At 41.7% G+C, this 72089-nt stretch overlaps 1 long non-coding RNA gene across 1 annotated transcript; it reads right to left on the bottom strand.

The window, feature by feature from the left end:
• Window positions 1-24286: 24286 nt before the first annotated feature.
• LOC140735184 (uncharacterized) lies at window positions 24287-68245 on the bottom strand. The gene is made up of 3 exons (XR_012100715.1): window positions 68149-68245; window positions 26152-26258; window positions 24287-24451 (listed from the first exon to the last, which is right to left on the bottom strand). It is a non-coding gene; the product is annotated as an uncharacterized lncRNA (long non-coding RNA).
• Window positions 68246-72089: the final 3844 nt, after the last annotated feature.

Here is a 72089-nt window from a genome sequence, read left to right as displayed (position 1 = left end):
TGAAAATCTCAATTCCTGTCTGAGGAGTGAATTGGATCCACTATAATTTGCCTACTGGAGCAATAGGTCCACAGCAGATGCTATCTCATTGGCTCTTCACTCAACTCTGGAACATCTGGACAGCAAAGAAACAAACATCAGAGTGTTCTTTGTCAACTACAGCATGGTATTCAATACCAAAATCCCCTCAAGACTGGTCAATAAGTTTCCAGTCCTCTTTGTGCATTTGGATCCTCGATTTCCTCATTTGCAGACACATCAGTCCGAAATGGCAACAACATCTCTATAACCTCCATCAGCACAGGTGCATCACAAGGCTGTGCGCTTAGCCTCCTCCTCTACTCATTTTACACCTATCAATGTGTGGCCCAGCACAGCTCCAATGCCATATTCAAATTTGCTGATAATACTACTGTCGTAGGTGGTGGTGACAAGTCAGCATTGTTAGGATGTATTTTGCAGTTAGGGTATACAGCAAATATTAACTTCAGCAACAAATCTTCAGATTTGTAGATTACATTTAAAATGCAGCCCTGAACCATAGCTTCATGGAGTTTATTGAAAACCAGACAAGCTGATTAACATTCATTTTGAGTGTCTGGAGTGTAGGTGTGAAGAAAGTGTAAAAATTATATGTAATTCAAAGGAAGCATTGTAGTCACATTGTAACTATAGAATTGTCCTGCAGCTACCTTTGATCTTTAGGAAATAAAATGTCATGTAATATTGGATCAAACAGGCCTCTTCCTCCAATAGTGTTTCATTTTGTTGAATAAAACACTTCCGTATCCAGTAACTTCAATGTCTCTCTAGTGTCTTTATTCATGTTACAACAAGCATATAAGAGGACAATTGAAACACCATCTTACTCAATGTGAGCAAGACTGAGGAGCTCAATATTGACTTCAGGAGGAGGGAACCATAGGTCCATGAGCCAGTCCTCATTGGACGATCAGAGGTGGAGATGGTCAACAACTTTAAATTCCTTGGTGTTAATACTTCAGACTTTCCGAGTGAGCTGATTAATAAGCAACTATGTTTCTATTTTCTTTTTTTAAGTTCATTTAGAGAGCTACACTTTCTCACTAGTTTCTAACAGTACTAGCACATGTTAAAAATAGTACAGCGCAGAAACAGGCCTTTCTGCCCAATTTGAACATGCTGACCGAGTTGAGCTATTTTACATTTCCCTACATTTGCCTATATCCCTCTAAACTTTTACTATCCATGTACCCGGTCTAAATGCCTTTTAAATGCTATAATTTTACCTGCCTCTTCCACTTCCTCCAGCTACCCATTCTATATACTTTGTGAGAAAGCTGCCCCTCATATCCCTTTCCCCTCTCACTGCCCATAAATATCAGGAAGACTGCACTGCTAAATGCATCCCCATAGGTGTCAGAGATACCACAGAGAAACAGGTCACATCTGACGAAGAGGGTCTCAGCCTGAATCATGGACTGTTTATTTCTCTCCACAGATGCTGCCTGAAGAGCTGAGTTCTTTCAGTATTTTCTGTTTGTTACTCTGGATTTCCAGCAGCTGCAGAATATCATCTGATGGAAGTTCTCACACTGAAACATTGTCTATTTATTCCTCTCTATAAAAGCTGCCTAACCAAGACATCTTCCAGGAGTAATCTTTCAGAAAGGCATCATTAAGGACCCTCATCACCCAGGACACGTCCTCTTCTCATTGTAACCATCAGGATGGACGTACAGAAGCCAAAGGCACACACTCAGTGATTCAGGAACAGCTTCTTCCTCTCAGACATCAGATTCCTAAATGGACAGTGAACCTATGAACACTACCTCACTTTTATTATTTCTGTTTTTGCGTTATTTGTAAATCAAATATTATATATATATTTGCTGTAATTGATTTAGTTTTTCCCTCCATTATCATGTATTCCACTGTACTGCTGCCACTAAGTTAACAAGCTTCATGACATATGCCAGTGATATTAAAACTATTTCTGATTCTGAACTGCTGTGTTCCTCCAGCATTTTGTGTTTGTTGTTCTGGATTTCCAGCATCAACAGAATCTCTCGTGTTTACCATATTCTTTCTATACGTACTTGTTTCACTGAAGTCACAAAATAATATTACAGTATTTTTTACTGGATAGTGAAATCTGCAACAAAGTAAGCTGTTTAATTTCTCATTGGTGCGCTACAGCTTGCAAATGTTGTAGGGTCATAGTTCAATTAGCTTTGCAGTATTCCACTGGGTGTTCTATTGAACACTCTACTGGATTATTTCCTTACCTGCTATTTTATTTTTATCTCTTATTATTGTTAAATATTTTAATCTGTGAAATGAGTGAATATTGTCAGGCCCTGTACAATTTGCACAGACTTTTCTCTTGTTACAAAACAGAGTAACAAAATTAAATGGGAGTGTAGCTGATATAGAACTGTCAGCTTCAATGTTTTGTAGAAGATGGGTGGAGAATACAGGTGATAGGGAGGTGATAAGTGAAGCCGAGTGAGGGGGAAGGTGGGAGGGAGGAATAAAATAAGAAGATGGGAAGTGATAGGTGGAAAAGTTAAAGGACCGAGGAATAAGGAATCTGATAGGAGAGGAAAGTGGACCATGGGAAGGAAGGGAAGGAGGATGGTCAGCAGAGAAAGGGCAAGAAAAGGCATAAGAAGTGTGCTTATATTGGCGAAAGGAAAAAGAGAGAATAGGGTGGGGGAGAAATATCGGATGTTAAAGAATTGAATTTTCCATGTTTTCAGGTAGGAGGCTACCCAGACAGAATATCAGGTGTGGCACCTCCAACTTGAGTATAGCCTCCTTGTAGTGGTAGAGGAGACCATGAACCAACATATCAGACTATATTAGACTAGATCACAGTATATGGTACAAGGTAGATGATCTTCTAGTGCAGTTAGAGGCTGGCAGGTAAGATGTTCTGGGCAAGTAAGCAAAGGAGTTGGGTTGGCTCTGTTGGTTAAAAAAATCAAATCAAATCCATATAAAGAAGTGACAAAGGATCCGAACATGTACAATCCTTGTGGGTAGAGTTAGGAAACTGCAAAGGTAAAAAGATGCTGATGGGAGTTATATACAGGCCTCCCAACAGTAGACATAATGTGGGTAAAGGGAAATGGAAAAGGGCATGTAAAAAGGGTAAAGTCATTGGGTAATTTCAATATGCAGGTAGACTAGGAAAATCAGGGTTCTGCCAGATTCCAAGAGAAGGAATTTGTAGGGTGTCTAACAGATTGCTTTATAGAGCAGCTTGTGGGTGAGCCCATTAGGGGATCAGCTATTCTGGGTTGGATGTTGTGTAATGACCCAGTTTTGGTTCGGGAGCTTTAGGTAAAAGAGCCCTTAGGAGGCAGTGTTTGTAATCTGTTAGAATGGACCCTGCAGTTTAAGAGGCAGGAGCTAAAATCAGATGTTTCAGTATCACAGTGGATTAAAGGAAAGTCAGGAGAGAGTCAGTGGAAAGGCAGGAGAGAAAAGCTGGACAAAGTTGATTGAAAGGGGATACTAGCAAGGATGAGGGAAGAACAGCAATGGCAGGAGTTTCTAGGAGGAATCTTGAAGCACAGTATAGATAAATCCCAATGACAAAGTATTCCTAAAATGTGGCTACTACAGCTGACAAGGGAAGCCAAAGATAGCATAAAAGCAAAAGAGAGGGCAGATAATAGAGCAAAACTTAGGGGGAAGTTAGACAACTGGGAAGCTTTTAAAAACTAAAAGAAGGCAACTTAAAAGGCAGTAGGAGAGAAAAGACAAAAAGGAAGGTAAGCTAGCTAATAATGTAAAAGAAAATGACAAAAGTTTTTCAGATATACGGTATTTACAGTAAAAGGGAACGGGTGAATATCAGTGCTCCACGGGGTCGGTTTGGGGCCTACTTCTTTCCACATTATGTGTCAATTATTTGGATGATGGATCAATAGATTTTTGGTCAAGTTTGCAGAAGATACAAAGATAGATGGATGGGCAGGTAGTGTTGAGGAATCAGGGAGTCTGCAGAAGGACATGGACAGATTGGAAGAACAGGCAATGAAGTGGCAGATAGAATATAGTATAGGGAAGTGAATGGTCATGCATTTTGGTAGAAGGAATAAAGGTGTAGACTATTTTCTAAACTGGGCGGAGAGGGATGGAATTCAGAAATCAGGCTTGCGAAGAGACGTGAGGGTCCTGGTGCAGAGTTTCCTGAAGCTTAACTTGCAGGTTGAGTCAGTGGTAAAGAAGACAAATTTATGTTGAGAGGACTGGTATATAAAAGTAGAGTTGTAATGCTCAGACTTTATAAGGCATTGATCAGACTAGACAGAGTATTTTGAGCTGTTTTGGGCCTCTTATAAAAAAAAAAAGGTGGTACTGACAAGCGAGAGGGTCCAGAAGAATCCTGGTGAATGCACTCAGAATCTTTCCCAGGGTGGGCAAGGTAGTAAATGAAGAACTAGAGGGCAAGTGTTTAAGATGAGAAAGGAAAGAGGGACAGATTTTTCCATATTTAAAGTAAACATGTTATCAAAATATGTACAGGTCACCATATCCTACTCTGAGATTCACTTTCTTGCAAGTATTCAAAGTAAAACAAAGAAGTGCAATAGAATCAATGAAAAACTACACACAAAGACTGAGAAGCAACCAATATGCAGAAGAAGACCAACTGTCGAAACAGTAACTAAAGAAATAAAGAGATAGACAGGCAGATGGATAGATAGATAACTCACACCAAAAAAAAAGTTGTGGAGTCCTTGAAGGTGAAGGTAGTGTGTACAACCTACCACAGGAGGTGCTTGAGGTAGGTTCAATAACAACTTTTAAAAGTCACTTTGATCGAAAAACTTCAAAAAGTTAAGAGCCAAAAGCTGACAAATTGGTCTAACTTGGATGGGTCTCTTGGTCAGCACGGACTGGTTGGGCTGAAGGGCTGGTTTTCACGTTGTATGTGACTATGACTCTAATAGCTTTCTGTGATCAACATCATAATACTCACCGCCTTACGCTAAAGCTCGCACATGTGCTCTAAAGTTACTGAAGACCAAACTCTTAATGTTTGATTCCAACTATTAGATTCCAACATATTTTCCTCATGCTCAGTACCTGGGGTCACTGATGTGTCATCTAATCATTTAGGATTATGCTGATCTTAACATGGTATTATGTGAAAACGTGCATATTGGCTGAGAGCATTATCATCAGCAAATTCTGGTAAAGCATAGTTGTTTCCAGCTAGGGAAACAAAAGTTATTTTTTAAAATAACTAATATATTTTAGCAATTCAGCTTCCTTTTTGCACAGACTTATTAGCCAATCCAAATCCAGTTATCTCACTTTCCACTGATGCACTGACAAGCTCTCTCCCCAGCCCTTAACAGTCTAAACTGAGGATAATGGATGTAAACTGATGATATGCAACTTAGTTCAGGTCACAAATTCCAAAAGGAAACATAAAACACTTTGATGCATTTTAATAACACAATTGATGAATATCTGTTAAATTAGATCTTTCCATGAATATTAACACTGTCACAAGTAACAGTACTGCATGATTTAAATTGCACCCAGACATGGTAGACAACATGAAATAATGCAACATGTTTTTCAGTCAAAATAACTTTAAGGAAAATGGTGATCACTTTTTCCACAAATGATAAGGAACTTTAAAGATAGACTCAGTTAGCCAAGGAAATCTAAAATTTGGTGTTTAAAGTACGCCAGATATTGTTAGTTCTCTTGACTTGGACTCAGCACAGAAGATAATTGTATCGCATGGAATTGTTTATGTCTGCAATAGGTAAAAAGTAAAGACACCACAGAAAATAAGTCCCATAGTCAATTCAGTCCAATTGTGGTTCACAGTTTCAACTTGCGGTTGGGAATACACTTACAATCTTAAATTTGCCAGACATAATATAGTTTTATTATCTCCTAACATATTCTGATCACATTGGCATTTTAGCACATTCTACTTTTATATCAGGAATAGTGACCAGGGCATTAAATTTAGGAGTGGCAGCACTAAGTTGCTGTTACATAAGTCACTGCTGAGGCCACACTTGGAGTATTGTGTACAATTCTGGTCACTCTTGAAAAGATTTCAAGCTGGAGATTGTGCAGAGGATATTTACAAGGATGCTGCCTGGACTAGAGGGCCTGAGTTATGGGGAGAGTTTGACCAGGCTGTGTTTTTATTCCCTGGAGCACAAGACACCGATGTGTGGTCTCATAAAAGTTTATAAGGTTCTGAGTAGTATGAATAAGGTGGATGGTCATAGTCTTTCCGTCAGGGTTGAGAAGTTCAACGCATGAGGAGACAGATACAAGGTAAGAAGGGAGAGAGTTAACTTTTTATACAGAGGGAGTGAATACCTGGTAGGAGCTGCCAGAGGAAGTGGCTGTGATAGGTATAATTGCAACATTTGAAATGCATTAGGGCAGGCACATGGAGAGGTGGGACTTGGAACATACTGGACTGAACACGGGTAAATGGAAGGATGCTATGGTCAGCATTGACTAACTGGGCTGAAAAGCCTGTTTCTATGCTGCATTACTCACTGACTCTATGACTCATATAGATCCCATTGCAAAATATGCTACATATGATTTCAAAAGCAGGTCAATTTTCTCTCTTATTTTCTAATTATGACTTCAAATGTAATTCTGGCTTCCAGTACTTCAGGCACCAAGGGATTTATATTAATGAGACTCCTCAACCTTAAGCTCACTTTTATACCATTTTAATAGCTTCAACCAAAATTTTGAGATGTAACAGAATAGCTGCTTGACAGTACTTGCCCCTGTGATGTTCATACATTAGATCACCATCTCTTCATCAGTCATCAGCATTGTTATTTGAACTGGTATTGGTTTATTATTGTCAAATATGGCAAGATACGGTGAAAAGCTTGGCTTGCATATTGTTTAGACAGATCATATTATTACACAGTGCATTGAAGCTAGAATAAGATGAAATAACAATTAAGCAGAATAAAGAGTAAAAGCTACTAAAAATGCAGTGCGAGCAAATAATAAAGTACAAGTTCATAGCAAGAGAGATTGTAAGGGCAAGAGCTCATCTCATTGTACAAGAGGTCCATTCAAAAGTCTGATAGCAGTGGGATAGAAACTGTCCTTGAGTCTGGTGGTACATGCTTTTGGGCTGATGTGAGAGGGGAGGAAAGAGAATGTCTGGGATGGGTGGTGTCATTGATTATACTGGCTGCTTCACTGAGGCAGCGAGGTGTATAGATAGAGTCCACAGAGGGGAGGCTGGATTCTTTGATAAAGTAAATCTCCAATCTAAACGAAAGTAGCTAACTCTAACTTCAGTAAACATTAAAGACTTTTGGATAAAATTCCTGGAGACCTTTAGTAAATGTGTACTCTGTTCACATTATCTTATCCCAGCTCGGACAAGAATCTCATCACAGATGACTGCCAAACATTCTGCGATTTTGTCTCCAAAGTGTCAAGGTGCAGAAGTCATTGAGATAGATTGTAAGGATATTACAGGGTGTTATGTGTGGCTTACAAGCAAGAAGTATTTAGTGCATATTTATAAGCACAGTAACAGAGCACATCTACCTTAGCTTTATGTTTGAGGAGATATTGGGTGATATGTTTACAAAGGAAGTCAGTTTCTCTACAGTCTGTTGAAGCAATTATCCTCAAAGAAACATTAAAGGATTACAGTGAGCTGTCAATGTTCATTGAAGGATGACACTAGCTTTACCTTGTCTTATCATTGTCTCCTATGTACTTTGGACATTTTTTGTTCTCTTCATTCTCCTATTTTGTATTTTACAAAGGGAATATCTAAGAATAACCATGTGAATTCTAGGGAAAGTGTTCTAAAAAACTGAACTGTAGCTGATGGAATTGCTTCTCAGTGACAAAGCTGAAAAAGAGGTTTCTAATGTCTTTAGTAGAAGTTGAAGAGTAGAAATAAATGAAACCAATATCTTCAACTGGAATGTTCTGAAAAAATTACCAATTTGGAGCTGGAACCATTGTTATTCAGCAACCAGTGCTACCACGATGTTAATACATTTTAAAGCTAGCATTTATTTATAAAACATGAAGTCACGTGTGCTAGAAAAGACCATTGATGTGTTCGACTAAAGTTCTCAGCTGAAGACAAGCCTTTATCAGGTAAATTTTGGGGCTGAATAAAAGGAGAAGTGGTGGTGGGGTGGCAGGCAGGGGTTGGAATCCATTTCTCCACAGACAAATAGATCATTCTCATTGCTTCCCTGAAACAACAGTTAGGCTTTAGCTGATTATTCGGGGGAACAGGAGGAAGGGAGAACATAGACGAGAAAGACAAATCCCATTCTTTCATCAACAGTTACATAGGCCTGACCGAAACAAAGACAGCACTGTGATTCTTAAGTAGGAAGTTAAGGAGAGAAACAGAGGTCATTGTTGTGTCCAGTCAGCCTTACCATACAAATTTGCTCCCTTTTCCAATGTAATCTCATTAAAATCCAGTGTTAGATATAAAAATAAAAGTGTTCAAACTCAATATTGTGTTTTAAAAACGTAACAAGTAAAAAGTAGTAAAGATATTTGCTCAAGCTTCAATGATTTAATTAAGAATGCAATTTTCTCTTTGCCTATTTATACTGTAGATTTGCAGTCAAGTTACACAGATTAATTTAAAATAAATATAAGCAAAAGAAGCAAAATTAAATAAGTCACACTCTAGATAATGCCTGCACTTCAAGAGAATAATTGAAGGATCTGCTTCATCAATTCGAATTATAGAATCACAAAGTGGATAGAGCACAGGAAAAGACTATTCCACTCATCACATTCAAGCAAAAAAATTATCCATCTAGTCCTATTCTCCTACCTTGTCCACAAACTCCTTCCAGTTCTCTCCTTTTACATACTTATTCAGCCTGTATTGAAAGCTATAAATGAATCTGTGTCAACTACTATCACAGGCAGAGTATTTATTCTAGATATTAACTACTTAAGTAAAAAAGAACTCTCATGTTGCTTTTGGTTCTATTCCCAATCATCTCTATTCTATACCTTCAGCTCTTCATCCTATGCTGACGGGAACATTTTCTATTCTATCTCTGCATTTCTTGATTTCCGATGCCTCTGCAGTCAATTCCAAGTAACTAAAATCCTCATCCCTGGAATCATTTTGGTAAATATCTTTTGTACACTCTCCAAAATGTTCACATCTTCCCAGAAGTGTGAAGCCAAGAATTGGACACAATACTCCAATTGTGGCTGAACCAATATTTCTTGAAGGTTATTATGACTGCCTTGTTTTTGTATTTGTCACTGCTATGTATAAACACTGGGATACTCAGTCCGTTTCTAATCACTTTCTGCAGATGCCTTTTTCAGTAAACTACTCAAATCCAAACCTAGATATCTATATTTTCCCTCTTTTTTAAAATAGTAACCTATTGTTTATATTGCCTCTTAATTTCTTTATTGAAATATCATATTCATATTTCTTTGCATATAGGTTTCATTTACTCTGAGAATGTTCTACATTGCAATATAGCAATATACTTCCATGAAGTATGAATCACCTAGTTTCTTTCATGCAAGTGTATTTTTAGAATTCTTTTGACAACTCAGAGGTGGCTAGCTGGGGAAAAAAATAACAAATAACTGATACACGATGTAAAATGTTGCACCAGAGATTCTGCAGATAATTCTGCTTCCCATCCCCACAGAGATATGCCTGTCTATGTTATTAAGGAAGAAATAGCGAAATATTTAGAAAGAAGTGGCTCCATTAGACAAATGCAGCATGGGTTCAGAAAGGGCAGGTCCTGCTTAACAAACTTACTGGAGTCCTTTGAGGACATAATGAGTGCAGTGGATAGAGGGGAACAGGTGGATGTCATATACTTGGATTTCCAGAAGGCATTCAACAAGGTGCCGTACAAGAGACTTATAAATAAGATATGGATGCATGGAGTCAGAGGAAGTGTACTGGCATGGATAGTGGATTGGTTAACCAATAGAAGGCAGAGGGTTGGTATAAATGGGTGTTTCTCCGATTGGCAGTCAGTGGTGAGTGGGGTGCTGCAGGGGTCGGTGCTGGGCCCACAGCTGTTTTACCATTTACATTGATCATTTGGAAGTGTGACGTAGCAAAATTTGCTGATGACACTAAATGAGTAGAAAAGCAAATTGTACAGAGGATGTGGAGAGTCTGCAGAGGGATATAGATAGGTTAAGTGAGTGGACCAAGGTCTGGCAGATGGAATACAATGTTGGTAAATGCAAGATCATCCACTTTAGAAAGAATAATAGAAGAGCATATTATTATTTAAATGGTGAAAGACTGCAGCATGCTGTTGTGCAGAGGGACTTGGGAGTACTTGTTCATGATTCACAAAAAGTTGGCTTGCAGGTACAACAGGTTATTAAGAAGGCAAATGGAATGTTGGCCTTCATTGCCAGAGGGATTGAATTCAAGAGCAGGGAGGTCATGCTGCAACTATACAGGGTACTGGTGAGGCTACACCTGGAGGACTGTGGGCAGTTCTGGTCTCCATGCTTGAGGAAGGATATACTGGCTTTGGAGACAGTGTAGAGGAAGTTCACCAGGTTGATTCCATAGATGAAGGGGTTAACCTGTGAGAAGAGATTGAGTCGCCTGGGACTATACTCTCTGGAATTCAGAAGAATGAGACGGGATCTTATAGAAACATTCAAAATTTTGAAAGAGATAGATAAAATAGAAGTACAAAAGTTGCTTCCATTGGTAGGTGAGACTAGAACTAAGGGAGATCACCTCAAGATTCAAGGGAGATTTAGGACGGAGATGAGGAGAGACTGTTTTTCCCAGAGAGTGCTGAATCTGTGGAATTCTCTGCCCAGGGAAGCAGTTGAGGCTTCTTCAATAAATATATTTAAGATACAGTTATATAGATTTTTACATTGTAGGAGAATTAAGGGGTATGGGGAAAAGGCAGTGGATGAAGCTGAGTTTACGGACAGATCAGCCATGATCTTATTGAATGGCGGGGCAGGCTCGATGGGCCGGATGGTCTACTCCTGCTCCTATTTCTTATGTTCTTTACTGCAACAATGAAGTCAGATGGAAGTTAGAGGAGCAAAATCTAGTACTCTGTCTTGGTAGTCTTAACTTGACAGTATCAACATTGATTTCCCGAACTTCAGGTTGCCACACCTCTCTGTTTTCCTTCCCCTTTTTCTTTAATTTCCCCATAGCTTCCTCGCCCTTTCTCTTCTTCCTACCCCCCCCCCCCCGCCCTCATGTCCTGCCCATTACCTCCCTCAGGCATCTCACCTCCTTCCATGCAGTCTGTTGTCTACTGTTCTCTCCTCTCAGATTCCATCTCGTCTAGCATTTCCCCTCTTCCAACTATCACCTCATAAACTTTCACATCATTCTCCTTCACCCCACCCTTTGCCAGCCCTCCTAACGTCCCCCTCATCAGGACCCACCTATTACCTGCCAGCTAATCCCACCTCTCCCTCACCCCTCTTCCTCACCAGCCCTGATGAAGCATCTCAACCCAAAATGTTGGCTGTTTATTTCCCACCATATATGTTGCCTGATCTGCTGAGTTCCTCTAGCATTTTGTGTGTGTTAATCTTAAAATGCTATCTATGAGGGCTTTGTGATATTTTTTCTGTGGCTTGTTCAGTTTCATGCTTTACCAGTTTTCGTTAATTAAACATTAATAGTGGCAGTATTGTGAATGTATTCTCACACACAGAATCCATTTTTTTATTTTGGCAAGGCAGCTATCAATGAAAACAAGGGATGCTTGCACCTGCTGGAGAGGATCTTTGGGGGAATGATGTGTTCAAGGGAGACGGGAAATGTTTTTCACATTGAGCTAGTAGTTTCAGTTGATTCAATATGGACAATAGTTATGAAAAACTAGATTGAATAGTAAAAAGGCCTTAAAATATTCAATCAGTAATTAATTTTAAATAGCATAAATTCAGTAATTCTCGGTATAGTATCACCCAATATAATATAAAGGGAAAGGAGACAGCAATCTATTCCACTTCAGTCAACATCTTCGAACATAGCTGGTCATGAGAGATGGCTCAAAAAATAGGCAAAGACTTATTGAATGCTGAATAGACAGTGGATGACAGGTGATTTATAGGCTGCTATCAATTCAAGGTAATTTTCATTGGAAATGTGTAATTATCTAACAGAATAGAGCAATTTTAATAATGTGACATGATCAGTCCTTTGTTGCAGAGTCTTCTGTCAAAATTACAGGCTTTTGAATTATTTACTCTTGAACTGAGGAACAGCTGTGGGACAATTTCCTTTTGTACTGTGCTGCATTGCCCCTCAGGATATCTCGAGCCGCAATTTATTCAACTTATAAAATGTTAGCTGTGCTCACGGTGATGGTGAGAATTACCACCATGCTGAGATAACCTTTACAACTGAAGGAAGCCAGTCACTAATTACTCTGCATTTCAGGCCACTGGAAAGCAGGTACTTCAACACTATGGTGGGCCACCTATTGAAGTGAAAGTCCTGAAGCTACAATTCTTCTAATATAACCCTTGCTCATGGAGTCTGCGTCCAGAACTCCTGGCAGGAAGTTGCTTCAGAAAGTCCTCTCTGTGATTTCACTTACTAAGGTTTCAATGAATATGTTGAGTATATTAGATTAAGCTGAGAATACACAAAATAAGTGATAAGTAACAAACACAAAATGCTGGAGGAATTCAACAGGCCAGGCAGCAAATGAAAAAGAGTAAACAGTTGATGTTTCGTGCCAAGATCCTTCATCAGGACTAGAAAAAATAGAATAGAAGTCAGAGTAATAAGGTGTGGGTGGGAGGAGAGGAAGAGGTACAAGGTCGTAGGTGATAGGTGAAACTGGGAGGGGGTAACGGGTGAAATAAAGAGCTGGGGAGTTGATTGGTGAATGAGATAAAGGGCTGGAGAAGGAGGAATCTGACAGGAGAGGACAGAAGACCATGGAAGAAAGGGAGGAAGGAGTAGCAGGGGTGATGGGCATGTAAGGAGATAAGGTGAGAGAGGTAAATGGGAATGGGAGTGGGAGTGGCAATTACCAGAAGTTCGAGAAATTGATGTTCATGCCATCAGATTGGAGGCTAGCCAGTCAAAACATAGCTTGACTTGGAAAATAGATTGTTCCAGAAAGCCAAAGAAAAGGCAGGCATAGCTAGGAACCATGTGAATATCCATGGCTACATGTTTTGTTTGAGGTAAGTGAGAGGAGCCAAGGGAGGAATTTAAGAGTGAGGATCACCTGTTTATTTGTCCCTCCCCACTGGTCTCTCTCCTGGTACTTATCCATGCAAGCGGAACAAATGCTACACCTGTCCCTTTATCTCCTCCCTCACTACCATTCAGGACTCCAAATAGTCCTTCCAGGTGAGGCGACACCTCAGCTATGAGTCTGATGAAGTCATCTACTGTATACGGTGCTCCTGGAGTGGCCTCCTGTATACCTGTGAGACCCAACGTAGATTGGGACACTGCTTCGCCAAATCCGCCAGAAAAAGTAGGATCTCCTGGTGATAACCTATTTCAATTCTACTTCCCATTTCCATTCCAACATGTCAGTCCATGGCCTCCTCTACTGCCGCGATGAGGCCACATTCTGGTTGGAGGAATTACAATCTTGTACCTCTTCCTCTCTCCCCCACCTTCTAACTCCGAATTCTAATCTCTTTTTTTCCTGTACTGATGTAGGGTCTCAGCCCAAAAATGTTGACTGTTTACTCTTTTCCATTGATGCTGCCTGACCTGTGCAGCTCTTTCAGCATTTTATGTGCATTACTTTGATTTCCAGCATCTACAGATTTTCTCATGTTTGTGAACATAAAGTGTAATTTCCATTCTACAGGAAGGATGTGGAAGCCATAGAAAGGGTGCAGAGGAGATTTACAAGGATGTTGCCTGGATTGGGGAGCATGCCTTATGAGAATAGGTTGAGTGAACTCAGCCTTTTCTCCTTAGAGCGATGTAGGATGAGAGGTGACCTGATAGGGGTGTAGAAGATAATGAGAGGCATTGATTGTGTGGATAGTCAGAGGCTTTTTCCCAGGACTGATATGGCTAGCAGGAGAGGGCACAGTTTTAAGGTGCTTGGAAGTAAGTACAGAGGAGTTGTCGGGGGTAAGTTGTTTACGCAGAGAGTGGTGAGTGCGTGGAATGGGCTGCCACCAACAGTGCTGGAGGCGGATATGATAGGATCTTTTAAGAGACTCCTGGACAGGTACATGGAGCTTAGAAAAATAGAGGGCTATGGGTAACCCCAGGTAATTTCTTAAGTAAGGACAAGTTCGGCACAGCTTTGTGGGCTGAAGGGCCTGTATTGTGCTGTAGGTTTTCTATGTTTCTAATACAGAATAAATTGTAAAAATGACCAGAAAATTGCAGTGCATATAAACAATAAAGCGCAAGATCATAATGAAGTAGATTGTATGCCCAAGAGCCCATCTTATTGTACCAGAGGTCCATTCAAGAGTCTGATGTCAGTGGGATTGAAGCTGCCATTGTACCTGGCAGTGTATGCTATCAGGTTTTTGTATCTTTTTCCTGTTGGGAGAGGGGAGAAGAGCGAGTGAGAAGTATAGACAATGTCCATAGAGGTGAGGCTGTTTCCATGATGTCCTGTGCAGCGTCCACAATGTTCTGCAGTTTCTTGTGGTGATGTGCCAAGCCGTTATTGCATCCAGACAGGATGCTTTCCCTGGTGCATTGATAAAAATTGGTGAGCGTCAATGGAAACATGCCAAATTTCTTTAGTCTCCTGAAGAGGTAGAGGCACTGGTGAGCTTTCTTGGCTGTGACATCAATGTGGTTGGACCAGGACAGGCTATTGATGATGTTACTCCCAAGAACTTGAAGCTCTCTATGCTCTCAACCTTGACACCAGTGATGTTGACAGGAGGATGTAGTATGTAGACAGGACATCCCCTTTCTGAAGTTAAGATCCAGCTGTTTTGTTTTGTTGACGTTGACAGAAAGGGTGTTGTCATGACACCATCTCACTAAGCTCTCTCTGCTTTCTGTACTCCAAATCATCAGTATTTGAGATGTGGTCCACCATGGTGATATGAACCACAAATTTGTAGATGGAGTTAGATTTATTGATCTAATTATAATTTATAAAAACTGTTCTATTAAACAAAAACAGGAATATTTTATGTAACAAAGCAAATAGAAAATTCCATTACATTGACGAGATATAAAAGGAATTATAAGGACTTAGAAAGCATCAGATGTTCATCATCATGGCTTTAAGATCATTTCTTCATTATCACAATGTTTTCTATTCTGCACTATTTTTCTTACCTTTTGTTGGAACACTTTTACAACAATCTGTGATGTTTTCAGATGACAGTAAATGATGTTTTGACATAGTTTGAGTTGGATAATGCAAAACTTTGTATTTATATTCTGAGAACCAGTAAGATTAAAAAATGAGTTTTCTACCAGTAGTCATGTAACATAGAAACATAGTAAACAGCACAATACAGGCCCTTACGACTCTAAAGGTGTAATCTAAGTGAAGGTTGTAGGCTAGTTTTACTCTGCAATCCTTGCACCCAAATTTCTTGTGCTGAATATCACGTTGCTCTCATTAGACAGTTACCTGAAGTTAGGGCTCTCTAATGCATTCAAACCTTCGTGATTGTCTTGGGATCTAGCTTTCTTTAATGTACTTCAGATTTCAAATTTTGAACATGGAATTAGATATAGATTGGAAGGATTAGCTTAGTCATCAAAAATAAAACCCAACATCTCAATCCCTCGGTTCCTATTGCACCTGTTTTAGCTTCTTTTCCCCGTGGAAACCCGGTAGATTTGATCCATTCTTCCAAACTATAGAATTATTAAAGCATGTCATAACATGCTTTTTGAAAGATTATGTAAGTTTGAAGTGTGCCAAAGAATACAAACTCAAACTTTATAAGAATAAGAATACAATGGATGTTATTATATTTTTTCCGTTTACAGTGGAATTGCAAGTCTACAAATCTGGTTGAGGCTGGGCTGGGTGATGGGAACAGTGGTGAGAGACCTGGGGGAAGTGACAGTGGCCATGCCTCTGGCACAGAGTCTGGCCCTGTGGCTCAGGAGGGTAGGGAAAGGAAGAGGAAGGCAGTAGTGATAGGGGACTCTATAGTCAGGGGTTCAGACACGCGATTCTGTTGACGCAGGAAAGAAATTCAGATGGTAGTTTGCCTCCCAGGTTCCAGGGTCCGGGATGTTTCTGATCACGTCCAAGATATCCTGCGGTGGGAGGGAGAACAGCCAGAGGTCGTGGTACATATTGGTACCAATGACATAGGTAGAAAAAGGGAAGAGGTCCTGAAAGAAGACTACAGGGAGTTAGGAAGGAAGTTGAAAAGCAGGACCTCAAAGGTAGTAATCTCAGGATTACTGTCTGTGCCACATGACAGTGAGAATAGGAATAGAATGAGGAGGAGGATAAATGCATGGCTGAGGGATTGGAGCAGGGGGCAGGGATTCAGATTTCTGGATCATTAGGACCTCTTCTGGAACTACAGGGTAGTAGTTATGGGTGATTTCAACTTCCCTCATATTCACTGGCACTTCCTTCGTGCAAGGGGGATAGATGGGGCTGAATTTGTCATGTGTGTTCAAGAAGGATTCCTGAGAAGTATGTGGACCGGCCGATGAGAGGAGAGGCTATATTGGATCTAGTTCTGGGTAATGAACCTGGTCAGGTGACAGACCTCTTGGTGGGGGAGCATTTTGGTGGAAGTGACCACAGCTCCCTTAGCTTCAGCATAGCTATGGAAAGGGATAAAATCAGATGAACTGGTAAAGTGCTTAACTGGGGAAGGGCTAATTTTGAAGGGATGAGGCAGGAACTAGCGAGAGTAAATTGGAAACAGATGTTCAAAGGGGAAAGCACAGAAGTAACGTGGGAGAAGTTTAGGGACCACGTGAGCTGGGTTCAGGATAGGTTTGTCCCACTGAGGCAAGGAAAAAATGGTAGGAAAAGGGAACCGTGGCTGACGAAACATGTGAGGCAACTCGTCAAGAGGAAAAAGGAAGCATATGTTAGATATAAGAAGCAGGAAGTAGGAGGGGCTTATGAGAATTATAGGGTAGCCAGGAAGGAGCTAAAGAAAGGACTCAGGAGAGCTCGAAGGGGGCATGAGAAGGCCTCGGCATGTAGGATTAATGAGAACCCCAAAGCATTCTACGCGTATGTGAAGAATAGGAGGATGACGAGAACGAAGGTGGGACCGCTAAAGGATAAAGAGGGCAACATGTGCCTGGAAGTGGAGGAAGTTGGGGAGGTCCTAAATGAATACTTTGCTTCAGTATTCACAAGTGAAAAGGATCTTGATCAGGATGAGGTCGAAGTAGAGTGGGCCTGTGTGCTGAACAATGTGGAGATTAAGGAAGAAGAAGTGCTGGATCTTCTTAAAAACATTAAGATTGATAAATCCCCAGGGCCGGATATGATACACCCCAGGTTGTTGTGGGAATTGAGAGAAGAGATCACAGGAGCATTAGCTATGATCTTTGAATCCTCTTTGGTTGCAGGGGAAGTGCCGGAGGACTGGAGAATGGCAAATGTAGTTCCCTTGTTTAAAAAGGTAATAGGGAGAAACCTGGGAACTATAGACCGGTGAGTCTTACGTTGGTAGTCTGCAAACTACTGGAAAGGATTCTTAAGGATAGGATCTACGAGCATTTGGAGAAGTACAGTCCACTCATGGATAGTCAACATGGCTTTGTGAAGGGAAGATTGTGCCTCATGAGCTTGATTGAGTTTTTTGAAGAGGTAACAAAAGAAATTGATGAGGATAGGGCAGTGGATGTGGTCTACATGGATTTTAGCAAAGCATTTGACAAGGTCCCTCATGAGAGACTCATCCAGAAAGTCATGAGGCATGGAATAAGTGGAACCTTGGCTGTTTGGATAAAAAATTGGCTTAAAGGAAGAAAGCAGAGGGTAGTTGTGGAAGGAAAGTATTCTGCCTGGAGGTCGGTGACTAGTGGAGTGCCGCAGGGATCTGTCCTGGGACCCCTGCTATTTGTGATTTTTATAAATGACCTGGATGTAGAGGTGGAAGGATGGGTGAGTAAGTTTGCGGATGACACGAAGATTGGAGGAATTGTGGATGGAGCTGCAGTTTGTCGAAGGTTACAAGAGGATATAGACAGGCTGCAGAGTTGGGCAGAAAAATGGCAGATTGAGTTCAATCTGGACAAGTGTGAGGTGATGCATTTTGGAAGGACAAACCAGAAGGCTGAGTACAGGATTAATGGTCAATTACTTAAGAGTGTGGATGAACAAAGGGACCTTGGGGTTCAAATCAATACATCCCTCAAGGTCGCTGCACAGGTTGATAGGGTAGTTAAGAAGGCCTATGGTTTCACTAACAGGGGGATTGAGTTCAAGAGTAGAGAGGTCACGTTGCAACTCTACAAATCTCTGGTGAGACCGCACTTAGAGTATTGTGTTCAATTCTGGTCACCTCATTATAGGAAGGATGTGGAAGCTATGGAGAGGATGCAGAGGAGATTTACCAGGATGTTGCCTGGTTTGGAGAACAAGTCATATGAAGCAAGGTTAGCAGAGCTGGGACTTTTCTCTTTGGAGCGTAGAAGAATGAGGGGACTTGATAGAAGTCTACAAGATTATGAGAGGCATAGATAGGGTGAATAGTCAGTACCTGTTTCCCAGGGCACCAATAGCAATCACCAGAGGGCATATGTACAAAATTTAGGGAGGGAAGTTTAGGGGAGACAGGGGTAAGTTTTTTTTATACAGAGGGTTGTGAGTGCCTGGAATGACTTGCCAGGGATGGTGTGGAGGCTAAAACATTAGGGGTATTTAAGAGCCTCTTGGACAGGCACATGGATGAAAGAAAAATGGAGGGTTATGGGGTAGTGTAGGTTTAGTACATTTTTTAAGGATTATGTGGGTCGGCACAACATGGAGGGCTGAAGGGCCTGTACTGTGCTGTAGTGTTAAAAAAAAACATGTATTGCAGTGGGGTCATTCTTCCCGGTTATCCTGTCACCCTGGAACCAAGCACACTCAGGCCTTCATCTGGCGGTTTTGGTGGCCCTAAATGGGAGATGACATCCGCAACTTTGTCTCAGCCTGCTCGGTCTGTGCTCAAGGCAAGAACTCTAACCGGTCACCTGCTGGTCTGTTACAACCCCTGTCTATCCCCAAGAGACCCTGGTCCCACATTGCCCTTGATTTTGATTCTGATTCTGAATCTGAATTTTGTCACTGGTCGTCCCCCATCAGATGGTAACACCATTCTGACAGTAGTTGATCATTTCTCCAAGTCTGTACACTTCATTCCTTTCCCTAAACTCCCCTCTGCCAAAGAAACAACCAAATTACTTGTACTCAAAGGCAACACGAGTGAATCTGCGGATGCTGGAAATGAATAAAAACAAAAAATGCTGGCAGAAAATGCACAAAATGCTGGCAGTCTGACTACTGATGAAGGGTTTTGGCCCGAAACGTCGTCACTACCTCCTCCCATAGATTCTGTCTCGCCTGCTGAGTTCTGCCAGCATTTTGTGTTTTTAAATTACTTGTACTGCCTGTTTTAAAATTACATGGTTTACCTGTAGATGTTGTGTCAGACAGGGGCTCTCAATTCACATCCAACTTCTGGAGGGCATTCTGTAATCTTCTGGGTGCCTCTGAGTCTGTCTTCAGGATTCCACCCACAGACCAATGGCCAGACCGAGCCGGCCAAACAACAGCTCGAGACGGTATTGCGGTGTCTGGTCTCCCAGAACCCCTCTGCGTGGAGTCAGCAGCTACCCTGGGCCGAGTACGCCATAAACTCTCATCCATCCTCATCCACTAGTCTGTCTCCCTTCGAGTGCTGCCTTGGCTACCAACCTGCACTGTTTCCCGCCCAGGAGGAAGAGGCTGGCGTTCCATCTGCCGAGGCATTCATCCACCGTTGTCAGCGGACGTGGAGGCACACTCGCCCTGCCCTTCTCCGTGCCTCTGATAGGATCAAGCGTCAAGCTGACCGCCATCACTCCAAGACCCCACGTTACCACCAGGGACAGCGTGTGTGGCTTTCAACCTGAGACCTGCCCCTCAAAGTGGATTCCCGGAAGCCCACAGGCTCCCCTCCACTCTCCGCTGCATTCATCCCACCTTCCATGTGTCCCACATCAAGCCTTTCATGAGCCACCCCCTGTGTCCTGTCCCCAAACCCCCACCTCCACCACGGCTCATTGATGGGTCAGAGGCCTTCATGGTGTGTCAACTGCTATACGTTTGTCGCCGGGGCCGTGGCCTCCAGTACCCAGTCTGGGAGACTGGGAGGACTACGGTCCTGAGGAGAGGTGCTGGGTCCCCGCCCATAATATCCTAGACCCCTCTCTCATCAGGGTCTTACATCGCCAGCACCCAGCTCTACCTGCCATGATGCCAGAAGGCATTCATTGAGGGGTGGGTACTGTCAGTACCTCCAGTTGAACTATCTTTTTGTGTGTTTCCCCCTAGCTGTCAGTCTGTGGTTTTGTATTGCCATGTGCTCGTGTCCCCCGCTCCTGCTCTGCTCCAGCCCCTGTATCACTGAGTACTCCACCTCTCATCTGTTTCTCATTACTACCTGTATTGCTGCCACCTGTGTCTCATTGTGCTCCACCTATCATCTGCCTCTCTGCTTATTGCTCAGTGTATTTCAGTCCTGTGCTTTCACCTGCTTGTTGCCAGATTGTGTCAGTGAATTTTCCCAGTATTTGTATCTGTACTCTGCCTGTTTCCTGATTTTGGATTTCTTTGGATGTTTTGATCTCTGCCTGAACTTTGATGCTGACTTTGCACCTTGGGGTTTGTTACTCAATTAACATCACTGTGTGCACAGTACTGGGTCTGCTGTTGGATCCCTGCTCCAGTGTCCTGACAAGTACAAGGTTAAGGTGAGAGAAATGAGTTTTAAAGGGAGTTTCAGGGGAGTAATTTTTCAGCTAAAATGTACCATCAGAGGAGGTGCTGGTGTTAGCTACAGTCACTACATTTAAGAAGCATTTAGACTGGCAATTAAACATATAAGGCATAGAAGCAATATAGTTCTATTGCAGGCAAATAGAATCAAGCTAAATGAGTAGAAATTTTGACATGGAATCAATGAGCTGAAAGAACCATTCTGTTATACACTCTCCTGACTCTGAGGCCTCTGTCAGAGTTGACCACGGATAGTAATTCATAGGTTGAGTCTGTGGTAAAGAAAGCAAATATGATGTTGGCATTTATTTCAAGGGGAATAGAATATAAAAGCAAGGAGATAATGCTGAGCCTTTAAGACATTAGTCAGCCTGCACTTGGAGGTCTGTCAATAGTTTTGGGCCCCATATCTCAGAAAGGATGTGCTCTCATTGGAGAAAGTCTAGAGGAGGTTCATGAGGATGATTTGGGAATGAGAGAGTTAACATGAGGAGTGTGTAGCAGCTTTGGGCCTGTACTCACTGGGACTTGGAAGACTGTGTGGGGATCTCATTGAAACCTATTGAATGCTGAAAGACCTAAATAGAGTGTATGTGGTGAGGATGTTTCCTATAGTGGGGGTGTCCAGAACTAGAGGCACAGCCTCATAATTGAGGGGTGACCTTTTAGAGTAGAGGTAAGAAGACATCTTTTTGGCTAAAGAGTACTGAACCTGTGAAATGCTCTGCCACAGACTGCAATGGGCTGAATCACAAACAAGAGAAAATCTGCAGATGCTGGAAGTCCTGGCAACATGCACAAAATGCTGGAGGAACTCTGCAGTTCAGGCAACATCTATAGAAAAGAGTACAGTTGACATTTCAGGCTGAAACCCCTCAGCAAGGGTCTTGGCCCAACAAGTCAACTGTGCTCTTTCCCATGCTGCCTGGCCTGCTGTGTTCCTCCAGCATTTTGTTTGATGGGCTGAATGGCCTAAATCTGCTCCTATGTCTTGTATTGTGACCTAGCTGTATAGATATGCAAATCTGGGCAGTACAATATGGAGAGCAAGCTGTTGCCCATGTTGCAAGCTCCCCCTCTCCACACTTCTGATGAACCCAGAGGAATGGTAGAGACCAATACAGATTGACACCAGCAGTGTCACAGGAGTTACCAGTCAGCATTGAACTCAACAGAGGAGTGGCTTTGGGACTCCAGCTCTGGATTTTATACTTGGGGTTTACTCCAGAAGCATTCACCATGAGTGGGCAGCAGAGGTTTGAGATCAGAATTTTCCTTCTAGATGAGCTGCCAGCCACATCTGACAATTGACAAGCCCCATCTGCCTAAAGCAACTGCTTTTAAGGAGCTGGTAACCTGCCTTGGCCTCTTCTCCTGTCAGTAAAAATAGTTCGGTCAGGCTTACAACTTCATAACTCCATAAACGTATACTGCAATAATGGACAGGGGGATGGAAGAGTGCTTGCAGGGCTTAGAAAGGCATGGATAAGGGTGATTTTTTTATTAAAAAAACACTCTCACAGGAACCATGCCCATTGTGCTTGGGGTCACAGGCAATCTCTTGGGATTCATCCAACTGCTTCAGTCAGAATGCTGACAGGGAGACTGCAAAAATATCAATATCTGCATAATTTGAGGAAGCTTGTAATGCAGATGTATCCTTGCAATACTTATTGAATTTAACTATTTATCATGTATGTATGTACATGAATTCATAGTTTTTGATTATGTATTGAATTGTACTGTTGCCACTGAGGCATCAAATTTCATGACAACATGACATGATAGTAAACCTGATTTGGATTGTCAATTCTGCTACTTCTGTGACTGAAGCAAAATAGTTGGTGTGCTGTTCCTGTGATTGGTGAACTCCCTCATGCAGCAGTAAGCATCAAGCTGTGAGATGCAACATAGATCTGTGGCAGGAGCCTGGAATGAGCCTCTGCACTTCAGAAGCTGAGAGTGATCATGGACCCTGACATGTATGTGCCTCAGGTACTCTGCCCATTTAAGGCAGTGGGAGGTTGGGGAATGTCAGCGAGACAAATAGGCAGCTTATGTTGACACTTTCAGTTCTTGGTTTCAGGAGAAATGGGATTAGTAAAGTTTGCTACTATGCAAGTAAATATTTTTCATCAGTTTTTAGATGAATAAAGTTGGAACTTCAAGTGCAACTACATTTTCTTTTGCATTACATATAATTTGGAGGAAAAATGATCCTGCTGCAAAATGAGATGACAAGTTTCCAAATAGTCACCATTATCTGGAATTGTGCCTATTCCCTGTTGAATGTTTAACAGCATATTGCTACTTAGGAGATTTGTGAATTAATTTCCAGTTTATTATCCAGAAATATCAAATAAGTGATGTCTGATTGGTGAAACATTAAAATAATGTCATTGGTCATCCTATGGCTTCAATAGGAAGGCATCCTCACTGTGGAGGGGAATGTAATACTCAAAATTGCTTGTGCTGCTCTTTAGCAAGAGAATGTAATGTATTTTCTTCTTTGAATGGAAAGAAAGTAGTACACTCTCTTACCCAGCAGTGAATGCAAAGCTACAAGATAATGTAAACATTTCCATCTGCAGCCTATAAATATCCAAAGCTCCAGGATGCTGGCTGTGTAAGTGGGGCTTTGTGTTCATTTTTTTTCCTAAATCTCTCAGCAGAAAAAATCTGATGGGTCCAGTGACCTCCATACACCCTGACAATGTGGTCTTTGTCCAGATCTAACAGTAAATAAAATCACATGGCACAGAAAAGGGTCATTCAGAAAGGGGTTTGTATTGGCTCTCCATTGAGCAATTTAGTCGGTCCTCCTCTCCAACTCTTTCCCTATGGACCTGCAAGTTTTTGTATCTCGTGCTTTGAGAATTCACTTTGAAACGTACTAATGGTTTCTAGTTCCATTACCCTACAGGCAGTGGGTTCCTGTCATAAGAGGTAAAATCCTGAATTTTTTAACTTCAATAGATAGGTGTAACTTGACTCTTCACCCAAACCAAAGCAGATGTAATCTTGTACATCTATATCTCCTTTCAGTTCTCCATGCAACAAAGAATAAAAGGCCCTGTTCTGCAGTCGATCAGTATTGCTCAAGTAAGAGTGGCAATTTATGCTTCATAATTATCTATGAGCTATTAAGGATCTCCCTAGGCTCTTCCACTCCAAGGAAAACAAACTGAACCTTTCTGTACCTTTCTTCATAATTGAAACATTCCATTCCAGACAATATCCTGATGAACTTCCTCTAAACTCTCTTGCACAATCACATCCCTCATGATGTGGTAACCAGAACTGCATAGCTGGTTAAACTAATCTGTTATAAAAGTTCAGGAAGGAAAAATATTACCTGAACACCTTTGATAGATGTAGATTCTGACAGTCCTCTTTCCTCTTGTCCTGCTCGCTCCCTCCAGAAAGCAGGAAGATTTTGAACCTTGTATTTATTATCTGGACTTCCCACAGATGCAGCCTGGCCTGCTGGTAATTTTCAGTGTTTTCTGGTTTGTTTAAAATAATACCTGGAGAGAAATCTCAGTTATGTAGAAAGGCTGGAAATGTTTTCTACCCAGCTGTACCAGTAGAAGGGAGAATTATTGTTAGCATTGTTCAAAACATTACATGTCTATCTTTGATAAGTGCATTAGGGGAAGCTACCTGTATTGGGAGAAATGGTTATAAACAGAGGGAATAGACTTAAACAAAATGAAGCAATGATCCAGTGGGGATCTGTTTCCTTCTATATTGTCTTTTGATATAGATTGCTATGACTGAATAGATGGTGGAAATTTCTACAGTAACTTCACACTATTTCTAAGACACTGGGAAATTAATAATGCTAACTAATTAATTAAACTAACCATAAGGGTAATGTATTACACAAAATAAAATATTGCAGTAAAAGGCCAGTACTTTTTCTACTAGGGTTTTCTTCCAAAGGCAGATAGATTTGAACAAGTTCCATATTAAAAAGAAGTGCACAAAATGCTGGAGGAACTCAGCAAGTCAGGCAGCATCTACAAAGAGGAGGAAGGAGTCGATGTATCAGGCCAAAACCCCTCATCAGGACTTGGAAGGGGTGGGGGTAGAGGGAATGGAAGGAGTAGCAGCTGGCAGGTGATAGATGAGACCAGGTGAGGGGGAAGGTGAAGGGGGGGGGGTGATTCAGTAAGAAGCTGGGAGGTGATAGGTGGAAGAGCTAAGGGGCTAAAGCAGAAGTGATCTAATAGGAGAGCATCATTGACTGTGACAGAAAGGGAAGGAGGGGGGCACCAGAGGGAGAAGGGCAGAGAGGGGAAACAGAATGGGGAATGGAAAGAGAGGGAGGAGAGAGAATGGAGGAATAATTTTTCATATCAGGTAGGTGGCCCAGAAGGAATGAGGTGTTACTACTACAACCTGAGTATGGCCTCATCTTGGCAGTAGAGGGGGCTATGGACAGGCACTTTCGGAAAAGGAGGTCAAATTGAGATGGGTGGCCACTGAGAGATCCTACCTTTTGTGGTGGATGGAGTAAAGATCTGATGTACAATGGGGACTGTTTCTTTGAGCACCTTTTCTCCACTCACTGCAAAAGTAGGTGAAATGTGCAATTTTTTTCCAAGAAACAGCACACTCAGTAGTCCAAATGATGTCTAAACTATTATCTTGTCATATCCCCATTCAATAATTGATTATCTATTTTATAACTGTTGCATATGACCACTATTTTGTATGACAGATGCCAACAGGAACTAGAGGGAGAACTTCAGTAGCAGCAAAAGTAATGTCCCAGCAACTGAAGAATTGATTTCAGATGTCCTTTTCCTGGAATGGACATTCACTTTCCAGGGCCCAAGAGGCTTATTTCTAAATTCAGCTTTCTAACAAAACAGCATGACTTTTCCAAAGGGTCAGAGTTGTTTTTTAAACCAAGTTAAACTTTCAACCAATGTTCTGACATAAAACATTGGGGTTATGTTAATTGGCCTGTATCAAACCAGACAATGATAGCTAAGTTGGTCTTTGATTTTTGTCACTTAGCACATCAAACATGGTCACAGGTATGATGGGTGGGATATTTCAGCCCTCACAGCATTAATTTTGGGTGATTATGTTCTGTCTCCAAAGTTTTTAGATCATCTGTGTGAATTACTTTGTTCCAGCAAAGGTATCTGAAAACAATCACATTCAAATATTAACTAGTAGAAAAACAGTATATATACAGGTTTAGTACCCTTACCTGAAATTCAGAAATCTGAATTATTGCATGCTGACATGATGTCACAAATTCCACAGGTGCTGCAAAGGTTCCCAGGTGATGCACAGGTCACTGCAATACAGCCAATTCTGAGAAGTAATATGTAATGAACAGAAGTTAATGCAAAATAGATAAACACTGGATAAAGCAAAAAACCAAAGATTTTTTCAGCACAATGGAATGAACAAACACTGCTTGACAGTAGGCTGATCATAAAACAAGCAAAGATCTAACAGAACTAACTGAAAATTGAAGGTAATTGTGAATATTCAGCAGGCTGGTTGCAGAAATATAAGAAAAGGCATGGCATTAAATTTTTAAAGCATCTGCTGATCACAAAAATCTAACACCAGAACAACTCTACAATGCTGATTGGTTTTTTTTCCGGGGTTTTATGTAAGGGATAAAAGCAAAGTGTACTGTAACCTTTTAACAAAAACATGACATTGTAGGTGGAGACTGAAAGCCTGTCGTTGTTTGCCATTGTTCAACAGCTAATTCAGGTATGTATTCTCTCCCAATGCTGCTGTGCTGCTTTTGCTACCCTGCACACATTGTATTTGCATTATATTGTAATATAATTATCATGTATTTAATATTTTAGGAGTATTTGAGTAATATTGTAAGTATATTGTTTAAATGTTCTTGATCATTTAATTATAGGTCAAAAATGAATTTCATACATGATGGTACCATGTGATACATATGTGCCTTGATCAAAGTAAAAACGAACTACCCGACTTATCTCCCAACTCTCTAGTTTTCTTTTCAATTAGTTTGTGTTTTGGTGTGACAAAACATAACTAATATTTTTTACTGTTAAGTACATGTGTGATGACCAAATCTAAGACAAAGACTTCTATACTTTCAAAGTCAGAAATGATGGTGATGCCATGCTATCTTATATATTCCAAAAAATTCTGAAATCCAAAACACTTTGGATAGGGGGGTACTCAAGCTGTATTAAGGGACTAGGATTGTTAGGAATGACAACGAGATGGGGTTACAGAAAGAACTAGAATTCATTACTCAACTTGTGGTTTCTGTGATAGATGACTTGTTCATATACAACTTGATGGATTGCTTTTTGTTGTTGAGAATTATAGCTATGATTGGAAATACTTTGTAGTATATAAATCTTTTATAATTCAGAAATTGTTTCTAAATCAGATATCCTCTGAATTTTAAATGTGTATGAAGAACTATTGGTCTAAATTTAAATGTATAATATTAAAAAAACATACTGTTTAAACAACTTTGTTAGCTGGAAGTATCTCCTTGGTAGGAACTAGGAGCCCACCTCTCAATTACTGGGCCAGACCTGCCCAAAGACTAAACAGGAGTAAGCTAGTCTCTGAAGAGCTGGTTGATACAGTATAACCTCCGTATGGTGAGGGTACTCATAGATAAAGTATCTGTTAGATAGAATTTAGAATCTCCTTTTCTGTTTAGTACTTTGTTCACAGTGAACCCAATAACATCACCTTCCAAGAAGTCTACCTTTTTGAACTGAAATAAAGTGTAGTTTGTGTGGGTGTTCGCTGTTGCAAAGCATTAATCATCATACTTTCACACTGTCCTAGGGGATAGGCATTTTGTCCTCACTCATTTTGAGCTACACGAAGCATTGCAAGCTTCTATCATAAACTATTCTTTGAAGCTGAAATAAATGCCCAACATAACTCCCACACTTCTACTCTGATTGAAGGAACTGACCTTGCTTTGTGAAATGTCACAATTAAAGAACATCACAGTCAATCATTATTTCAACAGATAGAATGGTAAATTCTTTATCGTTTTCATTGCCTTGTTGGCCAAATCTAGTCTCTTTCCTCTAGGTTTCATAACTTTCAGCAAGTTAATAGCATGTTAAAATGTGGGCTATGAAATATGCTTTGCAAATTCAATTTATTTTTTGTAGTTCTTGCTCTGATCCTGTGGAATGAGAAACCTTTGGTGTAATCTGCAGCAAGCAAATATGAGAGCTAAGTATTAAAGGGAAATGTCAACAAATATTGCCTGATTTCAGATCAGACATTTTGACACGTAGCAATTTTTCTTTCCAATGCAATTCACCTGAAAATCAGTGTGATTATTAGACACCAGGCAGTACAATTCACCCTTCAAAGTCAAGTCAACAAAGACATGCATGGATGAACTATTACACCCAAAGATGGAGTGGTCATTGTGCCTGAATGTGCTGCCATCTTGTGGATCCAATACAAATTCCTTGTTATTCATACAATAAATGGCATTATTTCCCAAGCAATTTTCCTTTGGCCAGGAAGGTGATGCTTTATTTGAAGAAGCACCCATCACAGAACAGTTTGGGACAATTATGCATCCATTCTTCTGTTGCCTCAGTAGACGTGTACAGCTCAGTACTGGGATCAGACTCGATTATATTTCCTTACATTCTTTCGAGCTTAACTGTTTAGGCTTGCCAAACAACCTGCCCAAATCCTGACCACAGTAGAGGCAAAAGACACAGGAAAGTATCTAGAGGCAAGAGTCTTAGGCTTAGAATAAGTGGTTAGTCTTTCACGAAAGAAATGAAAAGAAATTTCTTCACCTAGATAGTCAAAAACCTTTGGAATCTTCCACCCACAGCAACAGTAGAGGCTCTGTTGCTGATTATATTCAAGATGGAGACTGATATCGTTTCAGATATTTGTGGAGTTGAGGGATATGTGATAAGTGCAAGAATGCAGCACTATTGTAAGAGATTAGCCATGACCTCTTCTAAGGTAGATCAGGATTAAGGGGCTGAATGGCCTCCTGTTGTTTATGTTCTTCCCTTTTTCCATTGCCTGACATTGACTTGGATTTTTCTCTGCCCTTTGATGTAAAGCTGACAGAAGAAGGAATATCTGACAGAAAATCCCTTCACTATATCCCAACAAAATTAACCAAACATTCATTCCTGACCTGACCAGCTATTGGTGATAAATGTACACACTATCAGAATGTTGTACATTATTCAATACTGAACTTGCTTTTCCATGCACGTTAGCAATGGTGGTGATCCTGGAAGTGGATTTAATTTATCGTTAAGTTCAGACAATGTAACAGGAGGTTTTCAACTCAGCTGCAGGTAACACTGTTGCTGCAACTACCTCAAAATTAAGATTTGATAATTGTTTGCTAATAACTCAAAAGTCTGATATAGTTATTGGTAGTTGGAGAAGGTTGTCTAAGGGACAGAGATCATACAGAAAAATGGGCAAAGTAAATGCAGATGGAATTATATTTCATCCATAATATGTAAGGTAATGCATTTTGGATCACCTAATACCATCTGGACATTGACAGTAAACAGCAGGGATCTCAGAAGTGTGAATACTCAAAGGAACCTTGGGTTCATAACTCCCAGAAAAGAGTGATATAGACAGACCCCAGTAGTGAAAAATGTGTCTATCTTGCTTGTCTTCTGGAGGTGGGGGGGGGAGGGGGTACAGTGGAAGAGAAGGAGCATCATGGTGCAGCCATACAAGACATTGATCAGTCTAAATTGGAATGCAGTACAGTCACCATACTCCAAAAAGGATTTGGGAACAGTAGAAAGAGTGCAAAAGAGATTCACCAGGCTGTTACCTGGAATAGAGAACTTTACTTACAAGGAGTGACAAGCTAAGGAGTGACAGAACTTGATACAGTTATAAGAGGCATCCATAGAGTAGTAAGACACTGTCTTTTTTCCAAGGGTAGGAGATCTTAAACTGGAGGCCATAGGGTTAAACCAAGAGGAAAAATATTTATGAAAGATCGGAACAATATTTTGCACAGAGGGTGGGGGGCATATGCAACACACTGCCAGGGGAAATGATACAGGCAGGTCCACATGCAATGTTTTAAACTATTTAACAGGTACATGGATAGAAAGGTATGGAGGGATATAAGGGAATTTAAGGAAGATGGGATTAATGTAGATGAGCAATTTAATCGTTATAGACAAGTTGGACAAAAGGGCCTGCCTCTGTAGTGTACACTAAGCTTACTTCCCTCACAGGAAAATAGCCACTCACAGGAGACCTTGCCCACGCCCAGGATTACAGCTGCACAGGTGGAAGGTCAACTGAGGAAGATCTGTACCAGCAAGGCGGCTGGACCGGATGGAGTTTCCCCACGATTACTGAGGGCCTGTGCGACTGAGCTGGGAGAACCACTACAGCACATCTTCAACATGAGCCTGGAGCAGAGAAGAGTACCCAGACAGTGGAAAACATCCTGTATTGTCCCGGTACCGAAGAAACCACAACCAAAGGAGTTGAATGACTTCAGACCTGTTGCCTTGACGTCGCACGTGATGAAGACCATGGAGCGGCTGATAATACAGAATCTGAGGCCACAAACCAGGCACGCCCAGGATCCTCTTCAGTTTGCGTATAAGGAGAAGGTGGGAGTGGAGGATGCTATCACGTATTTGCTGCACAAATCACTCTCTCACCTAGATGGGGTCAGTTGTGCTGTGAGGATTACATTCCTTGACTTCTCTAGTGCCTTTAACACCATCCAGCCCAAGATCTTAAGGCACAAACTAACGGAGATGGGAGTAGACTCTCACATGGTGGATTGGATAGTGGACTACTTGACAGATAGACCTCAGTATGTGCGGTTGGGAGACTGTAGGTCTGACACGGTGGTCAGCAGCACAGGAGCGCCGCAGGGAACCGTACTCTCTCCGGTCCTGTTCACCCTGTACACATCAGACTTCAAATATAACTCGGAGTCCTGCCATGTGCAGAAGTTCGCTGATGACACGGCCATAGTGGGGTGTGCCAGGAATGGACAGGAGGAGGAGTATAGGAAACTGATACAGGACTTTGTGATATGGTGCAACTCAAACTACCTGCGTCTCAATATCACCAAGACCAAGGAGATGGTGGTGGACTTTAGGAGATCTAGGCCTCATATGGAGCCAGTGATCATTAATGGAGAATGTGTGGAGCAGGTCAAGACCTACAAGTATCTGGGAGTACAGTTAGACGAGAAGCTAGACTGGACTGCCAACACAGATGCCTTGTGCAGGAAGGCACAGAGTCGACTGTACTTCCTTAGAAGGTTGGCGTCATTCAATGTCTGTAGTGAGATGCTGAAGATGTTCTATAGGTCAGTTGTGGAGAGCGCCCTCTTCTTTGTGGTGGCGTGTTGGGGAGGAAGCATTAAGAAGAGGGACGCCTCACGTCTTAATAAGCTGGTAAGGAAGGCGGGCTCTGTCGTGGGCAAAGTACTGGAGAGTTTAACATCGGTAGCTGAGCGAAGGGCGCTGAGTAGGCTACGGTCAATTATGGAAAACTCTGAACATCCTCTACATAGCACCATCCAGAGACAGAGAAGCAGTTTCAGCGACAGGTTACTATCGATGCAATGCTCCTCAGACAGGATGAAGAGGTCAATACTCCCCAATGCCATTAGGCTTTACAATTCTACCGCCAGGACTTAAGAACTTTTTAAAAGCTATTATTAATGCTTTTTGAGATAGTGATTTAGATGCATGTCATATTTTTTACTGAGTTAAGTATTGTATGTAATTAGTTTTGCTACAACAAGTGTATGGGACATTGGAAAAAAGTTGAATTTCCCCATGGGGATGAATAAAGTATCTATCTATCTAAGCACCTGAAATGCCATCAAGAGGCATACAATGCACATTTGCAGAGTTCAAGTAGGGTGAGAGACTCGAACACAGCCAATCTTAGCTAGAACTGTCTGCCTCCTCTAGTGTTGGTTAAAGGGCTTTTCTCTACCTGGACTGATGGTGGTCCATCCAAAGTGCTGATTTTCCCCACGGAAGTTCCTTATTCATTTACCCCTAGGTTCTGAGAAACTTTGTCCCCACCTATTCTCTGATGGATCTCATAATCCCATTCACAAATCTCCCTCTTGATATACCTGATATTTAACCTGCTTCCTGATCTCCTCCCTATCCCTTTAAGTGATGTTCAATTCCATTCTGAGATTCCCATTCCTGTCTCCAACCTTCTACCTTTCCTTCTCATCATTTTCAATTATCTCACAGCCTCATAGTCTCCTCGACAGCCCTCAGACCCTAGTTTTATCAGTTTTACTCGCTTCCATACACCATCCATCCTTTGCATTTTGACTTTCTCCCAGCTCTCAGCTCTTCCCCTTCACCATTCCTCACTCTATTGCTTTTTCTGCAATTTCTCCTCTCCAAGCAGTTACAGTTCACAACGCAAATGTCTTCATGAATGACTTTACCTGTTCAGCTGTTCTACCATACACAAATTATATCTCAGGAATACAGAAAACCTTAGCATTACATCTCATATTGAAAAAAATCTGATTTGTTGTAATTGTTTTTTTACAGAATTATTGATATAGTGTTTTGAAGTTGATTGTTAATGTATTGGGGGGCAGGTGCAATGATTTAAGGAACTTGAGATGTTTTGATCAGCAGATTTTCACTGAAAAATTGGTGCAAATGTTACTGCTACTTTCACCAAATAATTTCTGCTAATCCATTGTTTCATGACTTAGTGTTGTATTAACTGACAGCTAACATCAAACAGTGAAACATTTGCATAATGAACATAATTGTCCTACCTGTCAAATTATCATATCAAAATTACAAAATTTACACATTTATAAACTTGACCTAGTAAGAGAATTCAGAATAAAAACATAATTTTTTTTTTCACTTTTCCTTGTATAAAGCTGTTCCATCAGTAAAGGTCAGAGATACTGCTGCAGCAGGTTTATCTTTGAAGAAACCATTGTGAAACAGGCACTTCAGTTCTTTCTAATAAACTTCATTAGCTATTAGTTCCTTGTTCAGTCTGGTCAAAGCAAATCTCATTAAAACATTAATGCAAATGTGCACCATTGGGGAAAAAATAGCTGGTCCTCTAAAAGTCAGGGACAATTGACGTGAGTTATTATAAACACAAGGGAATTTTGTGTGCATTAATGTGAATTATTGAAGGCTTAGCAAATTAGAAACAAAATACATGGTCCTCACATTTAAATCAAATCTTCATTGTTTTAATTTCCTGCCTTATCCTTCAGACAGTATGGGTGGTGGAATGAGAGATGGCAGTATTCCAAATTAAATATTTTTAAAGTATAGATATTATTGCGATCTAAGATAATATGAAATTCCTTGTCCCTTAGGTCTTGTAACCTATATGGCCTATAAAACAGAATGTGTACACTTTTAAGAATTGTACCATGGATCAAAATGCTCTCTCTGTATAGACCCAGTGGCCACTTTATTAGTGACCTTATCAGTGGCCACTGAGTGCACGTTTGTGGTCTTCTGCTGGTGTAGCCCATCCATTTTAAGGTTCGACTTGTGGTGCGTTCGGAGATGCTTTTCTGCACAACAATGCAGTAATGCATGGTTATTTGAGTTACTGTCTCCTTCCTGTCAGCTTAAACCAGACCTCTGATGCTAACAAGGCATTTTTGCCCACAGAACTGCCACTCACTGGATGTTTGTTTCTAGTTTTTTGCACCATTCTCTGTCATTTTAGAAAAGGTTCAGCATGAAAATCCCAAAAGTTCAGCATTTTCTGAGAAACTCAAGTCATCTGGTCTGGCACTAACGATTGTTCCACAGTCAAACTCACGTAGATCACATTTCTTTTCCATTCTGACATTTGGTCTGAACAACGCAGTCTCTTGACCATGATGGAATGCTTTTATGCACTGAGTTGCTGTCATATGTTTGCAATAACAAGCAAATGTAAAGGTGTCCCTAATAAAGTGGCCAATGAATATATATTGTGAGTATTACACTAGTTAGCATCAACTGATTGGCTGAGAAGAGGCACAAGAGAGAAATGCTTTACTCTTCTCTGTAAATCTGGAAACACTGCAACACACACAAAATGCTAGAGGAACTCAGCAGACTAGACAGCACCTATGGGAAAAAAAGTACAGTCAACATTTTGGCCCGAAACCCTTTGGCAAGACTGGAGAAAGAAAGGTGAGGAGAAGATTTAAAAGGTGGAAGGAGGGGAATGGGAAACACAAGTGATAGGTGAAATCAGAAGGGGGGGTGGGGGAATGAAGTAAAGAGCTGGGAAGTTGATTGGTGGAAGAGATACAGTGCTGGAGAAAGGGGGAGTCCTTTAGAAGAGAACAGAAGGCCATGGAAAAAAAAGGGAGGGGGAGGAGCACTAGAGTGAGGCGATGGGCGGTAAGGTGAGAGAGGGAAAGGGGGCGCGTTACCAGAAGTTCAAGAAATGGATGTTCATGTCATCAGATTGGAAGCTACCTAGACAGAATATAAAGTGTTGTTCCTCCAACCTAAATGTGGCCCATCACTACAGTGGAGGAGGTCATGTTTAGACGTATTGGAATGAGAAGTGGAATTAAAATGGGTGGCCACTAGGAGATCCCACTTTTTCTGGCAGATGGAGCATAGGTGCCCAGCAAAGTGGTCTCCCAATCTACGTCGGGTCTCACCGATATACAGGAGGCCATGCCAGCAGCACAAGGCAGAGTATATGATCCCAACAGACTCACAGGTGAAGTGTCACCTCACCTGGTAGGACTGTTTGGACCCCTGAATTGTAGTGAGGGAGGAGGTGTAGTGGCAGGTGTAGCATTTGTTCTGCTCAGGAATCAGGAGGGATATCAGTGGGGAGGGAGGAATGGGCAAGAGAGTCAAGTAGGGAAAGCAATAAGTGGGAAAGATGTGCTTGGTGGTGGCATTCCATTGGAGATGGCAGAAGTTGCAAAGAATTAGGTGCTGGACATGGAGGCTGTTGCTGAGCCACCTACGCTCCACCTGCCAGAAAAAGCTGAATCTCCCAGTGGCCACCCATGTTAATACCACTTCCAATTCCCATTCAGATATTTCTATCCATGGCTTCCTTCACTGTTGTGACGAGGCCACATTTAGGTTGGAGGAACAACACTTTATATTCCAGCTGGGTAGCCTCCAACCTGATGGCATGAACATCAATTTCTTGAACTTCCAGTAATGCCCCCCACGCTTCACCTTTTCCTATCCCCTTTTCCCCCTCTCACTTTATTGTCCATTGCCTCCATCTGGTGTACCTCCCTCCTTTTCTTTCTTCCAAGGCCTTCTGTCCTCTACTATCAGATTCCCCCTTCTCTGACCCTGTATCACTTTCACCAATCAACTTTCCAACTCTTTACTTCATCCCTACCCCTTCTGATTTCACCTATCACCTTGTGTTTCTCTCTCCCCTCTCTCCACCTTTTAAATCTGCTCCTCAGGTTTTTTCTCCAGTCCTGCTGAAGGGCCTTGGCCTGAAACATCAACTATACTTTTTTCCATTGGATGCTGCCTGGCCTGCTAAGTTCCTCCAGCATTTTAAGACCAGCAGACCATAAGACATAGGAGCAGAATTAGGCCATTTGGCCCATCGAGTCAGCTCCACCATTTAATCATGGCTGATCCTTTCTTTCTCTTCTTCAACCCCATTTCCTAGCCTTCTCCACGTAATCTTTGATGCCATGTCCAATCAAGAACCTATCAATTTCTGCCTTAAATAAAGCCAACAACCTGACCACCAAAGCTGCACGTGGCAATGAATTCCACAAATTTACCACCCTCTGGCTAAAGAAATTTCTCCACATCTCTGTTTTGAATGGATGCCCCTCTATCCTGAGGTTATGCCCTCTTGCCCTAGACTCTCCCACCATGCGAAACATCCATATCTATTGTCTAGTCCTTTCAACATTCGAAAGGTTTCAATGAGATCCTCCCTCATCCTAAATTCCAGTGAATAAAGACCCAGAGCCATCAAATGTTCCTCGTATGATCACCTAGAATCCTAGAATCATTCTTGTGAACCTCCTCTGGAGCCTCTCCAATGCCAACACTTCTTTTCTAAGATGAGGAGCCCAAAACTGTACATAATCCCTGCTCTTGTATTCTCAATCTCTTGAAATGAATGCTAAAATTGCATTTGCCTTACTCACCACAGACTCAACCTGCAAGTTAACCTTAAGAGTGTTCTGCACAAGGACTCCCAAGTCCCTTTGCATCTCAGATTTTTGGATTTTCTCCCCATTTAGAAAATAGTCCACAAATTTATTTCTACTACCAAAGTGCATGAACATGCATTTTCCAACATTATATTTGATTTGCCAATTTCTTGCTTATTCTTCTAATCTGTCTAAGTCCATCTGCATCCTACCTGCTTCCTCAACACTACCTGCCCCTCCATCAATCTTGGTATCATTTGTAAATGTGGCAACAAAACCATCTATTTTATCACCTAATCATTGATATACAGCATAAAAAGAAGTGGTCCCAACACCAACCCCTGCGGAACACCACTGGACACTGGCAGCCAAACAGACAAGGATCCTTTTATTCCCACTAACTGCCTTCTTCCAATCAGCCAATACTCCAACCATCTTGGTAACTTTCCTGTAATACCATGGGCTCCTAACTTGGTAAGCAGCCTCATGTGTGGCACCTTATCAAAGGCCTTCTGGAAGTCCAAATATACAACATCCACTGCATCCCCTTTATCTATCCTATTTGTAATCTCCTCAAAGAATTCCAACAGGTTCATCATGCAGGATTTTCCCTTAAGGAAACAATGCTGACTTTGTCCTATCTTGTCCTGTGTCACTAAGTACTCGATCACCTCGTCCTTAACAATTGACTCCAACATCTTCCCAACCACTGAGGTCAGGCTAACTGGTCTATAATTTCCTTTCTGCTGCCTTCCTCCTTTCTTAAAGAGTGGAGTGACATTTGCAATTTTCCACTCATCTGGCACCATGCCAGAGTCCAATGTTTTTTGAAAGATCATTTCTAATATTGCCACAATCTCTAATGCTACCTCTTTCAGTACCCTAGGTTTCAGTTCATCTGGTCTGGGTGACTTATGTATTTTCAGGTCTTTCAACTTTTTGAGCACCTTCACCCTTGTAATAGTACTGCACCCACTTCTCTTCCTTCACACACTACAAGATCTGGCACAGTGCTAGTGTCTTCCATAGTGAAGACTGCCATCTCCTTGTCCCCATTATTATTACTCCTGCCTCATTTTCTAATGGTCCTATATCCACTCTCATCTCTCTTTTATTTTTTTACATACTTGAAAATGCTTTTACTATCTGTTTTGATATTATTTGCTAACTTGCTTTCATATTTCATCTTTTCCTTTCTAATGATTCTTTTAATTGCTCTCTGTAGGTTTTAAAAATGTCCCAATCCTCTATCAGCCCACTAATTTTTGCTTTGTTGTATGCCCTCTCATTTTGTTTTTACATTAGCTTTGACTTCTCTTGTCAGCCACAGTTGTACTACTTTGCCATTTGAGTATTTCTCCACTTTTGTAATACACATTACCTGCACCTTCCTCATTTTTCCTAGAAACACACACTACTGCTGCTCTGCTGACATCCCTGCCAGCAATTCCTTCCAATTTACTTTGGCCAACTCCTCTCTCATGCCACTGTAATTTCCCTTACTCCACTGAAATACTGCTACGTCAGACTTTACTTACTCCCTATCAAATTTCAAGTTGAACTCAATCATATTGTGATCACTGGTTCCTAGGGGTTCTTTTGCCTTAAGCTCCTTAATGGCCTCTGGTTCATTACATAACACCCAATCCAGTATAGCTGATCTCCTAGTAGGCTCAATGACAAACTGCTCTAAAAAGCCAACTCTTAGGCATTCAACAAACTTATTCTTTTGAGATCCATTATCAACCTGGTTTTTCCAATTGACCTATTAAAATTGCATGTTAAAATCTCCCATGACCATTATAACTTTGCTCTTTTGACATGCCTTTTCTGTTTCCTGTTGTAATCTGTGGTCCACCTCCCAGACACTGTTAGGAGGCCTGTATATAACTGCCATCAGGGTACCTTCACCCTTGCAGTTACTTAACTCAACCCACAATGATCCAACATCTTCCAACACTATGCCACATCTTTCTATTGATTTGATGCCATTCTTTACAAGCAGAGCCACACCACTCCCTATGCCTCCCTTCCTATCCCTCCAATACAATATGTAACCTTGGATAATCAGCTGCCAACTACAACCATCCTTTAGCCACGATTCAGTGATGGCCACAAATCATACCTGGCAATCTGTAATAGTGCAACAAGATCATCCACCTTATTTCTTATACTCCGCACATTGAGATACAACACGCTGAGTACCATATTTGCTAACCTTTTTGATTTTGCATCCCTAACGTACTGATACTCACCCTGTCGGCTGCAACTATGTCCTATCACCTGCCTGCCCTTCCTGACAGTCTGACTGCACACTATCTTTACATTTTTACCATCCATCCTATCCTGAGTCCCATCACTCTGGTTCCCACCCCTTAACAAATTAATTTAAACCCTCCCCAACAGCTCTAACAAACCTGCCCATGAGAATATTGGGCCCCCCTTGGGTTCAGGTGCAACCTGTCACCTTTGAACAGGTCATACCTGCCCCACAAGAGAGCTCAATGATCCAAGAATCTGAAGCCCTGCCCCCTGCACCAGCTTATCAGCCACATGTTTATCAGCCAAATCATCTTGTTTCTACCCTCACTGGCATGTGGCACAGGCGGCAATCCAGAAATTACTACCTGGGAGGTCTTCCTTCTCAACTTTCTACCTAGCTCTCTAAAATCTCTTTTCAGGGCTTCATTGCTTTTCCTTCCTATGTCATTGGTACCAATATGTACCAAGACATCTGGCTGCTTCTCACTCCCTCTCCAAAATATTGTGGACACGATCTGAGATGTCTCCAACCCTGGCACCTCGGAGGCAGCATACCTTCTGGGTGTCCCGTTCACATCCACAAAATCTCCTGTCTATTCCCCTCACTATTGAGATCCCTATCAGTACCACTCCCTTCTTCTCTCTCTTTCCCTTCTGCACCACGGACCCATGCTCTGTGCCTGTAACCCTGTTGCCACGGCATTCCCCAAGAGGTCACCACCACAAAAGCGGTATACTTAGTTTTGAGGGGAATGGCCACAGGTGTGCTCTGCTCTAGCTGTCTATTTATATTTCCATTCCTCCTGACAGTCACCAGCAACTCGGCTCCTGCAACTTCGAGTGGCAACTTCCCTGTAACTTTGATCAATTATATCCTTGTTCTGCCGTACAAGTCAAAGGTCATCCAACTACTGCTCCAGATCCCTACCATGGTCTTCAAGGAGCTGCAGCCAGATGCACTTCACGCAGATGTAGTTCCCTGGAAGACTTGGGTCTCCCAGGACTCCAACACCCAGCATGAAGAACACACAACCACCATTTACTGTACCTGGTACTACAGTAAGAGAAAAACAACAAAAAACCTTAACTGAAGCTTACCCTCAGCCAACGCCTCCTCTGAGCCGAAGCCTCCGCTTGTCCCTCCTGTACTTTTATTTAGTTTGCAGTGCTCTGTTCCCACTGCTGATAGGGCCTCTGCAATGGCAAATTTCGTGTGTGTTGTTTGGATTTCCAGCATCTGCAGATTATCTCTGCTTGTGAGTGAAAACACTGGGTTCAGGTTTTTGCTACCCTCACAGAACAAGAGTCAAGTGTACCCGGTAACAGTGTAATTGCAGAGAACCCAAGTGATGAACACCACCCAATTGCATCAGACCTAATCACAGCTGACGGAAGCAGACCCACAGCAAATGCGAAGGTGGAGGACACTGAGAGCGCGACAGCAAACCGTGAATAGCATATTAAAGTGTAAAGTAACATTACTCTGTAATGAAGGCTGGGTGCTGAAGGCAGATGATTAGTTGTCTACCTCAGTATAGAAAAACATCTGGGGAAAAAGATGGGAAGGGATCTGAGTTACAACAGAGATATCAGATTCCACAGCTTCAATGGCATGGTAGATTGAGAAAGAGAAGAAATTGCAGGTGACATCTGAAAGCAGGAACTCCAGCCTGAATTGGGAGTGAATACAAATGAGTCGGGCTTTTCAATGGTTGGGCCAGCAATGGAATGGACAGTCTGGAAGGGGGTGCCTCCTGGGAGAGGTCAGTGCAGTCATTCAACTAAGGACCAACCCCTCTCGTACATCAATGAGAGAGCCCGGGAGCCTGATACATTTACCTTGCAGGTGCCCCTGACCTGACACCCTCTCCACCGAGACACCCCCGACTGAAACACCCCCGACCGAGACACCCCCCCGACTGAAACACCCCATCCACCGAGACACCCCCCCGACTGAAACACCCTCTCCACCGAGACACCCCCGACTGAAACACCCCTGACCGAGACACCCCCCCCGACTGAAACACCCCATCCACCGAGACACCCCCCCGACTGAAACACCCTCTCCACCGAGACACCCCTCCGACTGAAACACCCCATCCACCGAGACACACCCCCGACTGAAACACCCCATCCACCGAGACACACCCCATCCACCGAGACACCCCCCGACTGAAACACCCCCGACCGAGACACCCCCCGACTGAAACACCCCAGACCGAGACACCCCCCGACTGAAACACCCTCTCCACCGAGACACCCCCGACTGAAACACCCCCAACCGAGACACCCCCCCCGACTGAAACACCCCATCCACCGAGACACCCCCCGACTGAAACACCCTCTCCACCGAGACACCCCCCGACTGAAACACCCTCTCCACCGAGTCACCCCCCCGACTGAAACACCCCATCCACCGAGACACCCCCCGACTGAAACACCCCATCCACCGAGACACCCCCCGACTGAAACACCCTCTCCACCGAGTCACCCCCCCCGACTGAAACACCCCATCCACCGAGACACCCCCCGACTGAAACACCCCCGACCGAGACACCCCCCCGACTGAAACACCCCCCACCTGAGACACTGATAGTCACTGCAGAGCTTTAGCTGTCAGAAAATGAAGGGGTGAAGATAAAGAATGTGACTAAACTGCTATCAGCCAGCAGGGAAGGAGACGACAGGCATTCAAATTACAAAGCTGCATAAAGACTGTTTGTCAAATTTCTAGAACAATCTCTGCTTAGAGTCTTGTAGGTAGCCATAAGGGATGACAGCATAGATGTAGATGCACATGAGGTAATTGAGCAAGGGGTTCCAAAGTACTGGGCATTTTTGCTGTCCTACTTGATTAGATCCTTGTTAATATTTAGCCTTTCCCGCAACAGATTTATTTTTGTCCAGGAGTGCCAAGAGGAGGGACAGTTGGGGCAGATTCTAGAATTGGGCTATACAGCAAATATTAACTTCAGCAACGAGATGAACGTAGATAGTAGATTAAATGCAGCCCTAGACTATAGTTTCCTGGAGCTGAGGACATCAGATAATTCAAAACCAGACATTTTGGGTGTCTGGAGAATGGGTTAAAAGAACAGGGTGTGAAAATTATATGTAATTCAAAGGAAACATTGTAGATGCACGGTAACTATATAATTGTCCTTTGATCTTTAGCATTTAAAATCTCATGTAATATTTGTTTGAAGAAGCCTCTTCACCCAGAGAGAGTCTCGTTTTGTTGATAAAAGACCACTTTTATATTTACCACCAGCTCTGTCTCACAGGGGACTTTGTTCACGCTACAATAGTCCCAAAGCTGCTTTTTACATTTTTTTGTTTATTTTATATTAATATTATATGCGTGGCTTATGTAATATTGCGCATTCCCATTTTTTAACTGAACAATGCAACTAAATGTTCTCCATTTATTGCGTGTATTACACAGGCTAAACTATTTACCTGTCTGTAAATAAGTCAACAAAAATAAAGATTTGCTCTCCTTTACAGTTCCTTTGCTTTAAGTAAGCATTAGTTTAACAAACTATCCATCTTCCAAAATGTTAGAAAGAGGTACTGATATAGAATGAACAGCAAAATTTGATCCAAGCTCTCTCTCTCTCTCCCCCTTACACCCCTCTCTCCTCTTCTCTTCCTCTCTCCCTTTCTCATTTGCACCATTCCAGGACTTAACTATTCTATGTATGATTCAGTAAGCTAAACCTTAACACAATCAATGTGGAGGACTCTGATTCATCTTCACACCTGCAGCATGAGGATGAATCAGAAGATGAATCTTACCTTTGTTGATTTAGAAACAGAGACTTGACTTCTATTTGATTAGTTCATTATTCCTCACTTAGACCAAAGCCAACTTTTCAGATCAGTGACATAGTCATGATTCTTACGTGTCAAAGAAAAGATAGCAATTAAATACAATTTCACAAAGGCTACCATGTATAATAACAACAATACTGCTATTATTATTTTTTATAGAGTACTTTTCATACAGGTGATGTTATTCAAAGTGCTTTACAATGGGATAAAGAGCAAATATTAAGAGACAAAAAGATGTTGGCTAAAAGCAAGTTTAAATATATAGGTTTAGATCTGGCACTTAATTGTCAATTGATCCTGCATTCCTTATAGTTTGGGTATTGAATTCCACAGTTTTGGAGTGTATTTCAAAAAAGCTGACCTGCTGATAATTATCTTTTGAGGGAGATTGTTTAAATTTAAGAGACCGGCAGAAGAAAAGTTGAGAGTTTGAACAAGATTATAAAACAAAACTAATTCTGAGATATACTGTAGCACGAGACTATTGAGAGCTTTAAAGCAATTAAGAGAAATTTAAAATCAATTCTAAAAGATACGGGAAGCCAATGCAAAATAGCTAGCAGGGGAGTGATATGTGACCTCACCTGGCTTTTGGTTAAAAGTATAGCAACGGCAGATGGAGTTCAACCTGAGATAAGTGTGAAGTGCAAACATGAGGAAATCTGTAGATGCTGGAAATTCAAGCAACACACGCAAAATGCTGGTGGAACGCAGCATCTATAGGAAGAAGTACAGTGTGAAGTGTTCATTCTAGTAGGTCAAATATGATGGCAGAATATAGTATTAATGGTAAATATGATGGCCTTCATTAATCGTGGAATTGAATTTAGGAGCCGAGAGGTAATGTTGCAGCTATATAGGACCCTGGTCAAAACCCACTTGGAGTACTGTGCTCAGTTCTGGTTGCCTCACTAAAGGAAGGATGTGGAAACCATAGAAAGGGTGCAGAGGAGATTTACAAAGATGTTGCCTGGATTGGGGAGCATTCCTTATGAAAACAGGTTGAGTGAACTTGGCGTTTTCACCTTGGAGCGATGGAGGATGAAAGGTGACCTGATAGAGGTGTATAAGATGATGAGAGGCATTGATCGTGTGGATAATCAGAGGCTTTTTCCCAGGGCTGAAATGGTTGCCACAAGAGGACACAGGTTTAAGGTGCTGGAGAGTATGTACAGAGGAGATGTCAGGGGTAAGTTTCTTACTCAGAGAGTGGAGAGTGCATGGAATGGGCTGCCGGCAACGGTGGTGGAGACGGATACGATAGGGGGTCTTTTAAGAGACCTTAGGATAGGTACATGGAGCTTAGAAAAGTAGGGGGCTATGGGTAAGTCTAGTAATTGCTAAGGTAGGGACAGGTTCGGCACAACTTTGTGGACCAAAGGGCCTGTATTGTGCTTTAGGTTTTCTATGTTTCTATGCATCTATGTTTTCAATGAGTTAAAGTTTGTCAATAGATTTCTTAGGAAGGCCAGTAAAATGTGCTTTGCAATAGCCTAGTCTATCCGATATAAAGGCAAGAATTAGTTTTTCAGCATCATTGCTTGACAGAAACAGGCGTACAGTCACCTTACAATATTCCTTAAGTGTAGAAATGCTGCTCTGGTCGTTTTCTTTATGTGGGATTTAAAACTCAAACCTAAATCAAGGTTAGCCACCAGGTTTACTTCTGATTTTACAAGGACAGCCAAGTTCTCAAGTTTTCAACGAACTTTATCTCGTTTGGCTTTAAAAGTATTTGTTTTATTTTCAGTTATTTATAAATTTCCTATGTATCATGTATTTCCTACAGATTTTGTTGTTCGTATGTGTAGATTAATACAATCCAATATCCACAAGCAAAACAAAATCATAAAGCACAATACCAGCTTTGCTGGAAGGGTAAGGTTAGCATTTTCAGAATAATAAAACTACACTTCGGGAAGAACGAGTTGATGCCTTAGAAATATTCCTCCAGCACTTTGTCTGAGTAACACACACAAAATGCTGGAGGAACTCAGCAGACCAGGCAGCATCTATGGAAAAAAAGTACAGTTGACGTTTCGGGCCAAGACCCTTCAGCAGGACTGGAGAAAGTGATCATCAGCACACAGGTGATTCCATGGGACTATATCTCAAGCAAGGGTCATTAACGCCATCAGATCATAAGATCCTATGATATAGGAGAATTGGTCCATTTAGCCCATTGAGTCTGCTTCACCACTTCATCATGGCTGATCCAATTTTCCTCTCAACCGCATTCTCCCGTATCCCTTCATGCCCTGACCAATCAAGAATCTAGTAACCTCTGTCTTAAATATACATGAAGACTTGGCTTCTACAGCTGCCTGTTGCAAAGAATTCCACAGATTCTCCACTCTCTGGCTAAAGAAATTCCTCCTCATCTCTGTTCTAAAAGGAAACCTAAAAGGAAGAAATGGGCAGACAACGTTGCAGAGTGGACCAGAGAGTGCTCTGTCACAACCAGGTACTCACCCGAAGGATGAAAGCAACTGGCCCAGCACTGATCTGTACATCACCCCTATGACCCAGGCAAGTTGCAGGATCCGTAACCATGACCGTAACCTCTTAAAGCGAATGCTAACATCACATTTGCCATCCTCACCACAGGCTCAACCTGCAAATTAACCTTTAGAGAAGGCGGCACAACAACTCCCAAGTCTCTTTGCACTTCAATTGTCATAAAATCCTTCCCATTGCTGACTGACTGGCTTTTTCCTCACATAGTTGTCAACGATTTTCAAAGTCATGTAATTACATCTAGCTTTATGATACTCCACCTGAGATTCAATATCCTCTCTAGGTAAAACTCCCATTCATTGCATTCTGAGTCATAATGTTTACTTTTATCCGAAATCATTAGGTTCAGAATCAGATTTATTATCACTGACATGTACTTAGTGGCAACTTTATGAAGTGTCTCCTGGACCTAAAAGAGTGCCCACTGAGTGTATGTTCATTGTCTGCTGCTGTTCTAGCCCATCCACTTTAAGGTTCACTGTGTAATGCATTCAGAAATGCTCTTCTGAACACCATTGTTGTAATGCATGGTTATTTCAGTTACAGTCGCCTTCCTGTCAGTTTGAACCAGTCTGGCCATTCTTCTCTGTCCTCTCTCATTAAGGAGACATTTTCTTCCACAGAACTGCCACTCACTGGATGTTCCTTTTTTTTTTGTTTTTTACACCATTCTCTGTAAACTCTCCAGACTGTTGTGCATGAAAATCCCAGGAGATCAGCAGTCCCTGAGATACTCAAACCATCCTGTCTGACATCAACAATCATTCCACAGTCAAAGTCACTTAAATTATATTTCTTCCCCATTTTGATGTTTGGTCTGAACAACAACTGAATCTTGTGACTATGTCTACCCGATTTTATGCATTTACTTGCTGCCACATGATTGGCTGGTTAGCTATTTGCATTAACAAGCAGGATGTACACATGTATTTAATAAAGTGACCACTGAGTGTACAAACATCAAACAAGTCGACAAATTCAGATATCTTGGCAGCCAAATAACAAGTGATGGCAGATGCGACACAGATATCAAATACAGAATAGCAATGGTGAAAGAAGCTTTCCAGAAAATGAAGACCATATTAACAGACAGAAAGATGAGCATGTACACTAAAAATAGAATACTGCAGTGCTACATTTATCATTTATTCTATCCTGACTTATGGAAGTGAAGGCTGGACCATTTCCCCAGCAATGGAACAGAGACTGGAAGCAGCTGAATTATGGTTTTACAGGAGAATGTTAAAATATCATGGACCACACACACATCAAATGAAGAAGTTCTCAGAGGAGCCCAAGCAGATAGATCACTCATACCAACAATAAGAGAAAGACAACTCAGAGTCCTAGGACACATCATGCGGAAAGATGAACTAGAAAAATTCATACTCTCTGGAAAGATCGAGGGGAGCAAACCTAGAGGAAGACCTCAGCTTATGTACATCAAAAGCCTAGCCAGGTGGCTACACATTGAGGAAATGGAAGTCATCCAAGGAACAAGGGATAGATCTGTATGGAAAACCATGGTCACCAACATTCACATTAGATCTGGTACCTAGACAGACAGGGTGTATACTGTATGTTGTGAAATGTATTGTTTTGAAGCAGCATTACAGAACAAAGACATAAAGTAACTATAGTTTATAAAAATAATTAAATAGTGCAAAATAAGGAATAATCAGTTAATGTTCGTGGGTTCATGAGGGTTTTCAAATATTTAATGGTGGGGTGAAGCAGAGTTCCTGAATCACTGACAGTGAGTCTTCAGACTTCTGCATCTCCTTCCTGAGGGTAGTAATGGGAAATGGGCAAGTAGCAGATGGTGAGGGTCCAAAATAATGGATGCCACCTTCTTGAGGCATCAAATAGTGAAAATGTTCTCAATGGTGTTTGGGGGGTGTGGGGGTGCTCATAGTGGTGCTGGCCGAATCTATAACCCTTTGCAGCCTCTTGTGATCTGTGTATTGGATCCTGCATACCAAGCTGTGACACAACCAGTCAGAATGCTCTCCACTGTACATCCACAGATACTTGTAAGTGTCTTTGTCAACATAGCAGATCTCCTGAAACTCCTAATGAAGTATAACCACTGGCATTAGTGCATCAATGTGTTGGGTGAAGGATAAATCCTCTGAGATGTTGATGCCCAGGAGCTTAAAGCTACTGACTCTTTACACCACCAATCCTTCAATGACTTCCTCGTCCTGAAGCTGACAATCAATTCTAAAGTCTTGCTGACGTTGAGTATGATGTTGTCCCCGCAACATTATGATTAGCATTGCAAGACTGATACTTAACTTCATAAGCCAAACCAAATATACACATGCTATTAAAAGCTATGCTGTTCTTTAATGAGAACATGAATGTACCTTTCAATCACTTGGTGTTGGTTTGCATTTTAACCCAGTGATGTGTTCTGTGTAATGGAATGAGGTTTGAGATTGGCAACTTAAACCAGAAGGCCATGTACAGTAGTTTAGAAACATAGATAACCTACAGCACAATACAGGCCCTTCGGCCCACAAAGCTGTGCCGAACATGTCCCTACCTTAGAAAATACCTAGGGTTACCTATAACCCTCTACTTTTCTGACCTCCATGTACTTGTCCAGGAGTCTCTTAAAATACCCTATCATATCCATCTCCACCACCATCGCCAGCAGCCCCATTCCATGCACTCACCACTCTCTGCGTAAAAAATTTACCCCTGACATCTCCTCTGTACCTACTTCCAAGCTCCTTAAAACTGTGCCCTCTCATGCTAGCCATTTCAGTCTTCGGAAAAAGCCTCTGACTATCCACACAATCAATGCCTCTCATCATCTTATACACCTCTATCAGGTCACCTCTCACCCTCTGTCACTCCCAGGAGAAAAGACCGACTTCACTCAAATTATTTTCATAAGGCAAGCTTTCCAATCAAGGCAACATCCTTGTAAATCTCTTCTGCACCCTTTCTATGGTTTTCACATCCTTCCTATGAGGCGACCAGAACTGAGCACAGTACTCCAAGTGGGGTCTGACCAGGATCCTATATAGCTGCAACATTACCTCTCAGATCTTGAACTCAATCCCATGATTAATGAACCACTGAGTAAACCTACGCAGCAGCTTTGAGTGCCCTATGGACTCACACCCCTAGATCCCACTGATCATCCAAATTGCCAAGAGTCTTACCATTAATACTATATTCTGTCATTATATTTGACCTACCAAAATGAACCACTTCACAGTTATTTGAGTTGAACTCTATCTGCCACTTTTCAGCCCAGTTTTGCATCCTATCAATGCCATGCTGTAACCTCTGACAGCCCTCCATACTATCCACAATATCTCCAACCTTTGCATCATCAGCAGATTTATTAACTCATCCCTCCACTTCCTCATCCAGGTCATTTATAAAAATCACGAAGAGTAAGGGTCCCAGAACAGATCCCTGAAGCACCCCACCAGTGACCGACCTCCATGCAGAATATGACCCATTTACAACCACCCTTTGCCTTCTGTGGGCAAGCCAGTTCTAGATCCACAAAGCAATGTCCCCTTGGATCCCATGCATCCTTACTTTCTCAATAAGCCTTGCATGAGGTACCTTATCAAATGCCTTGTTAAAATCCATATACACTACATCTACTGCTCTACCTTCATCAATGTGTTTAGTAACATCCTCAAAAAATTCAATCAGGCTCATAAGGCATGACCTGCCTTTGACAAAGCCATGCTGGCTATTCCTAATCATATTATGCCTCTCCAAATGTTCATAAATCCTGCCTCTCAGGATCTTCTCCATCAACTTACCAACCACTGAAGTAAGACTCACTGGTCTATAATTTCCTGGGCAATCTCTACTCCCTTTCTTGAATAATGGAACAACATCCGCAATTCTCCAATCCTCTGGAATCTCTCCTGTCCCCATTGATGATGCAAAGATCATTGACAGAGGCTCAGCAATCTCCTCGCTCACCTCCCACAGTAGCCTGGGGTACATCTCATCTGGTCCCAGTGACTTATCCAACTCAATGTTTTCCAAAAGCTCCAGCACATCCTCCTGCTTAATATCTACATGCACAAGCTTTTCAGTCCACTGTAAATCATCCCTACAATTGCCAAGATCCTTTTCCATAGTGGATACTGAAGCAAAGTACTCATTAAGTACCTCTGCTATCTCCTCCGGTTCCATACACACTTTTCCACTGTAACACTTGATTGGTCCTATTCTTCTATGTCTTATCCTCTTGTTTAAGTCCTTCGGTCTGGGAAGCATCCAATGTGATGGCAGGAGTACTGATTTTTCTAACTTCTGGCAATTTTTACCTTCTCTCTTTATCCATTCCCCATTCTGTTTCCCCTCTCACCATTCCCTTCTCCTCACCTGCCTAACATCTCCCTCTGATACATCCTCCTTCTCTTAACAGATTTCTTCTTCGACCCTTTATCTCTTACATCTATCACCTCCCAGCTTCTTACTTCACTCCCTTCACTACCCACTCTCTTTCCCCCTCACCTATCACCTGTCAGATTGTTCTTCCTCTCTCCCCTGTTGGCTCATTATTCTGGCTTCTACCTCCTTCCTTTCCATTCTCAATGAAGGAGTTTGGCCCAAAACATTGACTACAAAGATATAGGTCCTTTGGCCCAATTAGTCCATGTTGACTATGGAGCCCACCCAATGCTTCTTAAATACTACTACTTGCCAGATATCCCTTTACCTACAGTCTTTCCCAATCAAATTTTGCATGTACCTGCTAAATGTTTCCAAAATATGCTTTGCCCCAATTTAGAACTTTAATTTGCAGAACTGTGCTGTCTTTTTCTAGGTGCAAGTACACTGTATTTTACTGTATTGGCTTTGTTTATATACTGGTGTGGGTGGACAACATTTATTTGAAGTCTCTTACACTGAAGTATCATCTGGATGTAACCCAGTCTGTAGGTGTCAGGGAAGATTTAATTGCAAAATGAAAACTGCTTCTGGTTCCTCAGTACTCTTTCCTCCTCCCTGCCCTTCCCTTTGAGATATGATAGCCACTAAAATCTCACTCACTCTGAATACTAGTTCTCATGATCTGATTCTAATACTCATGGGGCCTCCACGTTCAAGTGAGAAAATGTGCTTAGATGAAAATCAGCCATCTATGTTGTCATCTAACATAGATTAACAGGAGGCTTAAAAATTTCCTCCTGTTAACTTAATCTTTCATTGCTATGCTCTAACAAGTGTCAAAAGAAAAGCAATGAAGAACATCAAAGGCTTGAACTGCAGGCTCTAAAGGTTCCCGAATCCTGTAAAGGCTCCACGATTTCTGAAGCAGCAGCTGAGACTTGTGAAGTGAGTTGCTGGTGGAACTGCAAAAGCCATCAAAACCCTACTTGGGTTGGCAGCTGAGGACATCGTTAAAATGCTTATAACCATTTCCGTTGATGTTGCCTCACCTGCTGAGTTCCTCCAGCACTTTGTGTGTTGTGCGTGTTGCTCTGTATTTCCAGCATCTGAAGAGTCTCTGCTGTTTATGATCTATGTGCCTCTTTACTTGCTATTTCACTCTGATGATAACACAAAAGTATCTACATTTTTCACCCAGAAAATCTTTGGCTCAAGATTGTGCAAAATAATTTCTAAGTTACTGAGAATGTTACCAACAAGATTTGACCCCAAACCGTGACAATCAACTTGAAAAAAGCATTCAGTGATCATTTAATGAAGGAAATTATCATGAACACTGTGAATCTAACAAATGCAGGAGTCGCTCGGTTTTCCAGGCAATATCTGTGCTGAGAGGAGCAAAAAGGCAATCAAATGACTGTTGCATTGTTATTTCCAGTTGAAGATTTCTTATTTACACTTGATGATTTTACTCTACGAGGAATGATTGATAAATCCATGGCCTAAGGTAGAAGGAGTCAATTTTAGAAAACCTAGCACATTTATTTTTCAACATAGTCCCCTCCTACATTTACACACTTAGTCCAACGGTCGTGGAGCATACGGATCTTGGACCTCCAGAAAGTGTCCACAGCAGGGGTGATTGATAAGTTTGTGGTCTCGGGTAGAAGGAGATGAATTATATAGCTCTTGTTACATGCACATGCAGGTCAACTCTTTGAGTGATTATGCAGGATGTTTGAAGTTAATAACTCATCAGTTAATAATTCATCTGGGGTGATTGATAAGTTTGTGGCCTAAGGTAGAAAGAGACGGGTTATTAACTTCAAACTTTCTGCATAATCACTCAAAGAGTTGAACTGCATGTGCATGTAATGACAGCTGTATAACTCATCTCCTACTTTAGGCCACAAACTTATCAATAACCTATCTGTGGACACTTTCTGGAGGTCCAAGATTTGATTGCTCCATGACTGCTGGATTAAGTGTGTAAATGTAGGTGGGGTCTATGTTGAAAAACAAATGCGCTAGGTTTTCTAAAATTGACTCTTAGGCCACGAACATATCAATCACCCCTCATATGATGCACAAATGTTTGTTTCCAGATTACAGGCCATGAATTGCCAATGGGGTCAATGAATTTTTCTACATTAATTGAGGGCACATTCCAAAGGTAACAAATCAAGAACGTGACATCCTCACCAAGGACCCTCATCACCCAGGATGTCCTCCTCTCATTGTTACCATCAAGGAGGAGGTACAGGAACTTGAAGACACACAGTCAAAGTTTCAGGAACAGCTTCTTCCCCTTTGACATTGGATTTTTGAATAGACTCTGAACCTAGGAACACTACCTCACTGTTTTCCTTTTGCTCTCTTTTTGCACTGCTAATTTAATTTATATATATATATTTCTTACTGTAATTCAGAGTTGTTATAAATTATTATGTATTGCAATGCACCTGCTGCCACAAAACAACAAATTACACAACATATGCCGGTGATATCGATTCTGATTCTGAGTGTGACCTAAGATTCTGTCAGCCTCTATCTGAGTATACTCAGCGACTGAGCTTCTGCAGCCCTCTTGGGTTGAGAATTCTAATGATTCGCTGAGTTGTGGGGGATGAAATTTCTTTTTACCTCAACCCTTAATTCTGAGATTGAGATTCCTATTTCTAGACACTCCAGCCAGAGAAACATCATCCCTACATCTACCTTGTCAAATCTTGTAGGAATTTTTAAACTTCAGTGAATTCACTTCCTTCTAAACACAAGCTAAGTCCTTCTATTTAATTTTTCCACTTTTCTCTGAGCAGGATCAAGTCATGGGGTAAAGCAATAGCCAGTATGTTTCATAAACAGGATAGCCAGGGGTGGGGTAAAGGCAGGTCAACAAATACTCAGTTAAACTGCATTGATTTAAATGCATGATGTTTAACAAGTAAGGCGGATGAACTCAGGACATGAATTGGCTCTGAGGTCTGTGATGCTATAGCCATAGCAGAAACATGGCTGAAAGAAGGACAGGACTGGTAGCTCGGTATTCGAGGATATATCTTGCTGCAGGCATAACAGAAGTACCGGTAAGTGAGGAGAGGATGTTATCACTTTGATGCAACAACAATACTTAAAGAAGATATTCTTGGGGGATCGCTCCCCATATGAGGCCATATGGTTCAAATTTAGAAACAAGTAGGAGAGGGACACTCTGTTGGGTCTTTATAGACAGAGGGAACTTGAGGAGGAAGGGTACAAATTGCTCAGTTTCAAAACTAATAGAGTAGTATTAGTGGAAGATGTTAAGTTCCGCATTGTTCGCACAACTACCTAGAGTCTTAAAGGCCTGGATGGGGAAGAGATTGTGAAATATGTCCAGGAAAAAAGCCTGAGTCAATATATAGAAGGCTGTAATCTGGAGGGTGTAATACTGTACCTTTTCTTGGGTAATGAGGCAGAGTAAAATGACATAATTCTATAAGTTCTAAGATAGTGTTGGAAAAGGAGAGGGTAGGTCCATAGGTTGGGGCTTAAACTGGACAGAGCTAATATTGGGGAAATTAAGCAAGACCTAATTAGGAATTCAATTGAGAAAGCCTGTCTGATTGGAAAGGGGAGAGGAATGAATAGCAATTATGAGGCTTTTAAGAATCCAGTAACACGTATTCCTGTTAGGCTTAAGGGTAAACCTGGCAAGTTTAGGGAACTTCAGCTGACAAGAGATTTGAGGCTCAGATCAAGAAAAACAAAAAAGGAAGCATTCATTGAGTTTAGGAGTTCTGGGAGTTCTATAATCCCTTGATTATAAAATGTTTCTGAATACACTTAAAAGATAAAGCAACAGGACAATGGAAGGTACAGTATGAGATGGATTTGGCATCTAATGTTAAGGAAAATCCCAAGAGGTTCTACTGATATATTAAGAATAAAAGGCTGTCTAGGGGGAGAGTAGGTCCCCTTAGAGATCAGCAGGACTACCTTTGTCTCAAGGCAGAGGAGATGGGTGAGATTTTTAATGACTATTTCCCATTGATGCTTACTGAGAAGAGAATCGTGGTTGTTCAAGAGGTTAACAAAGCAGATGGTGAGGTACATTCATAACAGTAGGACGGAGGTACATGCAACCTTACAGTGCATTAAGACGCATAAAACCCCAGGACCCAACTTAGTATATTTTCTCTGAGTTTGTGAGAGGCTACAGATGAAATAGTTCTTGCAGAGATATTTACTTCATCATTGGCCACTGTTGAAGTTTCTTGTGGAAGGTGGCTAATGTTGTTCTATTGTTTAAGAAGGGTAGCAAGAGCAAGCCAGGGAACTACTAAAATCAGTAGTGGACACGTTATTAGAAGAAATGCAAAGGGATATATGAACAGCTAGATAGGTGGTAAGTCATGCTTGATGAACCTTTTGGAGTTCTTTGAAGAGGTGACCAAAATTATTAATAAAGGTAGGACAGTGAGATGTTGTCTAATTAGAGTTTAACAAAGCCTTCCACAAGGTCCTGATAGATAAGGTGGATGATAGCAGTCTTTTCCCCGAGGTAGGGGAGTCCGAAACTATGGGGCATGGACTTAGGTTGGGGAGGAGGAATTCAAAAATGTCCCAAAGGGAGATTTTTTCATGTAGATGGTGGCAAGTAAGTAGACAAATTACCACAGGAAGTTTTTGAGGCAGGTACAATAATATCTTCATAAAAAGCACTTGAATAGCTATATGCAGGTAGTGGAGCTTAGATGAATTTTGTCAAACGCAGGAAATTGGTACTTGCTGTCTTGGCACTGTAGTTGGCATGGACTTGTTGGGTTGAAAGGCCTGTATCCCTGCTGTAGTACTCTATAATACTATGTGTCAAACTACCTTAGGAATAAGAACCATATCTAAAATAACCTGTTTCCATCTTGCTTGCTAGACATTCATTTTATACACTCCATGGATTCTTCCACCGTAATATTGCTGCTAATCTGCATTGTTTTACCTGGTCTATATGTAGATTAAAGTTACCCCCATATCTATCACATTACATTTACCTTTACCACTATAAAGTACTTTCAATTGCTCTTATACAAAATTTTGAGGTTTTGTGATTTATTACCCAGTCGGTTTATTTTCTTTGGGATCTTTCACTGCATAATCTTTACTTCCTAATTAGTTCAGGTATAGTGTTCTCACTCTTGCCTTGGTTCCGGTTATAATTTGCAATATGTGAGGAATGATTGCATTGATAAATGCACTTATGCCAACATTAGTTTCTCCAACATTATCTGTGAGTTTACCTAGCTATTCACAGGCTCTGCATGCCAGTTCCTACAGTGTTACACTGGTACAATCTGGGAAAAAATACATGTCAGTAAGATTTCATTGTTGGCCTCTCAACATTCCAGTATTCCCATATGATTGTGATGCAAATTGTTGAGGTGACAGAAGAATTTCCCTGTGAAAGTGATGGTATGAAAAAAATTATTTGCAACTGAATAAATGCAAAAGGATTGGGAATTACAGTAAATTGGGAGAGTCAATTCCACAAGAATTCTACAGTAGTGTCACCCTTTTAAACAACTTTATTTTATGTTTCTCATGGTGCTCAGAGATTTGGAATCAAATTGATTGTGCAGCTTAAGTCTCACAAGTTAGATCCAAATCACCACATACACTAAATCAGAGCAAACTGCATATATGTTTTCTTTGTCTTCCTTATCATTACAACCTTTGTCTCTTCTGAGTTTAGAAAATAGCTTTTCTAATGTGAGCCATTAATGTTTTTATTTTAGAAATTGTATGGAGCAACCAAAACAATTCTCTAAGGCAAATCTAGGCAATAAGGTAAGAATATCAGAGTGGATATGCGTTACCTATTAACTGATGTAGAGCAATGAGGCAGTCATGTACTTTCATTTTAATCAATTGACGCATGTGTTACTTTGGTCCACATAAAGTGCATACAACCGAGTGAATTTCTATCCAACACACTGAAAAGCTTTTTAAATAAATATGGGATGAGGTCAGGATGATTTTCTTCAGGCAAAGAATGATTAATACAGACATTCTGAAACTTGATCATGTGGTTACTGTAATTTATTTAATTTCCCTGGACAATTTATCTGCAATGTGCAAGTAACTAAATATTATTTTGACCTTTTGTACAGTACATTAAGTGACTACGTATATGTTCTGATAAGCTGTCGACAATTTACTTCTCTTTCCGTTGATGCAGACTTATTGGCTGAGTGTCTCCAGCATTTCCTGTTTTTATTTTGTTGAGTCTGCTAATGAAGATTTCATGACATAAAGTATTGCAATCTATCTCCTTTCCTGGATATAAATTTGTACCAATCATGTTCTTCTTACAACTACAGATTTTTTCCAGCTTTTTGTCATTTTCATCCTTTTATTCCTCTTATCAGAAGATTAAATTTATCAAATAGCATTAGCTATTAGTTTGTAACTCCTCGAGATGTCAAGCTGATGACAATTAGAGAACAACCTGTATTTCAGAGACTATGAACTACTGGACTAATATGAAGAACAGAAAGTGCTAGAAACACACAGGCAGTAACTGCAGAAAAAGAAACATTCTTAGTGGTCAATTGACATTGACTGAGAGTGAAAATTGTTCTTGGGTGGTCAAATTAGATTAGATTACTGAGGTGAAACAGGACTGAAATGATGCTTTAGATGTAAATCAATCACCATTATATCTTTATTATAGATAATATTTCATAAAGTTTTATAATTTGTTAATGAGCAAAGCTGTCAGTAATGATGGAGAAATAACTTTTCATGATAGTAGAACTACCTGATAAGACCAGTACTTCAAAGCAAAGTCCTGTGGAGGAGTGTTCTGCAAGCAGTTTCCATTTTAAACAAAGCATCGGAGTTGGTTAAAGTGGACAGTGCTGGAAAATATGACCTGATGTCATGATGTGTAATTAATACTTGAAACTGTGTAAGCCCACTCTTTGAGTCAATTTCAGCATTCACAAAACGTTAACTGGCGATTGCCTAGTGCATTATCAAAGAACTAAGAGCCTATCTCCTGCTAAGCTAGCTTCCTCTGATTATAGGCAGACTGTACCTTTTAAAGAGGAGATACTTTGTGGCTGGAATCAGGGATGGCAGTTGCACCAGAAGGGCTTGTAGCTTACTGGAAAAAGGTTTGGTTATTCATTTTATTGAATGCAGACTTCAGAATAAAGCTTAGCTTGCCAGGGAAATACGGAGGGCTGATATTTCCTGGGTGACCTGGGTGGTGGGGTCCCTGATGATGGTTACTGCTTTCATTATGCCTTTGTCCTTCTTTGGCAGCTCTAATGCCATATGCAAGTTTGCTGATGACACCACTGTCATAGGCTGAATCAAAGGTGGTGAGGAATCAGGATATAGAAAGAAGATTGGAAATCTGGCTGAATGGTGCTACAACAACAACCTCTTACTCAATGACAGCAAGACCAAGGAGTTGATTATTGACTTCAGGAGGAGGGAACCTGGGGTCCATGAGCCAGACCATATTGGAGTATCAGAGGTGGAGAGGGTCAGCAAGTTTAAATTCATCAGTGTTATCATGTTGGAGGGCCTGTCCTGGGCCCAGCATGTAACTGCAGTTACAAAGACAGCATAGCAGTGCCTTAGGAGTTTGTGAAGATTTGGCATGGCACCTAAAACTTTGGCAAATTTCTATAAATACAGAGTGGAGAGTATATTAACTGGCTGCCTAGTATAGAAACACCAATGCCCTTGAATGGAAAAGCCTACAATAAGTAGTGGATGCAGCCCAGTCTATCATGTGCAAAGCCCTCCCAGCCATTGAACACATCTACATGGATCGTTGTTTCAGGAAAGCAGCATCCATCATCAGGGACCCCCACCACACTGGACATTCTCTCTTCTCACTGCTGCCATCAAGAAGAACGTACAGGAGCCTCAGGACTCACACTGCCAGGTTCAAGAACAGTTATTACCCCTCATCCATCGGGTCCTTGAATCAATAGAGATAACTTTACTCAACTTCACTTGCCCCATCGCTGAAATGTTCCCGTAACCTATGAACTCACATTCAAGGACTCTTCATCTCATGTTCTCAATATATATCGCATATATACATATATTTATTTTTGTGTCTGAACCATTTGCTGTCTTTTGCAGATTGGTTCAATGCCCAGTTGGTGGTTCCTTCCATTGATTCTATTACGGCTATTATTCTATTACAGATTAGTTGGTATCCCTGCAAGAAAATGAATCTTTGGGTTGTATGTGGTGACATCTATGTACTTTGATAATAAATTTACTTTGAACTTTTTTAACTTTAATTGGTATTGATGTGTTTGACCAAAGAATCCTTGCTAAAAAGTGGCAGTGAGTTTTATAAATATACGTAATGCCAACCACCGTATACCAGTGGTGAAGGGAGTGAAGATTTTTGGCTGTGAGTGTGGTGCTAGAACTCCTTTGTTCAGGTCAGTGTTGAGTTTTTTATTATTCTTGGCCTTGAAACATATCGATGGTAGAAGTGCGTTAGGATGCGAAGATACCTGACCTGTGATATGTTCTTATAACCACAATCTTTAGGTAGATGGTCCAGCCAAGATTTTGGTCAGTTCTAATCTTGATGTTTGAACAACAGGAATGCATTTGAATGCCCGCGACCAATGATTAGGCTCTCGCTTATTGATGCTTATCATTAGTACTGACAGTGATCAAAATGAATAAAGGCTGTGCAGTCCAAAGACAATGTTCATTAACCTGCACACAAAGTGAGTGAAAACATGCACAGAACTTGTGTATTAGGCCTAGCAGAAGAATACCAAGGAGAAAGTTGGTCCAGCTTTAAAATTCCAGAGAACTTGCACTTTCTAACTGCGGCCTATCAGGAGTCTCCAACCTGCTAGGTGCTCCAGTGAAAATGTGACAGCCATCCTAAGAGGTCTGCATGCCAATCTTCTCTGAGGGGTCAGAGAAGTTCTCCAAACTGAGCACCAACTGAATGGCAGAATTGCAGGAGCCCCCACCCCAAGTGGCGAGCTACTGTGGAAGGGGAAGACGTGCCAGTGGCCCCAAGGAGGATGAGCCAGCTGCAGTCTCTCAGGATGATCTTACCATTACCACTCAGCGGGTGGCCTTGCTGCTGTGAAAGCTGTCAGCAGACTGTGCCTCTAGAGCTGGTGTCTTTATGAGAAGACAAATTTGAAAGAGAAAGATGGGTAAGGCTGATGGAAACTCCCAGCAAAAGAGAAAAGCAACAGTGTTGTGAAATCTAATGAATTGTGCCAATCATACGTGTGATCTGTTTGCTTATCTCCATTTATAGAAACAAATCTAATGAGTTTCAAGGCACATTTTATATATCTGCACTACTAATGTCAAGTCAGATTTAAAGCTAATATCACTGATATTTTTCATCAAAGCAAATTATGCTGATAATCACACATGAGTCAGACTCTTGGACGTACAGATAACCAGTCAAGATGGTGCTGTGCTGAAGTCTGTGTTGAGGTCATGGTTTAGATTTAGTTGTTCCTTAAGCTCAAGGGGTGGCTTTGGGGATAGAGAGGGGAGTCTGGGATTTAGGGACAGGATGTGGAAAAGTTAGATGTTAGGCCGGAGACTAGTCCTCCACTCTGGATTCTGTGTTTGAAGCCCAGTGATGTGGATGGGCGTCAAAGGACATACTGAGTCCAAGACTCCACTCTGCATTCGAAGGCCAGCGATGTGGTTGTGTGACAAAGGACATCTGTCGATCTTGGGCTGTCCCAGGTTGATAGGTTCTGGGATCAAATGTCCTTGTGAGTAAGAGGCATGAGGGCCAGTGAATTGGTGAGCCTGGAGTTTGAGGTTTATAGTTTGGGTCCCAGAGCACTACAGCACAGAAACAGGCCCATCAGCCCATGCCAAGCTATAATTCTATCCAATCCGTCAACCTGCACCTGAACTATAGCCCTGCATTTAACTCCCTTAAATATTTCACCTTTTACCTTTAACCTATGTCCTTTAATTCTAGTCTCGCCCAACCTCAGTGGAAGAAAGCTGCTTGCATTTTCCCTGTCTATACACTCCCGTGTATACCTCTATCAGATTTTCCCTCATTTTCCTACACATCAGGGAATAAAGTCCTAACCTAGTCCTTCTTTCCCAAAAACTCAGGACCCCGAGTCCCAGCAACATCCTTATAAACTTTATCTGTACTCTTTCTATCTCCTGTAAGTACCTGAACAGAACTGCATGCAAAACTCCAAATTAGTCCTCACCAATATAACATCTCAACCCCTGGACACAATATTTGTTTGATGAAGGCCAATGTGCCAAAAGCTCTCTTTACAACCCTGCCTACCTGTGAAGTCACTTTCAAGGAATTATGGATGTATGCTCCCAGATCACTCTGTTCAACTGCGCTTTTGAAAGATCACTACTAATGCCTTGACAATCTCTTCAGCTACCTCTTTCAGGAACCTGGGATGTAGACCATCTGGTCCAGGTGACTTATCTACCTTCAGACCTTTCAGCTTTCCAAGCATCTTTCCTTAGTAATAGCAACTACACTCACTTTTATGCTGATACTCTCGAATTTCTCGTGTGCTGTTGTTGTCTTCTACAGTGAAGACTGACACAAAATACTTAATTTAGTTCATTCACTATTTATTTGTTCCCCATATCTATATCTACCACATCATTTTCAGCAATCTGATGTCCATTCTTGCCTCTCTTTTACTTTTTATACACTGCATCTGAAAAATAACTTTTGGTATCCTCTTTTATATTGTTGGCCAGCTACCCTCATATTTCATCTTGAGTCTCCATAATGCATTTTTAGTTGCCTTTTGTTGGTTTTTAAAAGCATCCCAATACTCTAGCTGGCACTAATATTTGCTCCACTGTATGCCTTCTCTTTTGATTTTATACTGCCTTTGATGTCCCTTCTCAGCCATGGTTACTTTATCCTCCCTTTAGAATGCTTCTTCATCATTGAGATGAACTGATCCTATGCCTTCTAAATTACTCCCAGAAACTCAAGCCATTGCTGTTCCACTTCCATTCAATTTTGGCCAGCTTTTCTCTCATGCCTCTACAGTTACCTTCACTCGACAGTATTACTAAAGCTTTGATTTTAGCTACTCTCTCTTAAACTGCTAGATGAATTCTATCATTATTGTTATCACTGCCTCCTAAGGGTTCTTTTGCCTTAAGCTTCTGAATTAAATCTGGCTTATTATACAACACCCAATCCTGAATTGTCTTTTGCTACTTGGCTCAATCATAGGTGCTCTAAAAAGACTTCTAGTAGGCATTCTACAAATTCTTTCTCTTATGATCCAGTACCAACTAGACCTGGGTTAGATTGACCTGGAGTAGCTTAAATGGTGGTCTCATTTTAACTTTGGGCAACTTTCTACACTACTGACAACAGCATCAACCTTCATGTCATCTGCAAACTTACTAACCCACCCTTTCAATTCCTCATCCAAGTCATTTATAAAAAATCACGAAGATCAGGGATCCCAGAACAGATCCCTGTAGAATACCACTGGTCACCAACCTCCCAGCAGAAGACACTCCATCTACTAACATCCTCTGCCTTCTGCGGACAAGCCAATTTTGAATCCACAAAGCCAAGTTTCCATGAGTCTCTTATCTCCTGATTTTCTCAATGAGCCTACCGTGTGGAACCTTGTCAAATGCTTTACTAAAATCCATATATAACCATATCCAAGCCAAGAGATTCTGCAGATGCTGGAAATCCAAAGGAACACACACAAAATGCTGAAGGAATTTAACAGGTCAGGCAATATCTATGGAGAGGAATAAAGAGATGGTGATTTGGGCTGAATCCCTTCATTAGGACTTGTTGAATTTCTCTATGGTCATATCTGCTGGTGTACCTTCATCAGTCTCAAAGAATTTAAACAGGATCATGAAGCATAACCTGCCCTTCACAAAGCCTTGCTGACTCTTCCTAATTAGACAATGCTTCTCCAAATGCCCATAAATTTTGTCTCTCCGAATCCTCTCCAACTGTTTGTTCATCATTGATGTAAGATTCACTAGTCTGTAATTCCCAGGGTTTTTCCTATTAACTTTCTTGAAGAAAGGAATAACATCTGTCACCATCCAATCCTCTGGCACCCTGTCTAGCTTCAAGGACTTATCTATCCAAAAGATTTTCAAAAGTTCCAGCACATTATCTTTCTTAACATCAACAGGTTTTCCAGTATTTCAGTTTTAAAAAGCTAGTGGGGCCTGTCAGAAATTATCTCTGGAGCAGGAGTTTGCTGAATGAGTTGGAAATAGATCTTTGTGGCACTCACATGTCAGTTTTAAAAAGCAAGCAGTGCTTGTTAGGACTTGTCTGTAGAGTGGGAGATTGCTTGGGTTAATAGTAACTAAGGTTAATTAGCATGGGTCAACAAAAAGAAGTGGAGTTGCACAGGCTTTGGGGAGAACAGGCTAGAACTCGATGACCCCTGCAGACCTATGCACCAGTATTTGTTAATTGGTGTCTTATTTGGAGTTGTTCAGCCCTTGAGCTTTTTGTTTAATCTCTTTGAATTTGCTTTGATTGGCACAGGATTTCTGCACACTGTGGTTATTTAAAGTGGACTCCTGATTAGCACTTTTCACGGGGTCCCTGTGTTTCAAGAATGATTCATCTCACAGTATGGCTCACTTGAGCCACCGATGTTCTGCTGGAATTCCTATGAATAAATTCTTGTTTCTGTCTCTAGGTGAGAGTCTGTCATTCATCCTCACCAGGGTTCAGTCAATTGTCAGCGCTCACCATGACGAGAACTGAATTTGAAGCATAACCAGTGTAGGTAAGGTGGTAATTCAGGCAATGGAGTGCTTTCCCTGTGAGATATGCGATTTCAGGCTACCAGATGACTACAACTGTAGGAAGTGCATGCGACTTCAGCTCCTGGCTGACAAGGTCAAGGAACTGGAGCTGGAGTTGAATGGATACAGGTCCATCTGGGAGGATGCTAAATTGATAGATGAGTCTATTACCAAAGTGCAGGCTTCAGAAAGTAGGTGGGTGACCAGCAGAAGTAAAAGGAGTAAGCAGTTAGTGTAGGGTTCCCCTGTGGCTATTCCTCTCAGCATACCCCTTTCGATACTGCTGGGGGAATGATATATCAGAACACAGCAGCACCCAGGACAGTGGCACCGTACGTGGCTCTCAGGCTGAGCAGAGAAAGAAGTCAAGCAGAGCAATGGTGATAGGGCTCAGGGGATCCTGTGGTCATGAAAGAGGAGCCAGGATGGTGTATTACTTCCCAGGTGTTAGAGTCCAAGATGTCTCAGAGTGGCTGCAGAAGATTCTCAAGAGGGAGGGTGAGCATCCAGAGTTGCCACCAATGGCATAGGTAGAATGAGGGAAGAGGCAGTGAGTGTAGGATGTTTAGGAAAAGGCTGAAGAGCAAGACCTCCAAGGTGGTCAGCTCTAGATAAATCCTAGTGCCAAATAGGATGACGGTACAGATGAATGAGTGGCTGAGGAAGTGATGTAGGGGGGCAGTGTTTCAGATTTCTGGATCACTGGGATCTCTTCGAGGGAAGGTATGACCTGAACATAAAGAACTAATGACACCTGAACCTAAGGGAGACCAATAACCTTGCAGGCATGTTCATTAGAGCTGTTTGGGCGGGTTTAAACTAAGCTGGCAGGGGGATGGGAACTGGAATGATAGGGATGAGGATGGGGAAGTTGGTATACACATCGATGCAGTATGTAGTGAGACTGTGAAAGACAGGCAGATGATAAGACAAAATTACAGAGTGGATGAGGTGAAGTATAATATGGCAGTAAAATCAAATAGGGTGAAGAATGCAGGACTGCAGGTGTACATTGAATGCATGCACTATATGGAATAAGGTAGATAATCTTGAAGTGCATTTAGAGATTGGCAAGTATGACATTGTGGGCATCAATGAGACATGCCTGAAAGAAGATCATAGTTGGGACCTTAACATCTAAGGATACACCTTCAAAATCGAAAGGACAGATAGGTAGGCAGAGGGGGTGGGAAGGTTCTTTTGGTAAAAAAAATTAAATCAATTCTTCAGAAAGGCAGAGGATCAGAAGATATAGAATAGAAAAGTCATGTAGTAAGTACAATGTTACGATACTCATCGGGGATTTCAAAATGCAGGTAGATTGGGAAAATCAAGTTGATGCTGGATCTCAAGAAAGGGAATTTATAGAATGCCTAAGAGATTTTATTTTACAACAGCTTGTAATTGAGCCCACTAGGGAAAAGCCAGTTCTAGACTGGGTGTTGTGTAATGAACCAGATTTGATTAGAACCCTTGGGAGTTAGTGATCATAACAAGACATAAAATCTTAAGATGTAGGAGCAAAACTAAGCCTTTGGCCTCTTGAGTCTGCTCTGCTATTCAATCATGGCTGATCCTGTGATCCCTTCCTCAGCTTCACTCCCTGGCCTTCTCCCCATAACCTTTGATACCATGTTCAATCAAGAACCTATCAATCTCTGCCTTAAGTACACCCAACGACATATCCTCCACAGCCACCTGTGGAAACAAATTCCACAAATTGATCACCTTCTGGGTAAACAAGTTTCTCTGCATCTCTGTTTTAAATGGATGCTCTTATATCCTGAGGCTGTGTCCTCTTGTAATCTCCTCAAAGAACTCCTGCTGAAAGGTCTCAGCCTGAAATGCTGACTGTACTCTTTTCCATAGATGCTGCCTGGCCTGCTGAGTTCCTCCAGCATTTTGTGTGTGTTGCTTGGATTTCCAGCATCTGCAGATTTTCTCTTGTTTAGCATGTACAGAAGGTTGGCTGATTGGCCGGAGGCAAAGAGTCAGAATAAAGGGGCCCTATTCTGGTTGTCTGCTGGTGACAAGTGGCATTCCACAGAGGTCGGTATTGGGACTGCTTCTTTTTATGTTATATGTCAATGATTTAGATGATGGACTTTATGACATTGTGGCCAAGGTGGAGGAGCAGGTAGTATTGAGGAATCAGGGAGTCTGCAGAATGACATGCATAGATTGAGAGAATGGGTAGATGGAATATAGTGTAGGGAAGTGTATGGTCATGGGAGCAGGAATAAAGGCATGGAATATCTTCTAAACAAGGAGAAAATTCGAAAAAAAAAATCAAAGCTGCAAAGCGACTTGGGAGTCTTGTGCAGAACTCCCTAATGGTTAACTTGCTGGCTGAGTCAATGGTAAGGAAGGCAAGTACAATGTTGACATTCATTTTGAGAGGTATAGAATATAAGAACAAGGATGTGATGCTGATCTCCAAGAGGACCACAAGCTTGTTGCAGTTTGGAGGCTTGCATCCCTCAATGACTTGGAGAGCTATGCTAACTGGAGCTATGCTTTGGCTCTTGGTAGGGTCACCCATCCAAACAGGTCAAAGGGTAGAGGCCAGACTAAGAGTGGTCTACTGGTCCTTCAGATTCAGAGGTTCAACTCAAGGCCACAACCCTGACTAGTGAAACAAAATTGTTATGGAAACAGCAGTGATGAATCCTTCTACATCTGAGTGGCCAAGGACAGACAGATGGAGGACCTCCAATGCTGCTCTGAACACCAGCAGGTGTAATGGGTAGTAAGTAAGTAAGATGAGATGCTAAGGCTTTATAAGACATTGGACTGAGTGCACATGGGAGTATTGTGAGCAGCTATGGGCCCCTCACTAAGAAAAATGGGCTGGCATTAGAGAGCATCCAGAGAATGTTAACAAGAATGTTTCTCGGAATGAAAGGGTTAATGTACAATGGCTCTTGGCCCGTACTCACTGGAATTTTGAAGAATGAAAGAGGATCTTATTGAAACCTATTCAGTATTGAAAGGCTTAGATAGACTGGAAGTGGAGAGGATGTTTCCTATAGTGGGTGAGCCTAAGACCAGAGGACACAGCCTCAGAATAGGGGGATGTCCATTTAGAACAGAGATGAGAGGAATTTCGTTAGCCAGAATGTAGTGAATCTGTGAAACCCATTGCCAGAGTCAGCTATGGAGGCCAAGTCATTGGGTATTTCTAAAGCAGAAGTTGATAGGGTTCTTGGTTGGGTAGGGCATCAAAGGTTACAGGGAGAAGGCGATTGAGAGGGATAATAACTCAGCCACGATGAAATGGCAGAACAGACTTGATGGGCCAAGTGGCCTAATTCTGCTCCTACATCCATAAGACCATAAGGCATAGGAGCAGAATTAGGCCATCTGGCCCATTGAGTCTGTTCCGTCATTCAATCATGGCTGATCTTTTTTCTATCTCCTCCTGAACCCAGTTTCCGGCTTTCTCCCTGTAACCTTTGCTACCATGTCCAGTCAAGAGCCTATCTATCTCTGCCTTAAATATACCCAATGACCTGGCCTCCACAGCTGTATGTAGCAACAAATTCCACAAATTCACCACCCTTTGGCAAAATAAATTTCTCTGCATCTCTGTTTTGAAATGGCACCCCTCAACCCTGAGGATATGTCCTCTTGTCCTAGACTTTCCCACCACGGGAAACATCCTTTCCACATCTGCTCTGTCTAGGCCTTTCAACATTCATAAGGTTTCAATGAAATCCCACCTCATCCTTCTGAATTCCAGTGAGTACAGACCCAGAGCAGTCACTTCCCTCATATGATAACCCTTTCATTCCTGGAATCATCCTTGTGAACTTCCTCTGGGCCCTCTCCAATGCCAGCACATCTTTTCTAAGATGAGGGGCCCAAAACTGTTCACAATACCCAGATGAGGCCTCACCAGTGCCTTATAAAGCCTCAGCATCACATCCGTGCTCTTGTACTTTACTGCTACCAAAGTGCATGACCATACATTTTCCAACATTGTATTTCATTTGCCACTTTCTCGCCCATTCTCCTCATCTAAATCCTTCTGTATCCTACCTCTTTCCTTAATACTACCTACCCCTCCACCAATCTTCATATCATCTGCAAACATGGCAACAAAGCCATCTATTTCATTATCTAAATCATTTATATACAGCATAAATAGAAGTGGTCTCAACACTGACCCCTGTAGAACACCACTAGTCACTGACAGTGAACCAGAAAAGGGTCCTTTTATTCCCACTCACTGCCTCCTACCAATCAGCTAATGCTCTGACCATGTTAATAACTTTCCTGTAATACCATGGGCTCTGAACTTGGTCAGCAGCCTCATGTGTGGCACCTTGTCAAAGGCCTTCTGAAAGTCCAAATGTACAAAATCTACTGCATCCCCTTTATCTATCCTACTTGTAATCTCCTCAAAGAATTCCAACAGATTCATCGGGCAGGATTTTCCCTGAAGGAAACCATGCTGACTTTGTACTATCTTGTACAGTGTCACCAAGTACTTCATCACCACATCCTTAACAATTGACTCCAACATCTTCCCAACCACTGAGGTCAGGCTAACTGGTCTATAATTTCCTTTCTGCTGCCTTCCTCCTTTCTTAAAAAGTGTAGTGACATTTGCAATTTTCCAGTCCTCTTGTACCAGGCCAGAGTCCAATAATTTTTGAAAGATCATTTCTAATGCCATCACTATCTCTAATACTACCTCTTTCAAAACCCCAGAGTGCAGTTCATCTGGTCTGAGTGACTTACGTTTTATGGTCTTATTGTCTTGTTCTACACTACCCTCACATTCGTTAAGGTTTCTTTCACTGGTGAATACTGAAGAGAAGTATTCATCAAAGACCTTCCCTTCTTTAATCCTACTTGTCTAGCCCTCTTCATGTTCCAGAAGTCTACTCTTAACTTCCTTCATGGCTACCTTGTAACTCCCAAGAGCTATGTCTAAACCTTAAGTAGGCTAAATTCATCCTCTGACTAGATGTTCCATATCTCCTGTCAAGTATGGATCCTTCACCCTACCATCCTTTCCCTACCTCAACGGGACAAACTTATACAGAACCCCATTCCCAATTTACAATCCCCAAGTTCCTACCTAATAATATCATACCCCTCCCCCAAATGAATACTTTCCCATCTCATTTCTTCTTTTTGCTGTCTAAGGCTATGCTAATGATCACAAAGTTGTGATCAATGTCTCCGAAATGCTCACTCACCTGACCAGCTTCATTGCCTAGTACCAGATCCAGTACGGTATCTCCTCTCATCAGCCTGTCTATGTGCTGTGTCACACATCTTTCCTGGATACTCCAAATAAATTCTGCTCCATCTAAGCCTTTTGCACCAAGAAGGTGCCAATAAATATTAAGGCAAGTTGAACTCACCCTTGACAACAACCCTGTGATTTTTGTACCTCTTCAAAATCTGCCTCCAGGCCTACACCTCAGTGTCTCTGTTGGGGGTGAGAGGGTTCTATCAAATACCCCCAAAAGAGTGATTCACTCAGAATGTGATAAGAAAGTGGAATGAGCTGCCAGTGTAAGTAATGGATACAATTTCAATTTCAACATTTAAGAGAAAATACGTAAGTACATGGATTGGTGGTGTCTGGGGGACTATTGTACAGATGCAGGTCGATGGGACAAGGCAGATAATCATTTAACATGACCTAAATGGACTGAAGGGTCTGTTTCTATGCGGTAGTATTCTATGACTCTGTGATTGCTACTTTCCTGCTAATACTTCCGCCAACACTAACTCAGTAGGTGATCCCTCCAGAACATCTTCCCTTTCTGTAGCTGTGGTACTAACCCTGATTAGCAATGCCACTCTCCCACCTCTTTTACCCCACCCTCCCTATCCTTTATGAGACATCTAAACCTGGAACATACAACAGCCATTCCTGCCCTTGTGACAGCCTAGTCACAGTAATGGCACAATGTTGTGATTCCATGTACTGACTCACATTTTACATTTATCACCCTTGTCTCTGATACTTGCATTAAGCTCATCTAACTGACTGCAATTATGTCCTTTCTATTGCCCATCCTTCCTCACAGTCTCTCTACAGGCTGCACCAACCTTTACAATAATTGCTCCATCCTCTAAGCTTTCATTCTGGTTTCTACCTCCCTGCTAGGCTAGTTCTAAACGCTCCCCAACAGATCTAGCAAATCTTCCCACTGATATCGGTCCCCCTCAAGTTCAAGTGTAACCCAGTCCCTTTTGAACAGTTCATACCTTCGTCAGAAGAGATTCTAATGATCCACAAATCTGAAACAGTGAACACTGCACCGATTCTTCAGCCATACCTTCATCTGACAAATGTGTGTCTTCCCCATTGCATTCTTGCCTTCACTGGCACATGGCACATGCTGCACTCTAGAGCTTACTACTAGGAGGAAACATACCTTTCGGGAGTTTCTGTCACATCCACAAGACATCCTGTCTGTTCCCCGATCTGAAAGACAAAAAAAGAATAATTTGTTTTCTGCTGCCATCTGCTGGCTCCTCAAAACTAATTCGGTTCCATTTTCTTTTACAGAACTACACTCAGTGGCCATTTTATTAGGTACACATGTACACCTGCTCATAAAAGCAAATGTCTAGTCAGTCGATCTTACGCCAGCAACTCAATGCATAAAAGCATGCAGAGGTTCAGTTGTTGTCAACAAAAAAATATACCAGAATGTGAAGAAATATGACCTAAGTGACTTTGACCATGGAATGTCTGTTGGTGCCAGATGGGGTGGTTTGAGTATCTCAGAAACTTCTGATCCCCTGCGATTTCCATTAACACATATTCTAGAGTTTACAGTGAATGGTGCAAAAAAACAAAACAAAAATCCAGTGAGCAGCAGTTCTGTGGGCAAAAATACCCTGTTAATCAGAGAGGTCAGAGGAGAATGGACAGATTGGTTCAAACTGACGGATATAGGCACCCGTTGGTCTTGTGAGACCATGGATTTGCATCTTGGAAGGTTTTCCAGGATGCAGGCCTGGGCAGGGTTGTATGGGAGACCGGCAGTTGCCCAAGCTGCAAGCCTTCCCCTCTCCACGTCACCGATGTTGTCTAAGAGAAGGGCACTAGGACACAAGCAGCTTGGCATCGGTGTCATTGCAGAGCAATGTGTTGTTAAGTGCCTTGCTCAAGGACACAACACACTGCCTCAGCTGAGGCTCGAACCAGTGACCTTCAGATCACTAGACTGATGGCTTTATCCACTAGGCACGCGACAACACAAGCTGACAGAAAGGTTACAGTAACTCAAGTAATCATGCATTCCAAAAGTCTGAAGGGCATGTCTGAATGCACAATACATCGAAATTTCAATTGGATGGACTACAGCAGTAAAAGACTATACCAGGTTCCACTCCTGTTCTTAATAAAGTGGCCGCTAAGTGTATGTTTTCCTCAGCTCAGAAAAAGCATCTGGGGCTGTAGGAGGACTCTTAGTCCTGAATGGTGTTAACCTTCTTGAGAGTGGTTGGTGCTGCATTCATCCAGGCATGTACAGAGTATTCCATCACTCTACTTGCTCTCTGAAGTGATATATTTTATTATGGTTGGTACTGTATATATAATATATTACAAGTGGTTTCAGAATCAGAATCAGAATCAGGTTTAACATATCACTGATATGTTGTGAAATTTGTTGTTTTACAGTACAATGCAATACATAAAAACTACTATAAATTACAATAAGAAATATATATAAATTAAATACGCAGTGCAAAAGAAGAGAACAAAGGTAGTGAGTTAGGGATCATTGTCCATTCAGAAATCTGATGGTAGAGAAGCTGTTCCTAAAATATTGACTGTGTGGCTTCAGGCTCCTGTACCTCCTCTCTGATAATAGTGGTAAGAGGGGAGCTTGCCCTGAGTGACAGTGATCCTTAATAATGGATGCTGCCTTTTTGAGGCATCGTCTTTTGAAGATGTCCTTGATGCTGGGGACGCATGTGCCCATGATGGAGCAGGTTGAATTTGCAACCCTCTGCAGCTCTTTCTGATCCTGTGCAGTTGCCCCTCCATACCAGACTGTGATGCAAACAGTTACAATGCTCTACATGGTATATCTGTAGAAATTTACTAGAGTATTTGGTGATGTACCAAGTCTCCTCAAACTCTTAATGAAATATAGCTGCTGGTGTGCCTTCTTTGTACTTGCATCTGGAACCTGGGACCCAGGATAGATCTTCAGAGATGTTGATATCCAGGAACTTTAAACTGCTCACCCTTTCCACTGCTGATCCCTCAATGAGGACTGGTGTGTTTTTTCTCAACTTTCTCTTCTTAAAGCTTGTGTCAGCTTGTTATTAGCTATTGTCCAGTTTTCTGTAATGTATTGCAGAGCAAAACTATTTTGGATTAGTCTTCCTGAGTCATCTAAGTACAAATACACGCCGTACAATTTGCAGTGTTGGAGCTACAAACTGGAACCACTGAGATGAGAGACCTCTGCACTCGAAAGCCTGAGCCCAAAAGGGAGTACCTGCCACAGGTAGGAGGCCAAATCGATTCACCGCACAATCGATCAGTCATATGTGCACTCACCACATTCTCACAATTAATCCGATACGGTATTTCCCTCTCCCCTATAGTTGGGAACCAATGGGTGAGGGAGTAAATGCAGTGAACTGAGAAAAATGATAAAATGTCTATCCTGCTTGATGGCATTCAATTGGCCAATGCACCTTTGTGGACAATTGTGGATGGGCAGCATCTCTCTATGGCTTTCTGGTGAGCTGATGTTGAGGGTAGTGGACTGTGAATCTCTTCTTCTCTTGATGTTCATTGGTTCATCTACTGGGATACTGGCTTCCTAAGACCATAAGACATAGGAGCAGAACAAGGCCATTTGGTCCATCGAGTCTGCTGTGCCATTCAATCATGGCTGATCATTTCTTTCTGCTCCTCAGCCCCACTCACTGGCCTTCTCCCAGTAATATTTAATGCCATGTTCCATCAAGAACCTATCAAGCTCTGCCTTAAATACACCCAATAACCTGGCCTCCACAACTACCTGTGGTAATAAATTCCACAAATTCACCACCCACTAATGAAAGAAATTTCTCCACATCTCTGTTTCAAAAGACACTTGCCTATCAAGAGGCTGTACCGTCCTGTCCTACACTACCCCAACATGAGAAATATCCTTTCCACATTTACTCTATGTAGGCTTTTCAACATTTGAAAGCTTTCCGAGATACCCCCTTATCCTTCTAAATTGCAGTGAGTACAGACCCAGAGCTATCAAATGTTCCTCATATGATAACTCTTTCATTCCCAGAATTATCCTTGTATACTTCCTCTGAATCATCTCCAATGCCAGCACATCTTTTAATAGATGAGGAGCACAAAGCTGTTCACAATACTCGGGTGAGGCCTCACCAGTCTTTATAAAGGATCAGCATCACATCCCTGCTCTTGTATTCTAGACATCTTGAAATGAATGTTAATATTGCATTTGCCTTCCTCATCACCAATTCTAACTGCAAGTTACTCTTTAGGGTGTTCTGCACAAGGACTCTCAAGCCCTTTGCACCTCAGATCTTTGGATTTTTTCCCCCATTTGGAAAATAGTCTGCGCGTTTATTTCTTCTACCAAAGCATATGACCATGCATTTGCCATCATTGTATTTCATTTGCCACTTTTTTACCCATTCTCCTAATCTATCTCAGTCCTTCTGAAGCCTACCTGTTTCCTCAACACCACCTGTCTCTCCATCAATTTTCGTATCATCTGAAAACTTAGCAACAAAGCCATCTATTCCATTATCTAAATCATTGATATACAGTACAAAAAGAAGCAGTCCCAACACCGCCCCTGCAGAACACCACTAGTCACTGGCAGTGAACCAGAATAGGATCCTTTTATTCCCACTCGCTGCCTCCTACCAATCAACCAATGCTCTAACCATGCTAGTACCTTTTCCTGTAATGCCATGGGCTCTTAACTTGATAAGCAGCCTCATGTGTGGGACCTTGTCAAAGGCCTTCTGAAAGTCCAAATATACAACATCCACTACATTCCCTTTATCTATCCTACTTGTAATCTCCTCAAAGAATTCCAACAGGTTTGTGAGGCAAAATTTTCCCTTAAGGAAGCCATGCTGACTTTGCCGTATCTTGTCTTGTGTCACCAAGTACTCCATAATCTCATCCTTAACAATTGACT

This window comes from Hemitrygon akajei, chromosome 11 (genome assembly GCF_048418815.1).
Source record: "Hemitrygon akajei chromosome 11, sHemAka1.3, whole genome shotgun sequence".
Classification (NCBI taxonomy): domain Eukaryota; kingdom Metazoa; phylum Chordata; class Chondrichthyes; order Myliobatiformes; family Dasyatidae; genus Hemitrygon; species Hemitrygon akajei.
This window is presented reverse-complemented; position numbering and strand designations above follow the sequence as displayed.